This window comes from Vigna umbellata, chromosome 4 (assembly GCF_029865625.1).
Source record: "Vigna umbellata cultivar VRB3 chromosome 4, Vumbellata_1.0, whole genome shotgun sequence".
Taxonomy (NCBI): domain Eukaryota; kingdom Viridiplantae; phylum Streptophyta; class Magnoliopsida; order Fabales; family Fabaceae; genus Vigna; species Vigna umbellata.
Genome location: NC_142168.1, coordinates 65,417,108 through 65,489,196, shown reverse-complemented (window position 1 = coordinate 65,489,196; position 72,089 = coordinate 65,417,108). Strand labels below are relative to the sequence as shown.

The window sequence follows — 72,089 nt, the reverse complement described above, 5'->3', positions numbered from 1 at the left end:
GAATGTTCGGAGATTAAGACTAAAGGTCCAGAAAAACTAACATAAGTTGAAGGTCGAAACGGGTTGGCCTGAGCCAAAGGTAGGGATGGGCTGACCCAAGCCAAAGGTAGGATGGAGGACTATCTCCTGAATAATAATTAGTATAGGAAATAAAATAAATTGTGTTTTTCTTATCAAAGATTAACATCTTTGTGGCAAATATTTCTTTTAGGGTTTCTTAGGTGCCTTAAACATTTATACCTATATATAGAGACACCAAATGCATAAGTAGATATTTTGGAAGTCATAAATATGCATTTGCAATGTTGAGAGATGATTCTTTTGGTTCTTGGTTTACAACTCTGATTCTTATCACAAGTTAACATCTTTGTGACAAATATTTCTTTTAGGGTTTCTTAAGTGCGTTAAACATTTATACCTATATTGTGGTGTTTCCATCTTTGTCTTATGAACCTCCAGAAAAAATTTAAAACAGTCGAGATGGATGGGTCAGGTCATGAAAGAGATTGGTTTGTATATTTGAAACGGACCGATCACAACTACCACATAAGCGTTTATAAAAAAACTCGAATTTAAAAAGTCGACGACGATCAAAGATCAAACGAACTCTTAGAACAACTTTTATTGGCCACATTGAAATAAATGATTTTGAATAATTTAATAATTATAATTAGTTATTAGTATAAATGATTATGATATCAAAAAATACTATGATTAACATTGTTATAAAAACAAATTTGACTCCTCTCATGCATTATTTCTTCGCTTTTTAGTATTTTAACAAACGTGTGATCAATATCCAGCCACATTCTCATTACTATGACCATAAATAATCATTAAAAGCTCATTTGCATTTCTTAATTTATAAAGCTTTGAATCGATTTTTTATTACTTAGAATCGATTATATTAACTTAGCAAAATTGAGAGTGGAATTATATGAATATAGAGGGGCACATCAAACTTTTTAACTTCAAGCCCTCCAAATCTCACATTCTTCGTGGGTGATTGAAAAGTAGAAAATTTTTTGGGGACGGGACGTCAATTTGTTTTTATATGAATCAAACGAAATTTATTGTTTTTTTTTTCTGATTGATGTTTGAACGTCGAATTCGGCGGGGCTTCGACGTTCATACAAGATGGTAGAGTGTGATAGTTACTAAGCATAATTACACGATGTACATCATTGGTTCATCTATAAATATAGCTTGCATTTCACATAATCCCTTGCCCCTTGTTTTCGTATTGAACATATTAGGATTCATGTTTTTTAATTCCTTGGTGTTTTCCTTTCCTTAGATTTTGAAACATGTTTGTTCTTTAAATTGAAATTTGCTCGGTTGAATTTCAAAGTGTCGCATTCAGGTCTCAGTTCATATGAAGGTGGCCTTTGAAATTCAAGTGAACAAAATGCTTTTTTATAGTACATAAATGATGAAGTTATCTTACTAAAAGGGAAGTGCTTAGGAAAAAGAAATATGGTTCACAATATGTTTAATGCTGAAACAAATTTGAGATCTAAAATAGTTACATAAAAATGTTGTTCAACTTCATCATTTTACTATGTATGAATCCTTTAAAAAAATTGTCTTGGAGTTGTCTTCTACCATTAGATTTCAGAGCTATTTGATTTCTTATGGTGGAAACAACTACAATACAAATTAAATTTATACAGTTGACATCGAATTTTGAGTGCATTCGATGCAAAAGACTAGAGTTGTGTCAAATATTTGTGGTCAATGACATCCTATATCATAGAAATGTCTTTGTTTAGTCAGCAAGGAGTTCATATAAGAATCCAAAGAGATTTTTTACTTTTTCAGTGAATGATGTTTGAATGTCGAATTCGGCGGGGCTGTGACGTTTATACAATATGGCAATTACTAAGCATAACTACACAATGTACTGCTTTTATAATGATTTAATTTTCGTCAACGGATCATCTAATTTTTAATCTTTTTTTCTTTTTAATTTTTAATCATTCAATAGCATGTCTGACTCTATGGAGTACTTGGGACATTAATTGTGTGATGTTTCCAACGATGTTTTTCACGTCGTTTGTTGGGGGTTGGACGTCAATTAGTTCTTATCTTATTAAAAGAGATGTATTACTTTCCACTGAATGATGTTTGAATGTCCACTACGGCTGGGCTTTGACGTTCCTACAGATGATGGACTGTGGCAGTTGCTAAGCATTATTCATGATATAATGTACGTCTATTTCTTAGCCAGTATGATGTCATCATTTCATCTATAAATATAGCTTAAATTTCGGGTAATCCCTGCCTTCCTGTTTCTCTGTTGAACATATTAGGATTCATGGTTTTCATTTCCTTTATGTTTTCTTTTCCTTAGATTTTTGAAGCATTTATGTTCCTCAAATTGCAATTTGCTCACTTGAATTTCAAAGTGTCGCAATCAGGTCTCAGTTCGTATGAAGGTGGCCTTTAAAATTCAAGTCAACAAAATGCTTTTTATAGTACATAAATGATTAAGTTATCTTACTAAAAGGGAAGTGCTTAAGAAAAAGAAATATGGTTCACAACATGTTTAATGCTGAAACNACTTTCCTAGGTAATTTACTGTTCCAAACCACCAAAACCACACCATTTCTACACCTCTCCATTCGCAGTAGAACTCCCTAGTAGCACTTTAAAAAGGGGTGACACATCTGTATTTATTTAATACTAATGACTACTTCAACAGTTGAGCTTAACTTTGGTTGTAGCTGTAGAAAGGTTTATTAGGTAGGACTCATTAGGTAGATTTTCAATCTAAAGTTTTTAGTTTCATATCTATTTTAGGAAGGAATTGCTTTCCTAACCTGTATATTTCAGTTCATTGATATTTATAGGGCATACTTAGGTATGCAACGAAGATTAGAGATTTTTTTTTGAGTTGATGGTCTGCTCTTTTGGTCTATGTTCTATTTAGTTGTATTTTCCATTTCTAGTAATATTTATATACCCTATGAAATTCCTGATAAAAAATTATGAGTTTTACAGTCAGATATAATCACATAAAGACACACTAAATCAACCACTTTCAACATTATCATCAAATTTCAACAAAGGCAATGCTTCTATGAATGATACTACCATACAAGTGTTATGCATTCTGAGCACAACGCCATTGTGCAACCCCGAAATATATTCACCTTGGAACATTTTCACAGGATACTGGCATTAAAGAAAGGCCCGTTACATATTGGGTCTTACTCTCACTATAAACAAACGATAATGCTTTAAAGATCATAAATTCTTTTTAACTAACTCATAAAAAGTCAAATACATGGTTCAATGCTTGGAAGCAAAATATGTAAACTATCATAAAATCAACCTTCCCTCAAATACAACAGTATGCATACAAAATTATATAGCAAGTAATGTATTGAAACTTACAGAGCAATCAAACATTCGAATTGCCTCGTTAGCATCCTCTACACTTGCCATTGTGACCAATGTGAATCCCCTGTTTCTACCTATGACACGATCATACACAATCTATAAAATTGATCAAACGAAAATACAAACCAACATTAGGTTGCACCATAAACACCTTAAATTCATCAATCAAGCAGAAAAATAAGTACAAACGATGAAAAGGGACAATAAAAATGGAGAAAAGAAGAAACCCACAAGATTAAAATTTCATAAAACATAGGTTTAAGGAAAGTACAGGCAGCAACACAAAAGGTAGAGACAACACAGAGGGGCAGAGGCAAAGAGAGACAAGCTCGAACACAATAATAGAATCATTGCTTACCTCGACGGTCAGTACAACAGTGAACAAGATGGGCCCCTCGACAGTCAACAACAACTACGACAAGGGTCAGAGTAGGGTCACCGTTGGAACTCTCCTTTGACGACAAGGTCACGGTGGCAGCGACCATGCGTCACGGTAGGGCTAGAGCAGGGTCATCGTGGGTTTTCGTTGGAGCTCTCTTTCAACGACAACGGCGGGCATCAATTGTGTCACGACAGGATTTCATTGGAGCTCTCCTTCGACATCAGAGTTATAGTGGGCAACGTCGCGTCGAGCTAGAGCAGCTAGGGCAACATTTTAGGAATAATCGAAAATGAGAGAGGGATGTAAATACCACAATACAGTTATGAGACAGTTAACTGAACTGAAAACTTGATAAGTTCAGTTTTTTAAAACTAAACTAGAAAATAGTTTATTTCACTTTCAATAAAAATGGATTAGTTTTTTTCAGTATAATATAGTATAAGTAACTAGAATTCATTATAGATCAGTTAATTTTACCCAGCCCTACACATCATATGTTTTCCTCTTCTTGTATTTGATATAGGTAACTAGTATTTATATTAATTACTAATTATATTGATGGAAGCCTCTCCTAGCATTAACCACGCAAGAAGCAGCTCCAAATCAGATTGCAGCGAAATGGAAACTGGTGTAGTGAAATTAGCTTTAATGAAGGCGTTTGATGAAGGTTTGAATGAAGAAATGGTTGGTGTTTGAAGCATTTAAGCTCAAGAGGCCTTCCTACCAGGGAAGGAAGCTAGAAGAGAGTGAGAGAATTCGAAATTCTCAAGTAACTGAAGAGAAAAAGAAGTTGGAATAAAATTTGCAGCATTTTATTAACCTCTCAAGTGAGGAAAATACAATGAGGTGGCCTCCTATTCATAGGTGAAGAAGGGCCTTGTTTCTAAGCTAATTTCCCTCATAATTTTCAAATAATTTGCACTAGAAGATCCAACTGCTCGAAGCACATGAACCAGACCTGCTCACATGGAAAGCCACTCGTTCACAAGGAAAATGCCACTCATGCGACTGGGATTTAGAGGGTTTTAGAGTGCATCACGTACATTTTTTGAAAAAATCCCGACAACACTATCACATACATTTTTTTCAAGGTGCATCACGTATATACAATGTCGCACATCAAGTGTACATCATTAATATGGAAGATTAAAGAATATTGATCGCTTCTTCCAAATGTTTTTTTCATGTTCTTCACCTGCTTGTATACTTATTCCCCAGTACGAGGATGAGACACAACATCATCTTTTGGGCTTCCATTAAATGCTTTTTCAATCTACGGTAAGGGTGATCTCGAGGAAGGAATCTTTGGTGTCTTCTATACATAGTTTTCTGCCCATTCGTAAATTGAAGATAACTAGTATTTTCATCACAAATCAGACATGCAAAATGCCCTTAAACACTACAACCTTTCAAGTTTCCATATACTGGAAAATCATTTATTGTGAAAAACAACATTGCATGCTGATGGGTGTCGCACCCCATACAAATTTGATGTGCAATTAAAATGCAGTATAGACTAGGAATTGACTCTAGATCGTCTCTCAAGGACCAAATGTGGTTCGAGACTTAGGTCAAACACGTAGTGGTGGGGGGGGGGGTTCAAAGTGTTTTTGCAAGGAGAATTAAACTAAATTAAAACTGAAAGTTGAACACAACCAAACATAATTAAAAACGATGAAAGAGATGTGGAAAACATGAAGACCGAACGGTTCTACGACGACCGATCGGTTCTAAAGCGGAGACCAAAGAGTCTCTAAACAAAGGAAATGAAAATGCAGGAAAGTTGGAAACCGAACGGTAAAAGCAAACTAAACAAGCCGAACGGTTCTACAGTGTTCTAACAGAACAAATGGTATGAAAATCTATTTGATTGTGGTTAAATGAAAGACAAAGTTGATTCATGTGACATTGTGATAGTAGAGTTAATGAGTGAATACCTCTTATACACTTGTGTGTTTGAGTGAAACACTTTACTTAGTGAGGAAATATTCCATGAGCACATGGACATCCATGCTTAGTGATTGATCATTCATGAAAAATAGCATTTGTTGGATATTAAGTGACTTTGTGAACATCATGTGCATGTCTTAATTAAAATCTTTGTCATGAGTTTAATTGAAGTTTGTACTTATCTTGAAAAGAGAATTTTTGAATGAGTGAACCATTGCACGGATTGGTAGAAGATTGAGTTACATCTAAGTTTGGGGTTCTGATAACATTTGAAAAACAATTATTTTCATGCTTAAAATTGATACTAAAAGCAAACTTGAACACTTAGAAACTAGCTTGAAATCATGCTTTTGGTCATATTTTTAGAAATAAGAGAGCTGGACAGGTTTATGCTTGATTTCAATGTTTTATGTAGGTTTTAAGGTGAATTTGGTGAAAGAAGTGAAGGCGGATAGAGATGGAATCAGAAAAGACATAAAAAAGTGCAAAAGGAGAAGTCACAACTACCGCTTAGCGGCAGTTTACCGTTGAGCGACACTCAGGAACTCACGTTGGATCCGCTGAGGGGGAAGAATCAACTCACGCACTTACCGCTGAGCGGTAGTTTACCGTTGAGCGGCACTATTTTGGGCTTGGGCCTAATTTTCTGTATATTTTAGAATAGTATATAAGCTTTAGGACGTCCTAGGGTTTGTTTCTTTGGTTGAGACGAAGCAAACACTCTCTTTTCTACCCCTTGAAGGAAGATATTGGATGCTCAGCCTACCTCCTCATCTTTCTAGGGTTTTATCTTTCTTTCATTCATTATTGTTCATCTAGTTTCACCATGAATATGGTGAACTAAACCTTGTATTGTTGTTGGGGAATCAATGTAGTCTTGTGAAACTCTCATATATGGAATTTGTTTTAACATCTTATATTAAGATACATGCTTTCTTTCATCTTTAGTTAGGGATTTTCGTCTTTGCTTAATGCTTGCTTTGTTTAACTCATTCATTGCCATGATTATTGATTTTGTCGATATGGGAACGTACAGGGAAATCTAGATCCGCGGAATTTCTCCCAATAGCATATTGGTTGCCTTTAAGCTCCTGCACTTTAGAACTAATTACTAGGAATGCTAGAAATTGTATGAACTCGTAATTAAGGATAGGCCTTCTTGCAAGGTGATTTAGAGAGTGGCATTAGCAATTGATGAAAAGAATGATGAATTCCTAAAGTATGAGAGTGAACAAGATGAAATTGATAACCCCAACAACATACTCATCCATTTAATTCATTAAAGTGTTTGTTTTCCTCTTTTCCATTGATCAAATTCATGCATACATGTTTAATTACTGTCTTTTGCATTTAAAACCCTACAACCAATTGTTAACAAGTCTTAAATAATCAACAAATCATATAACTAACTAGGCCGTGAGTCCTTTGGGAGAACGATACTTGGTCTTACCTAGTTTTATTACTTGATACAATTTGGTCACACTTGCCGATTGTTAAACAAGTTTGTGGCGCCGCTTTTCGGTGTTCATAAATTTGTCATCAGGGGAGCAGGAAGAAGAAGCTCCGAAGAACAAAAAACATAAGTGGCGGCTGGGAGAATATTAAAAGTGAAAGTGATTTGGAGTATATAGACCCAAAAAGACCAAAATGCCCTTCTAATGGGTCTCCTACAAAATGTCCTAAAATGGGGTCCAAAGTCCTAAGGTTTGACCCAATGACCTTCAAAAACGAAATTAAACTACACTACTGACGTGGGCACACTCTTGAAGTCCAGAATATGCTTCCAACACTGTGCATCTGATCACTGCATTTGTCCGTTCGGTAATTCAGGGCTTAAACCACTCGGTCCAGACGTTCTTCCATTCGGTTCAAGGCGCTCGATCAAGACGTTCGGTTTAATCAGTGTTTAGCAGGTCCGCTCTCTATGACCGCTCAGTGCATAAATTTTCAGAGATCGTTTGGTTCAGTAGAGCTCGACTTCCACATATCGTTCGGTGAAGAACATACCGTTTGATTAAGAACAGAACATTCAATCAAGCCTAGACCGTACGATCAAGAATAGATCGTTCGGTTAAGAACAGACTGTTTGGTCAAGCCATTGTGTGCAATAAATTCTCTACCTTTCAAATAGTGATTGTCCTTCAAAAAAATAATTGAAAGAATTAAGGCCACATAATTCAAATTAATTAAAATAAGAATTAGTCTTGAAATTAAGCCCAAATAGTGAAAATGAGACAATAATTGAGAATTAAGCACAATTCATTAATACAACTGGGTGCAAAAAGGCTAAGTGAATAGTAGAAAATAATGACTCATCAAAAGATACCACATTTAGTCTTTTGCACTCTTGGGCATAATCAAGACGCATAATAAGGAACAATTCTAAATACATTAAGAGAGTGACACAATCTTTAGGAAACAAAATAAAGACACCAAAGACACAAAGCAGATTTACACAATCCTCAATGGTTCTGGAAAAGAAACGGAGTAGACAATATCCAACACACAGATAATCAGAGGAAACAGATACTCATGGTAGTCATCCAAGCAATTCCAAAACATGGCAACATAATCAATCAGTTCAAGAGGTGAATCAAAAGCAAAAGAACCTCACAAATGCACTGTCATTGTTTCTCTCAAGTGTCTAGGATAATGAATTTCAACTCAATGTACTCAAGAAAGCAAGCAACGAACAGACTTGGCAAGTCTCTAATATCTACACTCAAAACATATGCATGTTCAAATCAAAAGGTGTTTTATGGATGAAATGGGGCCAAGGACAAGGGAGGATAACATATGGATGAGAAGCTACAAACCAAAAAGAATAGAGGAGCGATGGGGAACAAGTGAATATACAATCAAATCACACCCAATACCTCTAATTCAATCCTCTTCTTGACTCCATTATTCACCCAATTTTTTATTTTTCTCATTTCTCTCTATCTTTTTTTTCTTTTCTTTCTTTTCTAATCTTGTGTCTTTTTCTTTTCTCTCTCTTTAGGACACAATTGTAAGAGACAAGATAAACATCATATTTTCAAAAACTAAACAAGAAGAGGAACCAACTAGCCAATCCATAAGAATCCCCAAGAAGACCACACCTGTTCCCAAAACACTTCCAAAGCTCCAAAATTCCCAAAGGTCAAGGTAAACATGGTTTTTCACTTAGGACTAGTGTATGAGCATCAAAACAAAGAAATGGAGAAAGTATAGGCTCAAAAGGGTTATCAAAGGATCAAAACAAGGTAGGCTTATTTGGCTAGAGAGGCTCAAGAACAACACTACCTTTATCACTTCTAAACATGCATATCAATCAAGAATCATCAACAGAGTCAAGCCAAGGCATGAGTGCCAGAAATCAAGAGACATATCACACAAGAAAGAACATAAAGTGGCTCAAATCTCACACAGGGTAATTATCACAATCGAATCTATCTCTCAAACATCATAATCATCTTCCCAAGCAAAGAAAAGCACGAATTTCAAACCCTAAGTATTAATCAAGTGGAGTGAAAGACGAGTCTACAACTTGAACAAAATCCAGAAATGAAAAGAATCATGCAAAACTGTACACAAGACACAACAAAAAAAACCTAAAACAGAAAAAATTAATAAAGAAAACAAAAACTAACAAAGAAAAATCAAAATCTCCCCCAATAAATAAACCACTCTTAAACTACACAGTGTCCTCAATGTGTCATAAGCATCAGATTAGAAATCAAAACAGTGAAAAGATCATGGACAAGTGCAATAAAAGTAGGGAAAGGGGAGAAGGGAAAAGAAAACTCCCCTAGTCATGGTGGAAGTTGCCCAATTTGGACTAGCACAGAGATGTTTTCCACCACTGGATCTAGCAAGGAAGTTTTGAGGAGGAACTGCTTCATCCTCCAAATTTGATCGAGCAGGGAAATGTCTTCCATAACTGGATCTAAGAAACAAAGATTGTTGATGAGTGGATTCAGCCGGTGCCTATTGATCTTCAAGCTTTTGTGTATGCTTGCACCTTTGTTTTCCACTGTGGGTGTTTGTTGATCAAATTCATGTGTACCTCCTGAAACATGGTTAGTGAAATGTGGCTCTAAAGAAATGACATGTAGAGGTATAATACCCAATCCCAATTTATCAGACTGAACCTCAAATATACTCTCAGAACATGAATCACTTTCAAATTTAGAAACAATATCAACAACAGGCTCAGATTCATGTTCATGCATAGAGAATAAACATTCAAATATAGCAAAAAGTGGTTCTCATCATGCAGAGAGGTAGAATTAAAAGCATAATCATCAACAACATAATCAAGTTGAGGTATGTTTACCTCCACTTCCCTAAAGATTGGTAGAGTGGTGGAAGATGAAAATGGTCTACCGGGCCCAAAGGTGTTGCTCATACCTGCTGGTCCTCAAAATCATTATCAGGATCTATCTCCTTAAGTACAAGAGTAGGGACATATAAAGGTGGGAAAGTAGGTGGCACAATGAGCACAAGACTCTGGTTCCCATCTCCTAGGTCAATGCCACTAACATCATCTAGAATCTGAACAGTCTGAAATGGTAACTCTGAATCTTGAGACTGTTCCTCAGTGATCTGAGTGGTCATCTGTTCCATTTGATTAGTCAAGCTTTGAATTGACGCTTTGGTCTCTTGCATGAACTAAATGTTCTACATGGCCATGAACCTCAATAACTCCTCCAATGTAGGCTTAGAAGGAGAAGGCTGAGGAGCTATTTAGGCAGGAGCATCATGTTGCTAACTCTAGTATTGTTGGACTGGTGTAGGAGGCATGCAAGAATTCTGGAATGGTGGTTCTTAATATTGATATTACTGTTGTGGAGTACCCTACCATCCAACGTTAGGATCATTCCATCCAAGATCGTTGCTATAACCATACTGATCAAAATAATGTTGAGCAGGGAAGAATTCATCCAAGAACAGTCGCTTAAAATCTTCCCAAAATCGATAGATCCTGGAGTAAGACCATAAAGCCAATCCCTTGCTGCTCCTTGTAATGAGTGCGGAAATGCCCTTAAGAACATGTGATCATCCAGGACATGTGAAGGTTTCATTGAAGAGAAAATGATGCGGAACTCCTCCAAATGTTTATGTGGGCATTCACTTGCAAAACCATGAAACCTAGGTAGCAAATGTATCAGTCTAGTGGTGAGAACACAATGAACTTGATCCTCATTTGATGTACCCTGCTCCCAATGAGCACTCTCACGAGTGGGAGGATGAGTCATTTGTTCTCGACATAGAAATCAACATGAGAACCATAATCAGAGTAACATGTAGAAGGAGAATCATAATTATAGGTACAAGCAGAAGAAGCACTATTCGTATAACCAAAATAGGTAGACATGGTGAAAGAAGGGGGGAAAGGAAGAATGCAATGAAAATATGCAATTAAAGCTATATAAATGCAACACTGATAACATTGAAAAATTGTTATTTTTATGCTTAAAATTAATACCAAAAGCAACCTTTAAGACTTAGAAACTAGCTTGGAATCATGCTTTTTCTTATATTTTTGGAAATAAGAGAGTTGGACAGGTTTATGCTTGATTTCCTTGTTTTATGCAGGTTTTAGGATGATTTTGATGAAAGAAGTGAAGTAGGACAGAGATGGAATCAAAAAGAACTCAAAAAGTGCAAAAGAAGAGAAGTAGCGAGTACCGCTCAGCGCAATTTACCGCTGAGCGGCACTTCTGAAGACCCGTTGGCACCACTGAGGGGTAAAAATAGCTGAGGGGAAGAATTGAGTACGCGTTGGTGCCGCTGAGTTGTATTTACCGCTAAGCGCCATTCTGATGGGCTTGGGCCTAATTTTCTGTATTTTTTAGAATAGTATATAAGCTTAGGACGTCCTAGGGTTTGTATCTTTGGCAGAGAATGAAGCAAACTCACACCTCTCCACCCCTTGGAGGAAGATTTTGGATGCTAAGGCTGCCTACTCAACTTTCTAGGGTTCTATCCTTCACTTTTCATTATTGTTCATCTAGTTTCACCATGAATATGGTGAACTAAACTTTGTATTGTTGCTGGGGAATCAATGTAATCTTTTGAAGCTCTCATATATGGAATTTGTGTTTAAACATCTTATTTGAGATACGTGCTTTCTTTCATCAATAGTTAGGGTTTTCCTCTTTGCTCAAAACATGCATTGTTTAACACATTCGATGTCATGATTATTGGTTTTGTCGATATGGACACATACGGGGAAATCTAGATCCGGGGAAACTCTCCCAACAGTAGTATAAACCTAGACATAGGAGTATGATGGTTGGTTGCCTTTAAGCTTCTGTTCGTTATAATGCATGAGTAATTGCTAGGGAGACAAGATATTGTAAACTAGTGATTATGATTAGGCTTTCTTCCCGAGACATCGGGTTTAAGGTAATTTAGAGAGTGGCACTGACATTGATGAAAAGAATGATGAATTCCTAAATATATGAGAGTGGATAAGATGAAATTGATAAACCCCAGCAACATCCTCATCCATATAATTCGTTCCAAGTGTTTTGTTCTTCTTTTCCATTGATCAAATTCATGCATACATGTTTACTTTTTGTATTTTGCATTTAAAATCTCAAGAAGTTGTTTTGTTTTTACAAGTCTTAAATAATCAAGATATCATATAACTAACTAGGCCATGAGTCCTTTGGGAGAACGACACTTGGTCTTACCAAGTTATTACTTGATACGATTCGGTCACACTTGCCGAGGTTTAACAAGTTTTTGGTGCCGTTTTCGGTGTCCAAAAATATTGTCATCAAGTTTTTGGTGCCGTTGCCGGGGACTCGTGGTTTAACTAGTTTATTTGTGTGATTATTGATTATCTTTGACTTGAATTTTAAATTTTTTAATTTTTGAATTTTGAAATTTGAATTTCTGTTTTTAATTTTTCTTCTATCTTTTTTCTCTTTATCTTTTATTTTTTATATATCTTCTCTATCCTTTTGTGCTAACAAATTTTTCTAGGAACTTGTTTTCTTGTGTATGCAAGAAGCAATTCGTACTAGAAGCAAGCAAACCTCGGAACCTCTTCTTGAAGGCTTAGACGAGAGTACACAGAGGAGAATAATCCGTACATCTAGAGAACTTTTCCCTCCTCCAGAAGATCTTGTACAACCTTCACCACAAGGTTCTTACCATAGCACTAAGGAGATGGTAGAGGATAATAATGGTAGACGGACTCTTGCAGATTATAACAATGTGGTTGACCCTCAACATTTTAACAGCATAGCAAGACCGAGGGTTAATGTAGCTAACATGGAGGTGAAATCGGAGTTGATCCAGCTGGTTAAGAGTAATCAGTTTAATGGGCTATCACATGAAAGCCCTTATGAGCATCTCACAACCTTTAATGAAATCTGCAATACAGTAAAGATAAATGGGGTGTCAGATGAAACATGAAGACCGAACGATCCTAAGACGATCGATCGGTTCTAAAGCGAAGACTGAATAGTCTCTAAAGAAAGGAAATGAAAATGCAGGAAATTTGGAAACCGCACGGTAAAAGAAAAATGAACAGGCCAAATGGTTTTACAGTGACTGAACGGTTTTACAGTGACTGAACGGTTTTACAGTGACCGAACGGTTTTATAGTGACCTGACAGAACGAACGGTATGAAAATGCAGAATTACAGAAAAGGTTGCAAAGTTAAAACAAAAGGGAAACTAAAACCGAATAGTGTTGACATCAGAAAAATGAACAAGTCATTCCGTCTAAAGACCGAACGGTGTAAAATAATAAAACCGAACAGTGTAAATGCAACAGAACCATAAGCCGAGCGGTATTAATTTAAAACCAAACGGTCCTGACAAGAAACAAGACTGGAAACTAGTAAATTCAACCGAAGGGCACAAGCAGAGACCGAATAGTCTATAGAGAATGTAACAACAGTAAACGTGCAGAATGCAGAAATGAAACTCAAACGCAAATTAGAAAATGAAATCAGATGGATTCAAAAGCTGAAAGCATAAATAAAGCTGAAAATTGGCCACCACAGCTTCCCACTCAATAAAGCTATTTTCTGGAAAAGAGTTCAACCACATCTTAACATTTTCTCTGATAACAGTTGAAAAACTGCTATTTTTATACTTAAAATTGACTTCAATTACAACCTTTATGACCTAGAAATTAGCTTGAACTCATGATTTTGTTCAATTATTAGAAATAACATGTTGGACAGGTTTTATGCTTGATTTCCTTGTTTTTACAGGTTTTTAGATGAAATTGATGAAAGAAGTGAAAAGGGATAGAGATGGAATTAGAAAAGGAGCCAAAAAGTGCAAAAGAGGAGAAAACGCAAGTACCGCTCAGCGCCAATTACCGTTGAGCGGCACTCTTAAAGGCCTGTTGGCACCGCTGAGGGGAGAAAAGCCGCTGAGGGGAAGAAGTGTCACATGCTACTACCGCTGAGCAACACTTTTCTGGGCTTGGGCTTATTTTATGTATTTTTTAGAATATTATATAAGCTTTAGGACGTTCTAGGGTTTGTATCTTTTGCTGGGACGATTTTGGAGGAGGATTTTGGATGCTAAGGCTCCTTTTCCAACTTTCTAGGGTTCTATCCTTCACTTTTCCATTGTATTTCATCTAGTTTGACCATGAATATGGTGAACTAAACTTATTTTGTTGTTGGGGAATCAATGTAAATCCTTAGAAACTCTCTTGTGTGGAACTTGTTATTCAAAATCATCTATATGATACATGCTTTCTTTCATTAATAGTTGGGGTTTTTCCTCTTTACTCAAAGCATGCATTGTTTAATTCATTTGATGTCATGATTATTGGTTTTGTCGATATGAAAATGTACGGGGAAATCTAGATCTGGGGAATCTCTCCCAACAGTATATTACAAACCTAGACTTAGGAGTATGATAGTTGGTTTCCTTTAAGCTTCTTCACTATAATGCATGATTAATTACTAGGGAGACAAGACATTGTAAACTAGTAATTATGATTAGGCTTTCTTCATTGAGGAATCGGGTTTAAAGTAATTTAGAAAGTGGCATTAACATTAATGAAAAGAATGATGAGTTCCTGAATACAATGCGAGATGGAGAAATGAGAGAGAGAATGTGGATGTGTGTGTCTGATGCGCGAGAGGTGAAATGCGAAATGAAGTGGCGTTTCTGTGCGTGAGAGGAAAAGCCAATGACGTGGAATGGAGGAGTTGACGCATGCGCTAACGAGGTGGTAGTGAAGGATGTAGCGTGGAGGAGAGAAGCACCGTGAAATTTGGAAAATGAAAGGGAGAGAGGTGCTTGGAAGGTGGCTAGAGGGAGTCTTTGGACTCTCTAGCCTATGACTTTCAAGAGAGAATAGTTTCTGATTCAGAAAACTCAATTCTCATTAATCTTAAAAGTCCCATTACAATGAAAAAGTTGGGTATTTATAGTAACCCATGCTCCTTACAAGCTAACCTATGGAAGGTAAAAATACAAAAGAAGGACTACGTCAGACAGGATTATATCATACCCTCCCTCTTAAAAAAAGATTTATCCTCAAATCTGGCATCGCCTTATGAAGAAGCTCCACACAATCTTGGGAGCAAAGCCATGAAGTGGCCTTATTCCTTTAGATATATTTTCTTCCTCCTGGATCAAACACGAATCTGCAATACACATCAAATATATCTTCGGTTAATATCAATCCAGGAAATAATTTTTCTTTAAAAACAAGAGAACAATAACTTCTAATACTTTGATTTGTAATCTTTAAAAATTTTAGAAGTCTAAATTCAATTTTGTCTAATTGTTTTCTTGAAGATAACAATAACTCAAGATTTGAATTATCATATTTTGAGAATGTTTTCATAGAATATATAATGACAATTGGTTTGAAAGAGAAGTCCATATTTGAAGAATAAACCATGATTGGAAAAGAAGTAAAGATTTGGAAACCTTCCCTTTTAGGTTCCATAGTCTTGGAAAGAATAGAATTTGTCATCAACAACAATTTCTCCTTTTCTTTCTTCTCTCTTTCTTGCCTTTCTCTCTTTTTCTTCTTTTTTCTTTTCTTTCTTCTTCTTTTCTTTTCTCTTCTTCTCTTCTTCTTCTCTCTTCTTCTCTTCTTAGTTCCTCTCTTCTTCTCTTCTCTTTTCTCGTTTTCTTTTCTCTCTCTCTCTCTTCTTTCCTTTCTTCCTCTTCTTTTCTCTCAATCTCTCTTTCTCTTTTCTCTATTTCTTCTCTCTCTCTTCTCTTCTTCTTTCCTTTCTTTCTTTTCTTTTCTCTCAATCTCTCTTTCTCTTTTCTTATCCTTGATCTCTTTAAGTCTTGCCCCAAATTCTAGTTCTCTACGAAGAAACCCATGATCATTTAAACTCTCAAGAAATAATTTTCCATAATCAATGCAATCTCTAATTAATTCTACGTTTCTTTTTAATGCTTGAAGGCACAAACTTTCTTCTATACAAGCTTTTAAATCATGCAATTACGAATGGGAGACTTTATACCTTTCCTAACATGATATTGTCTTTCATCCCACCACTCACTTGCATGCTCTTCTAACTTAGAGAGATATATGCTAAGAACATAATATTCACTCTCTTCATAAAACCAAGGATTTATTTTATCAATTTCTTTTTCCCAAGCTAGGTATGTTAATGCACCTATGTCTTTACCAAAGGATGGAAGATTCCTAGCTTGTTTAAACATTTCATCAACATTATCTAACCTATATGAACTATAAGAAGACATCTTTGTTTTTAAGAGTTTTCTTAATTTAAAGGGTTAAAAACTTTCACTTACACAAGTCCCAAGTAAGAGAGGTGAGCTAAAGAGCTGCTTAAGTACCAAGTCTTGCCTTGCCAGAAATGTCTTAGGCTACTAACTAATTACCCCTTAAACTAAAATCACCTTTAAAATCAAAGGACACGACTCAAAAAAAACAAACACATTCAAAGACTAGACTCCTTATTACGGACTCTAATGTGGTAAGGCTTAGAGTTTAATCTCTTTTAGCCTATCCATCCCTAAAACGTGAACATATCAAAAATTCAAACAATCAAAACAATTAAGAGACCAGCGACTCTAATAAACGCCTACGTAAAACACAAAGCAAATCAATATTAAAGTCTACTCCTATGGTGAGGCTTGTTGCTTTGGCTAACAAGACACACTCACCTGTCTAGCTATGCTAAAATTAAAGCAAGTAAAGTTGCCAAGAGTTTGAAAGAGCACCAAGGACTCTTGCAAAGCACTTGGACTTTATAAAAGGCCTTTTTACAAAACAAGCTAAAGCTAACAGTAGGCTAACACAAGCCTATTACAAACAAATTGAAGAAACAATTACAAAAGAAAACAACTATGCTAGGCTGCTACGGTCCTGGTCCACTTCATTCAGCCTTGTTGCTCAACTTTATTGTTGTTGGAATCAATTCTCTTGAATCTCCTTGCTAGTCTCATCCTACAATCAATTGCACAAAGTTTTGTCACTTAAAAACCCTTAGCTAAGCAGATTGCACAAAAAGATATAAGGTAGTAAGAACTTCCCTTTCTCTTGGCTGCACAAGCTTTCCAAACTTTCTAGTGAACTTCTGCTGTTGCTCAATTAAACTTGTACACAAATTGAATTCCAATGAAAGCAACTCTGCACAAATAATTCACACCAATTCAGCAGATCATGAAATCCAACAATGAATAATTTAAATCCAAAACAGTTTAAACAGTCAGAAGCAATTAAACTAGATAACTCCCTTTAGTTCAAAGCTTCAACATTAAGTGCTTAGGTTGTTGTTTTCTAAGTAAATTTCTGCTCAAACTAAACTCTCAAGTATTAGCTCTGCACACATCAAAATCAAACCAGATTCCATTAGACACATGCAAATGGTCATTATACCAGATTCCAAGGGATGTAATTCTAAGCTGAAACCAAACTGATTAAACAACCACCCAATCTAATCAAAATCAGATTAATCCAATGCAATGAAGAACAATTCCAATTCAGAATTCAGATTGGCTAATCCTAGTGTACAAAAACTGTCATACCAGATTCAACACTTGAAATTATGCTAATCAAAGACAAGCTATAACAAGAATAGTTCAACCAAAATAAAAGCAATTTAAGGTGAAAGACTCCCTTTAATTCAACACTCTCATGTGAATTGTTTCTGCTTCTGGTTGATTAAGCTAGACTCTGTTGAAATTCTACAACTGTATCAGTGAAGGTTCTGGTCTGCACTCCCAAAGCCCATTCAGTTCAAGGTTCATGAGACTCTTGTTCAACTTCTTCACTGTTGCAGCTTTTTGTAATTCACTCTTCATACAACACCACCTAAAAATGGAAATCAAAACAAAAACTGCAAAAATCTAATGGTGAGCACAATTCAGATTCAGAACTGAGGTAAGAACACGCTCTCAACAAGGATATTTGGCTTTAGATGTAGCCACACAAAGCTCACAAACTCAGGTTTCTCTCTGGAAGCTTAAAGCACTAAAATTAAAAGGTTTGGAAGGGAGATTCTCCCTTAGCAGTACAAAGTTGGAGAGTCTTTCAGACCACCACCACCTAAGATGCTACCAAGCACACAAACCTTCTTTCAAATTCAAGAAACCAAAGTGTAACAACTTCTCAAACGGGCAAAGGCTAGGCAAGGCAAAGTGATATGCAGAACAGAGCAGGACAGCCACAAAACAATGACACCATAGTAGATCTATTGCTTAAGACAACTCTAGATCAGATGAATAAAGCCAACAAAGCTCAAATTAGAACAGCTGAACAGATTTTACATGTAATGTAGACAAAACTAAGACAACCAACAATGACAATCAAGAAACAAAGCTTTTGATCAAAGTGAGCACTCAAACTAAACCTAACAATAGCTCTAGAAAAGATTTTAAAAGCAAATAAAAACCAAACAAGAAGCTGCTGAAATGTTTAAGAGAAATCCAGTTTCTAACAACAATTTCTGATTTTGGTATTTCAAAAAAATTACACACACTAGACTGCACTGACCTAATTGGTTTTTAAAACTGTTCAATGACTATTTTTATTGATTGTTCTCAATTTTTTTTTATGGCCAAACCTGTTGCTACAGTCTAGATACAAGATTCCAGAAATCAGAATTTAGCACACAAAAATTATGCAGCAACTTGTGAAGGAAAATGGTCAAAACTTGGTGGTCTCAAGAGTGTAAATATGTATGGCAGCTAGAACTCATAATACTTTTGCATCAAAATTTTAGAGCATGAATTAAAACTGGTTTAAACAATTTAAAGATGCAGAAATAAAGTCTTTCAAAAATTGCAATTGTTCAGCTACCAACTCACTCAAAATAAGCAACTCAACCAACCAAAATTTGACTCAAATGTTGAAACAACATGTGAACAAGTCACAGAACTAAAAAACAGCAAACAAAAGTTGAGCAAAACACTATGAAATGGATGGAAGATGTTCATCCATGATCTAAATGCCAAACAGATTTAAAATCAGAAAAGGACTCAAGCAAGGAATTGTGCAGATCGGTCAACTGCAGAATTGGTGCAACGAGAGTCTTCCAATGATGCTACCAAGCTTTTTGCAGAAGCATTTCATTGCTTATATGGTATGCATCAAGGACTAGCTCTTCTTAGACATTAAATCAAAGATTCAAATCACCAGTTGCTTGCAAATGAACACAACAAAATTTAAACTACTGCTCAAGAATCTGAAATTGAAATTGGTGTCACCACTCATGCACTTGAGCTCTCATTGAATTTGTCATAGCTCAATATAATGTGCAGATAGTGCTCACACATTCAGTTTACACAGATGCAGTGATAAACTAGTTTAAACCAGATTTGAAAACAGTAGAAGCAAATTCACATGACAGAACAATACAGGAAAATATGCTTAAACAAAAATGACTCAAACAAGACAATTGGATCGAATAAAATGATGAAAAATAATACTCAAAGCATAAAAAGCGCAGATCAAGAAACCTTATCAGAATTTGGAAACCTAAACACATGAAAACAAATTTCACTGAATGAAGATGCACAAACAAAAGTTAAACACAAGACAGTAAACCAGAACATGAATCAAGCAGCGGAATGGAAGAACAAACTCAGGATCAAGACAGAATCAAAACACAAAACTAGAACAAAGACAGAGACGCGAATCAAACTGAACAAGAATCGAAACAGAGATACTTACCTTTGACGCGTGAAGCGTGAACGAAACCTAAGCTCTAGTGCCAGCTGATGGACGAACGCCCGAGGTGATGACGATAGAAGCTGTGACAGCATGATTCGAACTCCTCGAGCCTTCCTCGACGAGATAAGACGCAGCGGATATGTAAACGAAGCTCTAGATTGAGAGCTGACTCGAAGGAAACTGAGAGAATCGAAATCGATTGCAGAAAACCCTAAAATCATGAACGAACCCTAGAAAAGAGGGAAAACTCAAAATGAACCGATTAATCGATTCAAACTCAAGATTGAACGGTGGAAAAGTTAGATTGCTCAGTGGAAAGTGGATTAAACGGTAGAAAAGGGAAAACAATCGGTGGAGAATGAAAACAAACGGTGAAAATGAAGGAAATGATGAGAGAAGATGGAAACCCTAGCGGATGATGTTGTTAGGGGCTGAGCAAAGCTAAAGTAGAAGGAAGAAATATGAATCTGTGAGGAGAAATATGACTTACAGTGAGGAGCTCGAGAGTGAGAATGAAAGATGTGGTTTCTGCGAGATGGAGAAACAGAGAGAGAATGTGGATGTGCGTGTCTGATGTGCGAGAAATGCGAAATGAAGTGGAATGGAGGAGCTGACGCATGCGCTAACAAGGTGGCAGTGAAGGATGTAGCGTGAAGGAGAGAAGCACTGTGAAATTTGGAAAATTAAAGGGAGAGAGGTGCTTGGAAGGTGGCTAGAGGGAGTCTTTGGACTCTCTAGCCTATGACTTTCAAGAGAGAATAGTTTCTGATTCAGAAAACTCAATTTCATTAATCTCAAAAGTCCCATTACAATGAAAAAGTTGGGTATTTATAGTAACCCATGCTCCTTACAAGATAACCTATGGAAGGTAAAAATACAAAAGAAGGACTACGTCGGACAGGATTACATCAATATCGTGGACAAAATTTGAGATACTCAGTTAAAAAAAATATTTAGACAAGTTAACAACATAGATGTATCACACCAAGTCAAAGATTGAGAAGAGACAACGTGTATGGAGAATAGTCAGACAGATATAGACAAAAAATTAAGACAGAATGGGTTGGGTCGAAGATTAAGGCAGGTTAAGTTTAATGATGGAGACTGGTTGACCCAAAAATGAATGTTCAGATATTAAGACTAAAGGTCCAGACAAACTGATATAAGTTGAAGGTCGAAACGGGTCGGCCTGAGCAAAGGTAGGGATAGGCTGACGCGAGCCAAAGATAGCATAGAGGACTATCTCCTGAACAATAATTAGTATAGGAAATAAAATAAATTGTATTTTTCTTATCAAAGATTAACAACTTTGTGGCAAATATTTCTTTTAGGGTTTCTTAGGTGCCTTAAACATTTATACCTATATATAGGGACACCAAATACATATGTAGACACTTTGGAAGTCATAAATATGCATTTGCAATGTTGAGAGAGGATTCTTTTGGCTCTTGGTTTACAACTCTGATTCTTATCAAAGATTAACATCTTTGTGGCAAATATTTCTTTCAGGGTTTCTTAGGTGCCTTAAACATTATACCTGTATTGTGGCGTTTCCATCTTTGTCTTATGAACCTCAAGAAAAAATTTAAAAAAGTCGAGACGGACGGGCCAAGTCATGAAAGAGATTAGTCTGTATATTTGAAACGGACCGATCACGACTACCACATAAGCGTTTATAAAAAACTCGAATTTAAAAAGTCGATGACGATCAAAGATCAAACCAACTCTTAGAACAACTTTTATTGGCCACATTGAAATAAATTATTTTGAATAATTTAATAATTATAATTAGTTATTAGTATAAATGATTATGATATCAATAAATACTATGATTAACATTATTAGAAAAACAAATTTGACCCCTCTCATGCATTTTTTCTTCGCTTTTTAGTATTTTAACAAATGTGTGATCAATATCCTACCACGTTGTCATTAATATGACCATAAATAATCATTAAAATCTCATTTTCATTTCTTAATTTATAACGCTTTGAATTGATTCTTTATTACTTAGAATCAATTATATTAACTTAGCAAAATTGAGAGTGGAATTATATGAATATAGAGGGGAACATCAAACTTTTTAACTTCAAGCCCTCCAAATCTCACCTTCTTTGCGGGTGATTGAAAAGTAGACATTTTTGGGTTGCGAGAAGTCAATTTGTTCTTATCTGAATAAAACGAGATTTATTACTTTGAATGATGTTTAAACGTCGAATTCGGTTGGGCTTCGACGTTCATACAAGACGGTGGAGTGTGGCAGTTACTATGCATTTCACATAATCCCTTTCCTCCTGTTTCCATTCATTTTTTTTTTCGTTTGCATTTTCTTTTCCTTAGATTTCCAAGCATTTCTTTGAAAGTGGCTCATTCATCGTCATTTCATATGAAGGTGCCCTTTGATGTTCAAGTCAAAAAAATGTTTTTTATAGTACAGAAATGGTTAAGATATCTTATTGAAAGGAAAGTGCTTAGGAAAAATAAATATGGTTCACAATATGTTTAATTAGTGTTGAAACAATTTTAAGCTCTAAAGTAATTATCAACAAAAGTTGTTCAACTTCATCATTTAACAATGTATGATTCTTTTTTAAATTTTCCTTAAGTTGAACTCCTCCTTTAGATTTTAGAGCTATCTTTTTTCTAAGGGAGGAAACAACTTAAAGACAATTTAAATTTAGAATCTATTTAGACAGTTGACGTCGAATGTTGAGTACCCTTGATGCAAAGACCTGGAGTTTATTCATTGTTCACATCGATTTTCTGTGATAACCAACGTCCTATACCCCCTTAAAACACAACATCTAAAATGAATCCCAATACATTAGAACAAACCGCGGGAAGTAACTAAAAAAAAATAAGAAAAAGTTAACATGAATTTGGTTACAGAAGTTGTTTACTATAGGTTTTCGAAGGGTACTACTTCAAATTCATAAGTGTAAACATTTTCCCCTGGTTTTCGTCATAGTTAACAAATAAATGTCTTTATTTAGTGGAGGAATAAATGGAAAACCAAAGGTAAAAGTTAACATGAATTTTGTTAAGGAAGTTATGTAAGGTAGGTTCTCATAGGATTTCAAATGGTACAACTTGAAATGAAATCCAAATCTGTTAACTTATTTCTTCAGTGACAATGCTTTAATTTACAGGATGTTTCATGATTTAATGTACGTCGAATCCCAATAAATTTTGACGTATTTTATTTCATATCAGAATCTAAATATATTTATTACTTTTTCACTGAATGATGTTTTAACGTCGAATGCGGCGGGGAATTGACGTACTGATGGAAGCTACTCCAGGATGCGCAAAAGATGCTCCACAATGCAGAGAACTGGCAGCGGATTGAATGAATAAGTGGAGTTACGGAGTGCACGTAAGGTGTTTGTGAATATGCTGGAGGTGTTGAATGGCTGTTTTTGGTAGAGTTCTAGCTTAGAAAGCTTTCCAAAGGGGAAAGAAGCTAGAGGAGGTGCAAGATAACAATGCACAAGGTTGAACTTGAGAGTAAAAGCTGAAAATTGGCAGCATTTCCTTACTTCAAATCAACTTGAGTTTACAATTGATGAGCTCTCTTTCTATAGGCAAAGATGAGCTTTGGAAGTGTGCTATGAAAGCTATATCAGCATACAAATGAAAAAACGTGCAGAATCCAAGTGCAGCAGCTGTTTCCAGTCCATGTGCTCCATATGTTCCTCATGGAACAGGTGTTGAATTAATGAACCACACGTTTGCTTGTTTCCCACGTTTTGCACATGTAAAATGTGTTTTTAACTTGGCGAAATGATGATGGCAGCAGCAGCATAGGTTTCCAAGTCTTTATTATTTTCCTACAAAACAATGTAGATGTATTTAGTAAAGTAAATATTCTAAGACTTAGAAAGAAAAGAACTTTTGTTATTCAACTTCCCTTTCTTAGTTTCAAGTTGATACTTCTTAGGATGGGAAGTCCCTAAAGGGGTTGCCATCACATACATTGGGATCAAAAAGTACATTTTGATAAAGTACATTTCACAGTACATTTGGATACATTTTGTTTTTCCGCCAATAGCAAAAGGTAGTGCTATTATGATTCTTTTTTCTTTAAAATGCAACAAAGGAGAAAGCCTCCCATACTGTAATGCCCCGGCAACTTATAGGGAATATTGACTGCCCCCACACATCAACACAAGGCTTTCCAATGTGCTTTGTCCTCACTCGCACACTTTCTAGGGAAACTTCCCAGAAGGTCACCCATCCCTAAATTACTCCAGGCTAAGCACGCTTAACCCTGGAGTTCTTATGGGTTAGGCTACCAAAAAGCAAATGCATTTTGGTTATATGAGTACCCAATTCAATTCCTTTAAGCTATCCTTCAACTGTATAGTCTCATACCTATACAGTCTCTAGATCCCTCTCATTCCGGTGTATGTTCGATTCATCCATGTGTCCCTTCCACTGGAAGCCTGCCAGGAGTCGCTCTTTGTTTGTGGCCCCTGCACTTCGTGCCTCTTGCACCAGCGATCACTCCCCACCCTCGTTAGTGCCCGAGTGTCACACATACTATAAAGAAAAGAAGAGTTTATAAGCTTCTCTACAACTACAAAATAACGAAAGAACAAAAAAAGGCAAATACAAGCCAATGAAGCCTATTCTACTCTTTTTTATGCTTGTTGTCATTTTGAAAACTCTTCATTGTTGCCCCATCTATGAATGTTTGGAGATTAAGACTAAAGGTCTAGACAAACTAACATAAGTTGAAGGTCGAAACGGGTCAGCCTGAGCCAAAGGTAGGGATGGGCTGACCCGAGCCAAAGGTAGGATAGAGGACTATCTCCTAAATAATAATTAGTATAGGAAATAAAATAAATTGTATTTTTCTTATCAAAGATTAACATCTTTGTGACAAATATTTCTTTTAGGTTTCTTAGGTGCCTTAAACATTTATACCTATATATAGGGACACCAAATACATATGTCGGAACAATTGGTACCGTTATAGAGTCGCGCAGCGGAATAATTTAGAAAGCGGAAAGTGTGTTCGGTCAAACTTGTTTTAAGATGGTCAGTTTTAGATAATCAATTTTCTTAGAGAAAATTTATCAAACAGTTGATATGCACAAAATGTAAAGAGTATAGAGAGCAAGAAAAATTCAACACAGAATTTTTATCCTGGTTCGATTCAAAAGAATCTACATCCAATTGTTAATCACTATGAAAAGTGATTTACGTTTTCACTAAAAACAGTTTCACCGATTTACAATATAGTAAATGAATAGTAAGATAAAACCTTCCTTCGACGAACGAACCCGAAGGATGCTTCCTTTGACCAACGAACCGCTAGCAATCAATCTGTACTTTCCTTCGACCAACGAACCAGAACAGTGCAAAAATAGTCTTCCTTCGACCAACGAACTAGAAGAACATCGGCTTTACCAACTCAAAGAGAACTGCTCTGACCTTTGATCCACAAAGCGCGAGCTTCTCCTATTCACGAGACCAGGCAATGCAATGAACTAGCTTTTTGGAACTTCCTCAGACAAACTGTATTCTCAAAAAACTCAGTATTTGCTTCTAAGAGTTTGGTAACATCCTTATATAGCCAACTGGTCTGAGTTCGTAGAGATACATTATCACTACCACGGATAATCGATTATTGTTAGTGATAATCGATTATTTGAGTCTTGAGGATCAATCGATTATTCTAGAGACTTTGGCCGTTCTCAAGAGGACCAGTTGATAATCGATTATTTGCAGGAATAATCGATTATTCCAGAGCGAAATGTTTTTTCAAGAGTGCTCAGGATAATCGATTATAGCTTTTCATAATCGATTAAATGCGTAACTTAACAAAAGGTACGAGATTTTCTAAGTTTTACATATTCAAAGACTTTCCTAATACATTTATATTCTACAAAGTGCTTTTACAACAATTATAACAACTTCTTCAAGTTTATCTTCTTGCAACATCATCAAAATCATTTCTTCAATTTACCAATGCTTCCTCATTGGTAACAATCTCCTCCTTTTTTATGATGATAAAAAAATACTTGTTTAAAGGCAACTTTGATTAGTCTGCAAAAAACGCAAGCTAGTAGACAACAAGAGAATTAACAGTAACTGTACTATTTCTCCCCCTTTTTTTATCACAAGCAGAAAGATCAATGAAAATTCTCCCCCTGAATATGATCTCCCCCTCAAGTAAACAATGTATGCACTAAAACAAGAGATCATTTTATTCAAGAAAACACCAAACATTACAAGTGAACATAAAGCAAGACAAGAACATGATAAAACATCCTAGGAATTCAAAAAAAACAAACATTAAAGCAAACTAACATAAAATCCTAAATCTAAAATTCAGGACTTGGTGGTCTTTCTGGAGGTTGGAGATTAAAGTGATTTTCAATGTTTCCAAGATGAGTATCAAGGTCATTGAACTGGTCGATCACAAATTCTTCATGATTTTGTTGCCACTCATATATATGCTCAAAGTGAGTCTGTTGAAAGAGACGCGTATCCTCCAGTTGTTTAGACAGGTTTGCAAAATGCTCCTCCATAGTTAGTGATGAAGAGGAACGCATTTGTGAAGGTCCAGCATGAGTAGAGGCAGCAGCTTGGATTGGATCAGCCATATGGGCGTCCATATCGTCATTGCCATCTTCGAGGTGATCATCATCCTTGTGAATGATCACGCGGCCACGAGCAACAAAACCCATTTGGCGAAATGTTGTCTCACCAATTTCAGTGCTAATTGCTTGAATGGCGTGAGTGAGTTCGCCTTCCACACTTACACCTTTGTATTCTAAAATTTGAGAGATGAGAAGTGCATATGGAAAATGATAAGAATTATATTTCTTGGCCTTTACCATGGTGTCAGAGATGAGAGCTGGCCAATCAATGTGGATGTGATTTAAAAGTCCATATAAGAGTAGAAGATCTTTCTCCGAACATTGAGCATGGTTAATGGCACGAGGACATAGAATCCACACAATTAAGTAGTAGATCATCCTTTCTTCAACCTTGAATCCACCAACAAGTAGTTGTCGACGGTTGATTTGTTGTTCAGGATGACGCAAAAAGGATTAAAATGCGAGCAGACGATTGAAGTCCGGGATGCCAAGATAGACTTTGACAGCATCATCCCATAGTGTTAGTTGTGTGACATTCGTCCATACGTCATCATCCAGAATTATGGGGACACCTTTCACTTTTGTTGTTATGATGTCGTCACGATAACACATATTGAAGTAGAAGACACGGATGAGATCAGGGTAGATGCACCCCTTTTACTCCACGAGATGAGTGATTCCTTGTGCTCGAAATAGATCTGGAAATTGAAAACAATAAAATCGATAAAAATCAAGGCATATGAACTTTACTGCCATGATTCGTCGTTCTTGCCAGAAATGAACATAATCTGCATGTTTGTCTTGATCCGAAATCCACCCATCAATGGTTGCAGGACATGGTCTGGAAGAAGAAGATGCTCTCGCGGTTCTCCTATAGTTTCGTCTGGATTCAATCATGAAAGAAGTGGACAAAGGTAAACTTGGGAGAAATGGAGAGAAAGGACGAAAGTTGGCCCAGATTAGATTTGAACAGAGTTCTGGGTGGAAAGGAGTGACCTTTAATCGATTATAGGGGACTATTTATAAGAAAAATCAAGAAACTAGCCGTTTTTATCGTTTCCAGCCATTATGATTCACTGCAACGACTATTTTCTTTTTTTGAAATTGGTCGCGTGATAATCGATTATTGTAAGTGATAATCAATTATCTGCTCAAAAGTCGCTTTCGAGAAATTTAATGATAATCGATTACTGATGAAGATAATCGATTATTGTTTCTTGAGTACCCAGTTTTGGGTTTGAGTAAGGATAATCGATTATGACATGAGATTATCGATTGTCTGCGATTAGAGACTTTCTCAAAAGCCAAGAATAATCGATTCTGAGCTTAGGATAATCGATTAAAAGCGCTAAGTTTTCGAAAAATGCTAAATTTTTAGAATTCTTAATTGTGAGACATATCTAATACTCCTAAATCTCTTCTAAGTTCGTAGAATCTATCTTTAGGCAGTGCTTTTGTAAATATATCAGCTAATTGATGTAAAGTGTCAATGTATTCAATTTGGCAATCTCCCTTTGGAACATGATCTCTCAAGAAATGATGTTTAATCTCAATATGCTTTGTTCTTGAGTGCATTATGGGGTTCTTGGTTAGGTTTATAGCACTAGTGTTATCACATTTAAGAGGAATGTGATCAAGGAAGATATCAAAGTCCTCCAATTACTGTTTCATCCATAAAATTTGGGCACAACAACTGCCAGCAGCAATGTATTCAGCTTCAGTTGTAGACAAGGCTACACAAGCTTATTTCTTTGAGTGCCAAGACACTAAAGAACAGCCTAGAAAATGACAACTTCCACTAGTACTTTTCCTATCAATTTTACAACCCCCATAATCTGTAGCAGAATAACCTATCAAACTAGGTGAAGCATCAGAGGGATTCAAAAGTCCAAAAGATGTGGTTCCTTTAAGGTATTTCAAAATCCTTTTAACACAATTAGATGAGATTCCTTAGGATTAGCTTGGTACCTAGCACATACGCATACACTTTGCATAATGTCTGGTCTACTAGCAGTTAGATACAGTAAGGATCCTCTAAACATGGTTTCATTTACTCCTTCACCAGATTCATCCTTATCTAAATAACAAGACGTTGCCATCGGTGTGTTGGCTTCTTTACAAGTATTCATTCCAAACTTCTTAAGCATTTCTCTATAATATTTAGTTTGGGAGACAAAAGTTCCCCCATCTATTTGCTTTATTTGTAGTCCTAAGAAGAAGTTAAGCTCACCCATCATAGACATCTCCAATTCACCTTGCATTATTTGTGCAAATCCCTCACACAATGAATCATTTGTAGACCCAAAAATAATATCATCTACGTATACTTGAATAATCAAGATATGTTTTCCTACTTTCTTAATAAACAAGGTTAATCAATATTGCTCCAAATTCTAGTTTAATTATATTGATAAATTTGTATTGATATAAGGTTATTACTTTCTTTATTGTAGATAACATTTGAAATCACAAATGTCGCCAACCTAAGGAGTAGGTGTTTATCTGCAATTGGAGAAAGATTTTGGGGGTTTAAGACAAAATTGATGTCTAGATATATTTGGACCAAAAAGTAATGAAACTCCATGTTCCAAATATTCTACAATTGACGAAGAAACATGGCGTCAGTTTGTACAACTTCGTTCATCCGAGACGTGGCAGGTAAGTGTAGGTAAAAATCATTCATAATTTTATATCATAACAATTTTTTCATTTTGTCACAACAAACAAGGTCAAAAGCACAGGATATAAGTGCTTAGAATAAAAATCCACACATATTGTCTCGTGGTGGATACAAGAAGCTTGAGGAAAAAATAATGAAGCAGAAGTCAGATAGTAGACTTACACTTTCTGAGGATGGTGACCCTCCTCCTCCTCCTTCACCACCATCTCGGCACGAGAAGTGAAAGTTATCCCGTATAAGATCATCGGGCTTCTACACTTCTGACACTGCTAGAGAGATACTTGAACTCTCACCTCAATTTCTTCGACCTAGGGAACGTTCTAAGTGAACTCCTACAATCTGTCGGTCGGTGAGGAACGTTCTTCGTGAACTCTCACTCGAGTCTCTTCGACTAGGGAACGTTCTAAGTGAACTCCTAGAGTCCACAACTCAATGTAGAAAGGAGCGCAACTTAAAGCGCATCAAAAATACTCAAGCTCACAATAATCCCTACGCAATTCTATACAAAGAAGTTGCTTGGGCTCGAGTGGCTTGTATTGTATGGATACCCGTCAAGCCAATGGACCGGGCGAGCAAGCAATTAACAACTCAGTAATCGATCGGTAAAGATAGTCGTTAAAGTAATTAAAGGGTAATCAATAATAATACAGTTATTGATCGACAGTTAATGGAATAATGAAAGTTGATAAGCTCATTTTAAATATATGTTTAACAAATGTTTAGGTTACTAATTTTGTGTACTCATGTTGATTAAACATTATTAAGCCAAGTCACTGACTTGAGCGTCTGAATGTCTTCTGCAGACACCCTTTCCCACGACTAGAACAAAAGAAGAGGGAGAATAGCGCAACTGAATGATAGAGCGGACAACTTTGAATGTTTTGGATTAAGGATTTCAACCCTCACATATCATAATAGGTTCACATACGCAGACAATTAATTGATAGGAAGGAAGATTCCTCAATCTAAATTTAAATTAAAAGAGGCTAAGAGCAAAACTAGAAAGTTCATAAAAGTAGTCTGCAATCTGCATCAATCGCTTCAAGAATCTTGGGTTTGGTAAAAAAATTGTCCGCCAATGTGAAATCAAAAGAATCAGTTAAATCAATTTAAAAATTGAACATCCAAATTAAAACTGAATTTAAAAATATTAATTTCTCAAAATATATAGTTTATTCTAACATTTAATAACAAATAGAGACACTCCATAGCTTTATATAAAAAGTTAAAATTTTGTCGAAATTCACCATAATTCACAAGATCATGCGAGAAGATATTTGTTTCTGAAGTTTGTACCATATATGATAGATAATATTCCATTTCATAGCAAGCAATTACACTTTCCGAAAATAAAAATAAATGTAATTCCAGTGCGTGTGTTGAAAGATAACATGGTTTCTAATTGAGACGCAAAGTTATGTTCCTCTATTGTGCTTTCTTTCATGATATGTAACTTGTCTCGAGCTAAAGCAAAAGAGAAGCATTTTCCCCAACAAAAGGACTAAAATGAGCAAAGCAAAAGAAACAAACCCGAGAACAGCACATGTAGTTTTTCCATACCCAGTTAATTGCCAACTACATATAAGATCGAGAATGAAAAGGAAGAGTATATGACAAGAGCTGAAACCTTCAACTTTTGTTTCCTTATTGATGATGACGATCTAAATCACCACCACTCCAAACCTGAACTATAACAAAAGAGAAAAGGTAAAAGAATAATCTGTCAGCAAAAGCAAATTAAAGAGAAACAAGCTCTTTTGTCTACGAATCGTTCTTTAAGAATAACAAGGGCTACAGCGTGAAGAACGTTTGCATGTAGTACTACGGTGTTAAATATGCTAATTAAATACAATATACACGCTAGATAAACTTAAATATGAGAGATTCATTGTAATCTTATTTTATTAGTTTTGGGTTTAGTAATATTAGTTTGATTTTAATAGAGATAAAATAGATATAGGTAGTTTTGATTTTCCTTTTATTTAGGAGAGTATTATTTTATTTAGGAGAGTATTATTTTATTTTATCGATATATGATAGAGATAGATTGAGTATATTTTATTTTTGAGTTAGTTGATGTTCTATTGTCAGCTTTTACTATTTGTACTTGGCTCAGGGTCCTATTTGCACCTATTTAAAGGTTGTCAAGGTTCAATGAAAGATAACCCCAATGAATTGAAGAGTCAAATTATTTGTGTGGGTCACGTTTTTTTAACAAAGTAGTATCAGATTTATGCTTGAGTATCGAGAGAGAAAAAATGGAGAAGAGAGAGTCAAACACCGTGAGGGGAAAAGTGAGTGCTTGAGTTTTTTTTGTGAGAGAGGGCAAAAATAATCAACGGAATGAGTGTGCCATAATTGTCAAAAAAGATCAATTAAGACAATTGGTCTTTGCAAAAGAAGGTTTTTCTTAGATCCCAAGATATATGGGACAAAGTGGAGGATGGGTACAATGAATCTGCGGATGATGAGCATCAGACAGTGAACCAAATTGCTGCATTGAAAAAGATACGGGTGAAAGAAAAATCGGCTTTGTACTTTCTGTAAAATGCAGTGGATGAATCGAGATTCGAGAAAATAGCTAATGCAAAGTCAGCAAAAGAAGTATGGAAAATTTTGAAGATGGCATACAAAGGAGATAGCTGCGTGAAGCAGGTGCAAGTTCAAGGCCTCATAAGAGAGTTTGAACATATGGAGATGGATGAAAAGAAGGGAGTTGCCGAGTTTATAGCTCGAGTGCCAACCAACTCAGAATGTCCAACAATCAAACACTACAAGCACAATTTGACTCGAACGGAACTCGGAATACTCAAAGCGAATGTCTTGGAGACAGAGGATGAGGAGGCCGAGGAAGAGGACAAGGTGGACGTGGTCGAGGCAATGAAGAGCATATCGGTCAGCAGAATTGGCACCAATATAGTTTCGCTTATACGTAGCGGTTCCACAACCGAGGCATATACAGGCGAGACGAAAAGGTGTGTGCTTTTGCCTCGGTTCCACAATCTTTTCTTTTTTTGTTTTCACCATTCGCCGGGTGAGTTGTTAGCCCTTGGCCACAATCCATCAACACCCACCGCTCCATCTCACACCACCATCATCAAAGGACAACGCGCTCCCACCATCACCTGCAAAGAATCAATCAAACACCACCACTCCTGCATATAATCAATCAAACATAAAACAACCCAATCGAAATCAGAAAAAGGGACGGAAGGAAGTTTCCTCCTTCGCTGCAAATCAAAATTGAGAGAAGAAGAAGAAGAACGAGAGACCACTACGCCCTTACGCCTCCGCCGCGTGTTCGTCGCGCCTCCATCGGAACAGAGAAGAGGAAGGAGGTCTCCCTCTCGCCACCGAAAGAAAATGGGAGAAAAGAGAGGAGCGGCGCAACTTCTGTCTCTGTTCGCTAAATTTAACCCTAAACACATGTTATTACCTCAGTTATTTTTTAACCGAGACAATAAGAGTCCACGACCTCGATTTTATAAGAACCGATGCCTAAACTCTCAAAAAAATAAAAAATAAAAATTTCAGCTATTTTATGCCTCAGTTCTTTAAACAACCGAGGTAATAGACTTTTGCAATAATTACAAAAATGCCACCGCGCCAGTTTTAGGCATGGTTCTTTTTGAACCGAGACATATACGTTTGCGATAATTACAAAAATGCCAGTGCGCCAGTTTTAGGCATCAGTTCTTTTTTAACCAAGGCGTATACATTTCTGATAATTTCAAAAATGTCACCGCGTCATTTTTTGCTTCGGTTATTACAGCTAAACCGATGTCAAATGCGCGAGTTAAAATCCTTTTTTTTACTAGTGTGGCATGACCGAGGACAAGGGAAAGGCTGAGGAGATCGGTCAGGAGTTGAGTGTTTTAAGTGTGACAAGCATGGCCACTGTGATGTAGATCAAAGAAGTGCTACAATTGTGGTAAGCTCGGTCGCATTGCTAAATTTTGTCGAGCCAAGAAGAAAAGTGAGAGAAACCTTCTTACAGAAGAAGAAGATGAAGAAGAGATGAGGATTTTGTTGACATCAAAGACCTCAGAGTTGAAGGTTGAGAATTCAGATGTTGAACCATGCTTGAAATCAAAGGCTGACGAGATTTATACCAACTTAGTATGGAATTTAGATACTCGAGCAACGAATCACATGTGTGGAGATGAATCTCTCTTCAATGAACTCACCAAGGTGGAGGTCGGATTTGTGTCTTTCGGAGATGACTCTAAGGTGACTGTGAAAGGTCAAGGAACAATCCAACATATGTAGAAGGATGAACGAGTTGGAGAGATTAGGGATGTTTACTATGTTCCCGAGTTAAAGAGAAATATTTTAAGCATGGGTCAGATAATTGAGAAAGGTAATTTAGTTTTTATGAAAGATCAGGTACTATATTCAAAGGATATGCATGGTCGTCTAACAGCTAAGGTAGCTGAAGATCTTGCATTAAAGGTGGTTGAAGCAAGATATGACAAACAAGAGCTCGAATAACTCCACTAATGAGGTAAATGTAGATGTTTGTTAACAGGTGCAGAAGATATAAAATTTGAAGAGTCGTGCCTGATGAAAGATGGAAGAAAGCTATGGATGAAGAAATTCAGCGGGTAGAGAGGCTTGTAGATGGAACTAATGAGATTATGAATAAACAGGGGGTTGAGCTTGAGGAGTTGAAGAAGGTGACTCTTGAAAAAGAAGAGAAAGCATCTAGTGTTCTTGAACTTGACGAAAAGGAAGATGAAGATGTTGAGAAGAACCCAATGAAGAAGTCGAGCAAGATTGTTGAGAAATCGTCTAAGGTTAGAAACAAGTTGGTTGAGGTTATTAAGAAGTCGAGCATAACAAAGTCAGTCAAAGCCTTAGAGAGATCAACCAAGGTAAACGATAAGAAGACCAGAAGGAAAAAGAAGAACTCGAATATGATTGAAATAAGCAAACTTGATGCGGCATGATGCACACACTAGTGCACTAAAGGGATATGACCTCGGTTATTTTCGGTTATAGGCACCGGTTTCGTAAACGAGGCGTATACAGACGAGGTAAAAAATCTACCTCTTTTTGCCTCGGTTGTGAACCGAGTCGAAAAATGATAGCATTTTGCCTCGGTTTCTGCTGAACCGGTTCCAGGAAGTTGCAGAAAGCACTGAAGCAGAAAGCACAGAAAATGTTCACGGTCTACTGCCATCCAAAATTGCAGACCCAACTAAGCTCAATCTGCCCCCAATCCAAGAGTCTACTGCCATCCAGTGCCCCCAATCTACCTCACGGTCAAACCCAACACAGATGCAACGAGCTTTAAGCTCTCAAAGAAACCCATACGTAGCGAACAGACCTAAAGCTCACCTTCTCAGACCGAGACATTCTCCGCCACAGAGACACCAGCGACCATCGAACAGAGCCGCTTCTCCTCCTCCGCCGCTTCTCCTCCTTCTCCGCCGTCATCAAACCCTAATTTGCACCACCACCATCAACATCAAACCCCAATTGCACTCACCTTTTTCACCAAAAAACTCCATTGACACACCAACATAGAAAACACTCCGTTCATCACCACCTAGCACCGCCGCCATCATTGACGCACCACCACCGGTTGCTCTTCCGTCCAGAGGCGACGCACTCGAAGGAGATTTTTGAGGCGAGAGCGAGGGGAGGGAGGCGAGAGCGAGAGCGAGGGAAGGGAGGCGAGAGCGAGAGCGAGGGAAGGGAGGCGAGAGCGAGAGCGAGGGGAGGGAGGCGAGAGCGAGGGGCGGGAGGCGAGAGCCAGGAGAGGTGAGAGTGAGGGGAGGGGAGGCGAGAGCCAGGGGAGGGAGGGAGAGCCAGGGGAGGGAGGGAGGGAGAGCCAGGGGAGGCGAGAGCGAGGAGGGAGCTAGGTTTTCCTTCAACTTGGGGAAAATTTTGGGGAAATAAGAGAGGCTTATATGCCTCGGGTCCTTATTGTGTCTGAGGCAGTAGAGGCTTATGCCTCAGTCCTTCCTACCAACCGATGTCGTATAACTCTTTCACCTCGGGTTTCTCTTAACCGCGTCAGAAGCTGCGTCAGACACTGATAATTAGACACTGGTTGCCTTCACAACCGAAGTGATAGCTCTTTTTGGCACCGGTCTAGTCTAAACCGAGGCCTATAAGGTCTTGTTAATTACGAAACTACCACCGTGTCTGAATAAGCAGCTGTTTGGTGTAAAGAGAGGTCTATTGTGCGAGTTTAAAAGCATATTTTGTACTAGTGACATGGAAAGCCAAAATAAAGGATGAAAAATTCAAGTTAATGGGAAAGTTTTGTTAGATAAACTTAAATATTATTTTATTTTATCGATACAAGATACAAATAGATTGAGTACATTTTGCTTTTGAATATTATATTGTCAGTTTTTATTATTTGTACTTCATCCGATGTCTATTTCATCGATGTCTATTTAATTGTCAATTCAATCAAAGTAAATCCAATGAATTTTAAATTATTTGTGTGGTCACGTTTTTCTAACATATACTATTTCGTTTTTCATTTAAATTTCTTCATTATTAAGGTGAGCATTAGTTTCAGGGAAGAAAAAATAAAAAAAAGTCATATGATCCATGCATGCAAGCTGTTCTATTTAAAACGATGAAACACGACAGGAAAAGAAAGAGATCTGGTCGGAGAGAGAAGAAGAAAGAAGGTAAGGGGAAATGGTAAACCCTATCCCAAACTTTGCCAGGAACATTTGGGGCAAATGGAACATTCAGGGTGTTGTCATCTTGAGTCTGACCATGCAAGTAGTTCTCATCTTCATAGCTCCTTTCAGAAAACGCTCGAGAAATAAATTGTTGGTTTCGTTGCTTTGGTTCACGTACCTTGTTGCAGATGCCACTGCGGACTTCTGTGTTGGCCTCATCTCCAGCAAATATGGTGATAAAGACACGGCAGTTTCCACCATCGATGACTACTTGCGAGCATTCTGGGCACCCTTTCTGCTGCTGCACTTGGGTGGCCCTGACACAATTACTGCTTTTTCTCTCGAGGACAATGAACTTTGGCTCAGGCATATGCTTGGACTCACGGTGCAGGTAAACCTAATTTATTTGTATTTCTTAAGAATATAAGTCTGAGTCAACATTGACCAAGTAAGTGAAAATATTTTGAGGAGTTGAACCCATGGTCTTTTTTATTTTTATTTTTAATTTATCAAACTAATCTCATAATTTTAAAGTGTTAGTAGAAGGAGCTGAACTCATAATTTTTTCAACCATCTCTTTTAATTTTAGCACTGAATCATTTTATAACTCTTTTTTCAAATAAACTTGTTTTGAAATAATAATAATCAATATACAAGTAAAAGTCACTATTGTTGAGATATTTCACACCTGAATGAGAAAGTTTATCTAAATTTTAACTCTGAAGATATGTGTGAAAACTGCAATTCCTACTAACCATTTGTGACATTGGTGTGTAACATTAATTCATTAATAATTAATATGTGTATTGTATCACAAATCTTTTCATATTGTTGTCCAGGTGTACTACTCAATAACATATGTGTAGTGTCAGAATAACAAATGCTTATCACTAAACTAATATATGTTGAAATATGACTTCAAGACTTATTTATTACATTTGTTAAATCTAAAATATATTGGGGTTCTATTTGAAAAGAACAAATAGTCGGGATTCTTGATGAACTAGTGTTTGGATGGATAATTGAGAGATATGGCACGATCTTTTGCTATATAGAATCAAAATGTCCGGTTTAATTGTAATACCCATGTCATCAACCGTTTATTTAAAGGAAAATATGTTTTAACCATTTTTTTTTTACTTTTTTATAACATCTATCTAGTAGCTTATGATTGGTTTAATAAATTTAAACAGAAAAACAAACTAATAAAATAATGACACGTAGTGTTATAAAAAGAAACATGTAATTTATTATAAAAAATTATTAAAAAATTTTAATCTATCGGATTGTTTTTCTAAAAAGAATTGAAACGTGTCTCTTGTATATATCTTTAATATATTATTATGCCGAAAAAAAAATTGTCGTGTTTTATCTGACAAACATATATTTTCCAATAATAATACTCAAATATAATATGCTTTAAGATATTCCAATCCAATATCACTTTGACATTGTTGGTTTAATAAAAAGGAAAACATATTCTACACCTTGTATAATTATATTTTTCTTTTACTATTCTAATGTATTTTAATGTTTCAAGGAGCCAAATTTATATATTCAATTATGTTTGACAATCCCAATTTCCTACATTGTGCAAATTTCATAATCTTATATAAATTTATTCTATAGGAGAGGACTTGAGGTACTGTAATAAGAAACTAATAAACAACTCCCAGGTACAAGGAAGGAGTGGAAATTAAGTCAATGTGAATCTATACTATTACATTTTTCTTACATATCTATTAAGTAAAAAGTATAAGTATAATTGTTCTTGCGGAGCCAGACGTTGTGAAGATGGGGTTTTCGGACTTCTTCAATGTTCTCTTATTTTCTTTTGTCTTTCCCTTCATACTCGTTTTTCATTATCTTCTGTGTCTCTCGATAAGGGTCCTTTCCTTATATGGGTCTAAATTGACCACTAGCCTATTTATCTCATAAGTCGTGGCCTGTAAATCATGTTAAGTTAAAGGCTAGCAGCTTGTGATCAAGTTAGAAGAGGTTAGTTTGTGGTCGAGCCGGTAGAGATCGACTTATGACCGAGTTAGAAGAAGCCGACTTGTGACAGGACGAGTAGAGGTCAAGGCCGAGTAGCATCAGATTGTGTAGGTAGCATCAGAAAACTCAGTGAAATAGTTATAGTTGACCGTCTACTGACTTTATGAAATATGATACCAAGAATAGTAGGTTGTACAGTATAACAAATGCAAAGAAAATTTGTATTTAATAGTAGCCTTACATGTATAGTAACCCCTAGCCTCAAGGATACAACGATGAAGAGGTTTGAATGTTGGGAGGTACCTCATCAAGATGGGCCTGGTAGGCAGCACATGGAATGTCACGAAAGGTTCAACCACATCGACAAGGTAACCCATAAGAAATTGCATGAAAGGTTCGACCTTGATTGGTAGTAGCTAACTTTGTTATCCTTGAGGCTAAAGAAGCCGAATAGTGTAGAGACCAGAGAGGCAGTGTTATACAGTGGAATCTCAGACTCTCATGATTTTAAGGCAACGGGTGTGATGCATCAGTGTTGCTATACGACATGGATACTTTTACTAGGGAGAAAGCTTCATTTCCAAATGCTAACTCTCTTAGGGGTTTGGACGTGATAGAAAACATAAACTCTGATTTGGAGAACCTGGCCTCATCAATGCTTTTGCAAGAAAAATTTGAAAGGAAATGATCGAGTATTTGGAAGGAAAGTATCACGAGTTACGACCATCTCGTCAAAATGGACTACATGATTTTATTGCTTATGCCCTGTCTGCAAATAGAAGTTATTTTGCCTGTACCGTGCCATTTAGGATCCACAACAAATGGATAAGTGTCACGCACTTTTATTAAACCTGTTGTAGAAGCATCCCTAAAAAATGGAATAAATAAATATTGCACACACAAATAATGTAACCAATTAGTATAAGAGAAAAGTAGTACTGATAACGACCCGCATGAAGAATCACGACATCCATAGGCTGATGGACCAAATAATTCAAATGTAACAGAAGAACTCATTATATATCAACCCGTTATAGATTCAAAGATTAAAAAGAGTGTCATCATCATAATAATATAGCGTCCCCCGGAAGCCATTTTCATTGTCTCCAAGTTTCTGACTTGAAATTTTTTCTCTCTGATTACGAGATACAAAGCCGCAAGTAATAGGCATATGCCATGCCCCCAGTCACCAAACATTACAGCAAAAAGGAATGGTAACGTGATAATTGTGTACACACTGGGATTTGCTTCCTGCTACTTGGAAACTCCATAGGCATCTACAATTTCTTGAAAAGCAGAAGTGAATTTGTTTGTGCAGAAGTAGGTAGGCGGTGATTCCTTTATCTCTATGACCTGAAGTATGGCCTCAACTTGAGAACTGCATTCCACAGCTGACTGCTGCAACACTTTATGAATCTTGCTTGTCGCAAAAACAGGACACCAACCTTCTGAAGGTTGTTCGAGAAACACGTTTCCCCTCGTAGCACGAAATACAATTCTTTCGAAAGGAACTGATTTTTCCCTTGAAACAAGTCCACTGATAAAGCCCAGCTTAATTTGCTTTGTTGACGTCTCCTCCTGGGCCAACCCTGGAATCAAAAGAATCAAAAATTGATAAAAAAAAATATCAGTATCGAAAGATAGAACCTGGGCCAGCCCTGGAATCCCAACCATAAAAAATCTCTGCTGTCTTCAAGCAATTTCGTTTTTGTGATCTTCTTCTCAGGTGAGGCTCGCGAATCTGTGATAAACAAGGGCCATGCGACGAAGCAGATCTCCTTGCGCCAGATCTGTTTTCTGTATATGGTGATCCTCTAGATTTGGTCTCCTTGGGCGCTGGTTCTGTTTTACTGTAGGTTGGAGGTCGCACTGCTCCTTCTATGTAAGAGGCGGTTTCGTTCACGGTGGTTTTGGCGGCGGTTTCTACCGCTAATGGTAGTTCTGATCGGTATCGAAGGGGAGGAACACGCGATTTGCTCCGCACGACGGCAGCGTTGTCACCTACGGCGTTTACTCCGAATCAAAACCTTAACGGTAGTGGCAGCGGCGTCATCAAGTAGCTTCGAGTGGGGTAACGGCGATGGGCACGCGGTAGTTTTTGTGTTGGAGAGAAAGATACCAACCCTTCTGATGACGCCGCTGAGCGCCGAGGCGGCCAGAATGGGTATTGCAGCGGCGGCAGTGGTCTGCGTTATCCTTCAATCTCCAAATTTGTGGCGAGGCACCAACATTACCCTAATTCTGGCGAACAGAAAGGCTACGGTTAAATTGTTCTTGAAGAGGATAGCTTGATCGTGCATTGAGGGTTGCAGAAGAACTCAAAGATCCATCATCATGTTAGGAGAAGAAAACCAAAACCCAAAACGGAAGAGAATAGGATACAATATAAAGAACAATATCAAGAACAGCACAAATGAAAAGAAAATAAAACATCACGCAAAACCAGAGAGAAAGAGAGAAACAGAGTGATTTGAATGATTCCAAGAAGTGGTGGCACGATTTAGGGCATCGATGGTGCGATACTGGCAACGCCGTGTTTTGCTGTAGTGGCTTTCGCCGTGGTTCTGCTGTAGTTGCTTTCGCCTGGTTTCGCGACTGATTCTTTTGGTTGTGCAATGCAGATGGTTCCCGATTTGGGGTTGGCCATTAATCTTTGGTGATAAGTGATGGAGTTTCACGATTTGGGTTTTCAGGGGAGATACGGTGGCTTTGGTTCGCCGCCAATCTTTTCTTTTTACAACTTCTTTTTCTTTTCGGCGATTCACCCGATGGTCTCTCTGTGTTTTTTTTTGTAGAGTCTAGTGGCTAGCTCACTGGCCTTCCTCACTCGCGGTGTCATCTCCTTCTTCTTTACAAAATATTTTTCAGATCCCACAATGGACGCCTTGTGGAGGCAGTATATCCGGTGAAGATGAGCTTGTCAAACTTCTTAAATTATTTTTTGTTTTTCTTCCGTCTTTTTCTCCATACTCGTTTTTTGTGGATATCTATGTGTCTTGATAAATATATCATTCATAAGATAGTTATGACTTCATGAGTTTTCACTTTAGGTAAGATTTAAGTAGGTTACTAACTCATTTATACTGGATTGATGTAAACTGTACTAAGTTAAAGAATACCTCGTAATCGAGTTAGAAGAGACCTGTTTGTGACCGGGGGGTAAGCTAGCCTCTTCTATGTGATTCATGATATAAATGGATTACTAGTCCATTTAAGTTTAGATGGAACACCCATAATTATCATGATATAACCGTCCCAATAATAAACAAATATAAAGAAAAGAAAAGAAGAAAAATAATTAAAAAAAAAGTCTGATTAACGCATGATATAACCGTCCCAATAACAATAATGCTTAAAAACGAAACAAAGGAACATCAACACTAAGTAAAACAAACAACATAATACCAGGTGCTTTCACTGTTAATTTAGAAAGATGAGTCCAAATTTGGAAGATGTGAAAATCATAGTAAAAGAAGTGTGGTCTGGCTTTCAAAGAATAAAGTGTAGCCTCTCTCCCTCTTCCTTTAATTTGTCATTAAAAGAGGGAAAATGATATTTTAAGAATATGTTTTGACAACATTTAGACACTGGACATGTATCTAACACTAGTACAAAATTTCATTTTTAACTCGTACATTATGCCTCGGTTTTTTTGGAACTGAAGCGTATCAGACGCGGTGGCAGAGTTGTAATTTTCAAATCATTATATGCTTCGGTTATTAAATAACCGGTGTCTAAAAGATATATATTGACTCGGTTGACAGAATAGACCGAGGTATATACCTCAGGTGAAAAAGTTACTGCCTCGGTTACCAAATGGACCGAGGCATATGGGCTTGGACTTGGACTGAAGCACGAGAAAACCTAGGAGCTCTCTCTTCTTCCTTTTATTTTTCTCGCTTCTCTCTCGTTCCTTAGAAGCTCTCTCACTTTCCTTTTATTTTTCTCGTTCCCTAGAAGCTTTTCTCTCGTTCCAATCTCGCTTCTCTCGTTCCAAGCTCGCTTTTCTCTCTTCCAATCTCGCTTCTGCTGTTGTAAGTGTCGCTGCCCCGCCACTGCCGGGAGCCACCACCACCTCGTCCTGGGCGACGGCTCGAGTGCAGCTTCCACCTCACCTGCCATTGCGTCTCTGGAGCGAAGAGCAAGCGGCCCCGCCGCTGCCTCGGCGCTGCCCCGCTGCTACAAGGAGCCACCACCACCTCGCCTGTGCAAGCGGCCCCATCTCTGGAGTAAAGAGCAAGCGGCCCCGTCTCTGGAGTGAAGCGGTTGCTATTGGCGGTGGCTGTTGGCGGTTGCTGTTGGCGGTGGCTGTTAGCGGTTGCTGTTGGCGGTGGCTTTTGGCGGTGAAAAATCTCAGATCTACAGATCTGAAGGCCCGGCTCACCCGCAACAGAGATCCCCAACGTCCCAATCGACTCTCGTTCCAATCTCAGATCTACAGATCTGATGCCTCTTCGCGGATTCGCGTCTGGGGAAGTGTTGTTCGCAACCTCACGTTGGAGCCGAGGCCAGTCGTCAGACCGCCGTTGCTCAACAAAGTCGCCGTTGTTGGCTCCATTTTTGTGTTTTCTTTTTTGTGTTTTTTTTTTATATTGTATGATTATGTTATATTTATGAAAGAATCTGAATATGATTTTAGCCTCTCTGGATATTTTCCTCTCTGGTTGTGAGATTTTGCTTTCTTTTTCTGGTTGTGGTTTTACAGTGTTTGAGATTGAAAGATGCAACAGAGAAAATGATAATAAGTTAATGTGATGGAAGGCCTGGAACATTGGAAAATCGAAAAACACTATACTCACTATACTACCCGGTTCAGGTCTCAAACGAGGCAGTAGAATCCAAGATATTGACTCGGTTCAGCAGAAACCGAGGCAAAATTCTATCATTTTTTGATTCGGGTCACAACCGAGGCAAAAAGAGGTAACATTTTTACCTCGTCTGGATATGCACCGGTTACCGAACCGGTGTCTATAACCCAAAATAACCGAGGCTATATCCTTTTAATGCAGTAGTGTAAATTTTATTGGTGCACGTGAAAAATGATTTTATAATAATAGAATGACGTGACAATGAGAGAATTGGGGACAGATTCAAAATTGAGGTTCATATCGAAAATTTCAAATTTACAACATTTGAGAGAGAAAGAAGGTCAAGAACATTTCAAAGAAAGTCGATCTCCTTCCAACTAGCCACAACACTCGCCGGAGTGCGGCGACACGCTGGCTGGGAGGAGAGAACACAACGACGGCACGGCGGCACTCCGACGAGTGTTGTGGCTGGTTGGAAGGAGGTCGACTTTCTCTGAAATGTTCTCGACTTTTTCTCTCTCTCAAATGTTGCAAATCTGAAATTTTCGAAATGAACCTCAATTTTGAATCAACCCCCTCATTGCCACATCATTCTATTATTATAAAATCATTTTCCACGTGCACCAATGAAATTTAGACACATGTCCCGTATCTAAATGTTGTCAAAACATATTGTTGAAATATCATTTTCCTTAAAAGAGTAGCGTGTTTGAAATATTTTATTAATATGACAAAAAATAATATTTTATTTTTATCTGTTTTTTCTTTTATGTTTAAGATTAAAGTTCATTTGTTATTGTTAAGTTTAAAATTCATCACTTAAATATTTAGTATTTATATAAACCTTTTATGTATTATCATATGACAATCCAACGCGCAAGCTAATTTTGATAGTTAGACTTTAAAAGTTTACATTTCATGTGCCTCGAACATGAATTTAAATTTCACTTTCTAAAATTTTGGTTCTAAAATTTTGGATCAATTACATGTACATGATGTTAAAATATTATAAAAAATGTTGTAAAAATATAATTATCCTTATATAATTCAAGTTGAGTTTGACATTTTACATATTCATCTAAATTTTATTTTTAACGATACTAATCGGCCTAATTATAATTTTCTCTGCAGTACATATTGTTACAAATTTTGTCTCTGATTTTCCACAGATTTTAACTAAAAAGTTATATTAATTCTGAATTCGATTTCACGATAATCACATTAATTATTATAAAATTAATAAAAATAAAAAGGTTTTGAAATCAGTCATATATATGAGATGAAAATGTGAAAAGAGACATTAATTTATTTCGAGGAGATATATATATATATATATATATATATATATATATATATATATATATATATCTGACCTTTTATATTCACAGGTATGTCTAACGGGTTACGTGTTCCTGTTGTCACTTCCTGAAAACACGTTATCGATCCCTACAGCCCTAGTTTTCATGGCAGGGGTCATCAAATATGCAGAAAAAACTCGTTCTCTTCAAGTTGCAAGTGCTGACAACTTCCGACAATCTATGACTAAGCCTGATCCAGGTCCCAATTATGCAAAGCTCGTGGGTTGGCTGAAACCAAGAGACGAAGCAGGACTTCCAGCACGTATGGTAACATTGCCAGAACAATTTTTGGAATTTGATGAGTCAGATGATCAACATTCCAAGATACCTTCTACAGAGGAAAATGATGAGCAAATTGATGGCAATAACCCTTACAAACAATCTCAAGAAAAAGAAACACCCATTAGTGCCGACTCAGACACTCCCAAGAGTAAGCCATCTAAAGCTTAAGCTCAGCAACATCAACACAATAGTATTCATTGTTATAATATTTAGATTAATTATGTTTTCACTCCACGAAATTTGGACTGAGTTGCTTTTCGTTTTTCCAAAATTTATTTTGAAAATAACCACTTTCAAACTTTGATTTAGGTCTCCCTCGTGAAGTGGGAGATTCTTCAACTCAGAGGTATGGTGACGAAAAGCTATTGGATTTGCAAGTAATGAAGGGTGCTTATGTCTACTTCAACAAATTCAAAGGGCTCGTGGTTGACAAGATCTTCAGCTTCGAGGAACGCAATGAGAGTCGCAATTATTTGCTCAAACAAACAGCAGTGGATGCTTTGAGAGTGATAGAGGTTGAACTCAACTTCTTCTACCAAGCTTTCTACACCAAGACAACCATCATAGAGAGCTGGGTAGGGCTTTCCTTTCGATTTATGTCCATTGCTTCAGTCGTAGCAGCTTTGGTTGTTTTCATTTTTGACGAAAAGAGGGGTTGCGAACCCTTTGATGTTACAGTCACCTACATATTGTTGTATGGTGCTGTATCCTTGGAAGTCGTGTCCATTTTCATGTTCATTTTCTCTGACTACTCATTGGCAATATTGTGCTATAGCGGCTCTGAGAAAATCAGTGATTCTGATAGTGGCACTAGAGTTGGCACGGTAGCAACCAAACTATCCCCCACTTTCAGTTGGGTCCTGAAGCTTAAGAAACCCAAATGGACAAAACACAAGGAATACGAAGTTTTGAAAAGATTCGTACTGTTTCGTAGATGGTCTGAAACCATATCGGCATTCAACGTGATATCACGTTGCTTAGACAAGAAGCAAAAATGGTTGGATTGGGTGATTAGAAAAATTGGAGTCGAAGAGTTTGTGCAAAAATGGATGCATGAGAGGAAGAGGCCATTGCTTAAGAAACTTTGGATTTTTATATTTAACGAGTTGAAAAGAAAATCTGGGGATGCAGATGATGTTGAAAGTATTCAAAGAATATGTTCCTCTAGAGGTGAGTGGGTTATCCAGGAAGGTGATTTATCACGAAATGATCTGAACAAGTTGATGCCTTATGTGGAACGCAAAAAAGTCACCTTTGATGAGTGCCTAATTCTGTGGCACATTGCCACTGACCTCTTGTTCTATGAACATAAGGAGGTAGAATATGATCCCGAGCAAGGAAATCATGATGATAATGAATATGGTGATATTGAACTGCGGCATTTTAGTAAGCTTTTGTCGGATTACATGTTGTACCTCTTGATCATGCAACCTACCATGATGTCTGCTGTTAGGGGAATTGGGCAGAAAAGATTCCTAGACACGTGTGAAGAGGCCACTAACTTCTTTAACGAGAGGGAAAGGGGAAAGTATTGCTGCTGAAGAAAAGAAAATGAGAGAGGGAGGAGAAGATAAAAGAAACAAGCAGAATCAAAAAAAGAACACTATGATGAACACATCGAATTGGCTTCTCTATCAGGCAAGGAACAAGCTTGAAGAATTCATTAAGTTCATCAAAAGGGTAATATATAATCCCCTCTCAAATTATACATGCATTCATACACATTAATTTAACACCACTTATAATATAAAAAAAGTCTAAGATATCACTCTTCCTAGATTTCATAATAAAGGGTTAGTATTTTGAGGTTCTGAAATGATTAATTAATTGATAGAGAAAATATGGAGATAATTGAACTGAAAGTAGTAGTTGGAAGAAATGTATTTTATGATTATCTTAGTTGTGATAAATGTTGTCTTAGATTAAATTTGCATTACATTTAATACTCCAAGTATAACACACAATAGTTCAAATCTTGGTCTTGGTAACGCCTTTGTAAGAATATATGCAATTTGGCCTACTGTTGGACAATACTTAAGTTGAATTGTTTAGTTGTCTCTTGATCTCAAATGAAGTGATATTTAATGGGTGTGTTTTGTTCTTTGATGATGGATTAGATATTTTGCTATTGCTATTGTCAATCACTAGTACAGTAGAAGGAAATGGCCTCGGTTGTTTTTGGTCATAGGCCTCGGTTGAGAAACCGAGATATATACGGACGAGGTAAAAAGTCTTCCTCTTATGCCTCGGTTGTAAACCGAGTTAGTATCTTGTCTTATATTGTCTCAGTTGAAACCTGAACCGAGGCAGTAAAGTGTTTTTTTTTTTTGCCAGACCTTGTGGAGCACGGGGAAGCAGAAGTGCGTCCAGAGAGTGGTTACACAAGCTTTGAAGACAACAAACGATTCATCTCTAGGAAACTCTTGGCTCAACTTGGCAGCAATATCTCAACCCAATTTCCTGGCAGCAATAACTTGGCAAACAATTTCCTGCAATATTTCAACCCAATATCCAATGAGATTGGCAGCAATATCAGCGAACAACCCAGATATTGTTCATCGAAAATAAAAAAAAGTGAGCTTTACCGTGTGTTCATCGAACAACCCAGATGCTGCCCCTTCAATCCCTTCAATCTCCCTTCATCACCGAAAAACACCAAAAAACAGCCCAAGCTTTACCGTGTGTTCAATCCCTTCCTCACCGAAAATCACCCAAGACCAACCAAGAGTTGCAGCAAAAAACAAAAGTTCAAGATCAAACAAAAAAACCTAACACCAAAAATACTTCCCCTCTCCAAAGCTTCAAACTTATCGATTCAGAGTCCAGCCAAACCCCACCACATGCATCAATCAGAAACAAAGGAGGGGGGCGATAGAGGAGGAGTGGAGGAGGGGTTGGCGGTGGTCGATGAGAAGAATAGGCGACGGTGGTTGATGAGAAGAACAGGCAGCAGTGGTGGACAATGAAGGTAAGGACCAATGACGACGGCGGAAGTGGTGGACTTGGTAGTAGCGACGGCGGGGAGGCAAGGACCAGTGGCGACGATGAAGAACAGGTGAAACCACGACGCCCAGAGGTTGAGCCAGCGACGGTAGTGGGGCACCTGGCAGGGGGAACTGAGACGACGGGGGCGGTGGTGCAGTGGCGTGGCGCCGAAGCAAAAAGCAGTGGTGAATGGCGAGGGGCAGAGAGGTTTTGCGGGAAGAAGAATAGTGAAAGTGAATAAAGTTTTGAACTTTAACCCTCAAACCCATCCATCGAGGCAAATATAGGCCTCGGTTACAATAAAACCGCAGCATAAATGTGTTACAACTTTGTTTAATTTCCAACCGGTGCAGTTAACTCTTTTAAAAAGCGAGTTTAAAAGGACCGAGGCATATAGTGTCTCCAAAATTACATTTCTGCCACCGCATTTTTATACGTCTCGGGTTTTCAAAAACCGAGGGATAATACGCGATTTAAAAACTCTATTTTTTACTAGTGAATTTGTTGTAGCAATAGATAATAGTTGGCCCATCTTGTGGTTCACCCATTTCTTTAGCATTCTTCATAGCCATATTGCTTGACTCGTTGTTTTAGAAACTACTACATACCTTGTTTTTGTTGTTGATTGTGGCATGATAGCTTGCTTCTTTAATGCCTAAGATAAAATACTTGATCCTAGTGAGAAAGCATATTCTGTCGTACTCTCCATGTCGTCCATTGAACATGCTCAATCACTATCTGTGTAGCCAATTATCATTGAGTTAGTAATGGTTTTATACCATATACCAAGCTCGTTTTCACCTTCTAGATGTCATAAAATTCCTTTTTTCCTAATCCATAATAAATTTGACTTAGTTTTTGCATGAATCTTGAAAGAAGAGTTGTAGCATACATAATGTTTTATCGTATGGGTGTGAGATATAGGAGACTTCCAATCAAACTCTTGTAGCGTTATGCATCTGTCTCTTGTGCTCCATCATCTTTTTGTAGCTTCTCGTTTACCACCAATGGAGTAGCGATAGGTTTACAATCATACATCTTCAACTTCTTTAATAAAACTTCAATATATTTCTGTTGATCGATAAATATACCTTCTTTTTGTTGTTTCACCTATATACTGAGGAAATAGTTCATCAAGCCAAGGTTGGTCATCTCAAATGTCTTCATCATGTCCTCTTTAAATTCTTTCATCACATCTCCATATTGTTTCCTATATAGATAAGGTCATCGATATATATAAGGAGACAATGACATGATATTGAACTTGTGCCTTAATGTATAGTGTTGACTCACTCATTGTAGTCGATTTCTGGTTTTTGTGAGTAGCTTTTAGTAACCAATCTTGCCTTGTGCTTTTGTATAGTTTCATTGGGATTGAGCTTTGTTTTATATATCCATTTCACTTTAATGATGTCTTTTCCATAAGGGCAGTGTATGAGCTCCTAGGTGTTATTCCTCTCAATCATTTTAATCCCTTCTTTGATAGATTTCTTTAGGATAGGAATCTATCTATCACGTACTCAACACTAACAGGAAAAGGCAATATGGAATAAAACTGTATATTCCTCTTATATTCAAAGAAAGTACAAGAACAACACCCAACTCTCAAGGGAGCACTCCCTCCATAGGAACAACCTCCTGTCTATACAAAGAATATCAAAAGTTAATCCTTTACAATAGCTCTCAACCTTTTTATAAGGTTCCCCCATCTTAACAAACTGTTAACTAAATTTCTAACAGTTTAAACACTCCCCCTAACCACAATTTTAATTTCTCTTCCTTCTCTCATAAACCCTTAACACTCTATCATTACCCACCGCCTTAAGATCAACTTTGTCCTCATTGTTGAAGTCCGGGAACTACTCCTTCATGGTCATCTCATCCTCCCACGTTGCTCCTTTTTTCCCCCTTCTTGCCACTCAATCAAAACTTGTTGCACTAGATCCTCCTTGTGGTAGTTCGTCCTTCTATTTAGCACCCTCAATGGAAAACATAGTGTTTGTCCTACCTGTAACTCTTCTGGAAGGTCCCTTTCTACCTGTTGTGTTCCAATTGCCGGTTTCAACTATGAGACATGAAACAGGGTTGTATTCGAGCTGTTTCAGGAAGCTGAAGTCCGAAAGCCATCGGTCCACTCTGTTTGATCACCAAAAATAGTCCAAAATATCGGGTTGAAAGCTTTGGATGTAGCCTAGTGGGCGTGAACGCTTGCTTAAGGGGTCTGATCTTTAGATAAACCCAGTCTCCCTCCTTTATAGTCGCTGACCACCTTTTTTTTGTTTGCATACTTAGCAATCTGGTTACGCGCCCTTCCCAAATTGTACCTAAATTGTTTCAATGCCTCATCTCTAGTTTGTAACTCTTATGTCACTTCCTGCACCGTTTTTTCCCCTAGCACAAACCTTGTTAGAGTGGGTGGAGGTCTCCCATAAATTGTCTCAAAGGAAGTACACTTGGCTGCCCCTTAATAACTGGAATTGTACCAATATTCTGCCTAAGGTAAAATCAAGCTCCAAGTCTTGGTATGTTCACAGCTAAAATAGCATAGATAGGCCTCTAGTATCTGGTTGACCACTTCAGTCTACTCATACGTCTCAGGAGGATAGGTTGTGCTCATGAGTAGTTGGGTACCCTGTAGCCTAAGTAGTTCCTTCCAAAAAAGACTTAAGAAGGTAGGATTCCAGTCACTCACAATCAACATTGGTACCCCATGAAGCCTAATGATTTCCTTTATAAAGACCTCTGCTATGGACTTGGCTGTGTAACGATGCTTGATGGGTATGAAATGCCCATATTTGCTCAATTGGTCCACCACAACTAACATTGTATCATACCCCTTAGATTTTGGAGCCGTTGCCGGGGATGGCCGTGATGGCACTGTCATTATCAAGCATCTAAACAATCTTAAACGGTGATTCCTCTGAAATTTGAGATTGTTCCTTAGTAAATTGAGTGGACATTTGCCCTATCTGATCAGTCAAACTCTGAACAGATGCTCTGGTCTCTTGCATGAACTGCATGTTCTGCACGGTCATCTACCTCAGTAACTCCTCCAATGTAGGCTCAGAAGTAGAAGATTGAGGAGCTATTTGGGCAGGAGCATCATACTGCTGACTCTCGTATTGTTGGATTGGTGGAGACATAAAAGCATTCTGAGATGGTGCTTCCTGATATTGATATTGTTGTGAAGTACCATACCATCCCATGTTAAAATCATTACACCCAGGATCGTTGATGTATCCATGTTGCTCAGGGGAGAATTTTCTCAGAAAGTGATGCTCAAGATATCCCCAATTGGTAACGGATCCTGGAGGAAGAGAGTCTTTCCAATCCTTTGCTGCTCCTTCTAAAGAGTGTGGGAATGCCTTTAAGAAAACCTGATCATCCTGGACATTTGGAGGTTTCATAAAAGAGCAAATTCGATAAGACCTCTCCAAATGTTCATGTGGGCATTCATCTGCAAAACCATGAAACTGAGGCAGCAAATTTATCAGTCCAGTGGTGAGAAATAAATGATCACCATGCTCAGTAGGTGGAATCGGCTCCCAAAGAGAGCTCTCAGAAGTTGGAGGATGAGCCATATTATTGTCAGCATAAAAATCAGCAGAATTATAATCAGAGTACCATGCAGAAGGAGAATCATAATTAGAGGCACTCGTAGAATAAGCACTATTCACAAAATTAAAATAGGTAGACATGGAAAAAGAAAAATACTAAAAATTACGAAACAAATAAAACACAACACATTTATACATGTAACACGCACATGCAAAACAGAACATCACATCACAACACAAGACAACACACAACAAAACACATATACTCAAAAATAGAATGCAAAACATATATTTACAAAAACATAAAAGATAATACATAACAAAAATACAATGCAAAACATATGTATTGTCTTTTATGTTTTTGTAAATATATGTTTTGCATTCTAATTTTGAGTATATGTGTTTTGTTGTGTGTTGTCTTGTGTTGTGATGTGATGTTCTGTTTTGCATGTGCGTGTTGCATGTATAAATGTGTTGTGTTTTATTTGTTTCGTAATGTTTAGTATTTTTCTTTTTCCATGTCTACCTATTTTAATTTTGTGAATAGTGCTTATTCTACGAGTGCCTCTAATTATGATTCTCCTTTTGCATGGTACTCTGATTATAATTCTGCTGATTTTTATGTTGAGAACAATATGGCTCATCCTCCAACTTCTGAGAGCTCTCTTTGGGAGCCGGTTCCACCTACTGAGGATGGTGATCATTTATTTCTCACCACTGGATTGATAAATTTGCTACCTCAGTTTCATGGTTTTGTAGGTAAATGCCCACATGAACATTTGGAGAGGTTTTATCGAATTTGCTCTTTTATGAAACCTCCAAATGTTCAGGATGATCAGGTTTTCTTAAAGGCATTCCCGCACTCTTTAGAAGTGAAGAAAATATTAACTCATCAACTGGGCTACCTTTCTGTAGGTCTAGTACACCCCTGAATGTCCTCTAGTTGGGGTGGCGTCAAACGCGGCCAACAAATGTGGAATCTAGGGCGATTGGGCAAAGAACACTAAGCAACCCTTGTAATGGAGATAGTTGTGCTCTAATGTATAAGCTGGGTAAGAATTGGGGTCTGTCCTTACTTCTTCTATGATTTTTTTTTGGACCGATCTTCCTCTACTTCCTTCAACAGTTCCCTAAATTCTTGTCAGTAGGGTCTGATAACCACTCTAAACTCCTTATCTACTTCCTCCATCTTCTTCCCCTTCTTGGACAGTCCATCAACCACTTTATTGAAGCTCCTATTCTATAGACTACATCAAACTCATATCCCAACAGCTTGGCCAATGAATTTTGTTGGTTTTGATTTATAATTCTTTGTTCCAACTAGTACTTGAGGCTCTGTTGATCTGTATAAACCATAAATTTTTGGCTCAATAGATAAGGTTGCCAATGTTGGATGGTAAGGACTAAGGTCATTAATTCTTTTTTCATAGATTTACATAGAGAGTGAGGTTTTAGATAAAGCTTTGCTAAAATAAGAAATTGGCTTTTTATTTTGTCACAAGAATGCTCCCACCCCTCTACCGAATGCGTCACACTCCACATGAAACGGTTGTGTGAAATCTGGTAAGGCCAACATAGGAGTTGTGGTATCCAGCTCGTAGTAACCCTGGTGAGTCCTGAAGGTCGTTTTTTGGATGTCTACCGAATGCGTCACACTCCCTCATACGAATTTGATGGTATCCAGCTCTCAAATCTACCTTCGAAAAGTAAGCAAAACCCTATAACTCATCGAGTAAGTCTTTAATCGCAAGTATTGGAAACTTGTCGGGGTATGATGGCCCTGTTGAGAGCTTTGTAATCAATACAAAATCTTCATCTTACATCCCTTTTCTTCACAAAAATGACAAGGCTCGAGTAAGGGTTGTTGTTGGGCCTGATGATGCCCATTTCTAACATACCTGCCACCTGTTTTTCTATCTCCGTCTTCATCAAATGTGGATATCTATAAGGTCTCACATTAACCGGATTTATCCCCTCTTTTATGGGGATTTTGTGGTCTAAGAGTCTGACAAGAGGGAGTCCCTGGGGTTCCCTGAAAATCCCCTCAAACTCGCCCTGGATCTGCTCTAATTCTTCAATCTGGTCGTGAGTTAGTTGCTTCATTCCCTCACCTCCACCTTCTAATTTAGTTTGACCCAAACCCCATACCAAGGTCATTGTTTCTATCTTTGTTTCCTTTAAGAGAACCTCTACGGATACCACCTTTCGGGTTAAGGTAGGGTCCCTCCGATCAAAACCTCTTCCTTCTTTTGGCCAAATCTCATTGTCAGATTTCCCTACTTTATTTTCACTTCTCCTAACGATTTTAGCCAAGCCACCCCTAATATGGTATCTACCCCTCCTAGTTAGAATAGGTATAATTTCTCCCTGACCTCTACTGCTTCTAAGTTCAACAAAATGTCATCACAACACCCCTGGGTGGTCTTCTTCTACCTATCACTTAGACACACCTTATAGGGAGGTGTTTCTTCCACCTTCAACCCCAAATTCCTCCATCAGCCTTGTCAAAAAGAAATTGTGGCTTGCCCCACTATCTATCAAGACTAAAATCTACTTCCCTTGCACCCAGCCCTACAACTTCATTGTGTTGTTTATGGGTCAGGCCCCTTGTTGAGAAAATAGACAACTCCATACGTTTCTACTCCATCTCTTCTTCTTCCTTGTTGTCCCCTCCTTCATCATCTTTCGCCATTATCATAACCTGCATGCTTCTCTTTAGACACCTATACCATGGGCTATATGCCCCCCACAATGGAAGCACCTTCCTTCCTCCTGCCTATTTACATATTCTGGGTAGGGTAGATTTCTCACCCCTCTGTTTTTCATTTCCCTAATTGTATTACTCCTCGACTTGGAATTATAGTGTTTATCGTTCCTTGAAGTCTTTACTAGTAGTCTCCTGCCCATTCTGGAACCCCCTAATACCTTCCCCATGGCTGATTGTTCTTGTTAGTCATTCCTTCACTTGTTCTTGGGTTATTCCCCGCCTCAGATTGTGGGGTCGAATTTGGTTCTTGATGTCTCTCATTATAGGACTGCAAAAAAATAACCCAACAGTTACTTTAGTAGCTTGAGCCACAAGCATCTCATACTCTTGAACATACTCCTCCACGGTTCCCCTCTATCTCAAGGCTGCCAATTTCTCAAAGATCGATCCTTTATTCCTTCCTCGAAACCTCCTCATCAATGCCTCCATTAGAGCTTCCTAAGAAGGGTTCGGGGTTTTCTTTTTCTAGAACCTAAACAAGTAACTCGTGCCCTCTTCCATGCAGACGTACGCAAGCTTAATCCTCTCCTTCTCTATGAATGTAAGTGATCAATCTATGCCTTCATCTTCGTAGAATTTGACAAACTCGCAAGATGTGTACTCATTGCCACGATCACTTTTAAGTACATTGTTTTCCACTTTTCTTCTTGATAAGGGCCTTGAATTTCTTGAATATTCCAAAGACTTATGACTTTGTCTTTAAGATGTAAGCCACTCCCAGCTAGAATCATGCAAGCAATAGCTTCAAACTAGAGTAGCACAATAATGGACATGGCTGCATGGGAATAATGAAGTTAATTGATGTGTTTGATGAATTTAAGGTGAAGAGAGGTATGTGGATGAAGTGTCACAGCTCACAAGGCCTTCCTACTAAGGAAGGAAGCTAAATGAAAGGTAGGGAAGTTGAAATAAAAGGTTGAATCAAGAGCAATATGGCTGGAAAATGAATTCAACAGCATTTTACTAAGCTCAAAAGTGAAGAATTACATAGGCACGACTTTTTTCTTTATAAGTAAAGATGAGCCATGTTTCTAACCCAAATTCCCTCCCAAATTCAAATTATTTTGTGTAGGAAGCGCCCTCTCTTCAAACAAGCATGATCCACGCTTTATTCGAAGTCAGCCAAGTCACATGGAAAATCTTATCTCGCAAGCGTTGGGCTACGCAGGGTTTGGGCTAGGCGTGGCTCACAATCCGAAAGCCAACCTTCACAAGTCCAATCCGGAAGCAATGCTTCCAAATCCAGAATTCACTCCATTTTCTTCCTAGCTTAGCTCCTTTATTTTCATCAAGTCATCAGTGAAGAGGATGAACTACCTATTGTTGTTATGTGAAGGCATCCTCATTGATCCACAAACTTCAGTATGGATTAACTCTAGTAAGTCTTTTGCTCTCCTTGCTTAGTCCGTCAAGAATGATAATCGATGTTGTTTGTCGAGGAGACATCCTTTGCATGATTCATTATTTTCCTTCAAGCATGGAACATCTCTTGTCATGTTTTTGTGATATAGAAGCATTAAGGCATGTGTGTTGAAGTGGCCAAATCTCGTATGCCAAAGTTATGAGTCATTAACTCCTGCCTTTATGACAATATTAGTTCCAAGTTTGAAACTTATAGGAAAGTATCTATTTGTCTTCTCCATTTTTACTTGGCCAATTTTTATCCTTCTACTATCATAAATTTTGTATGTATCTTTCTCAAAGTGGAGAGCATATTCATTCTCCATCATTTGGCCAACACTTAAAAGAATTTCTTTAAGATTTGGAACTAGTAAAACATCCTTGATGAGTTTTGTACCTTTCTTTGTCTCCACCATGAAAATTCCTTTACCTCTGGACTCCACTATAGTGTCATTTCCCAGCCGAACTTTGACATTGATAGATTTATCAATGTCTTTGAAGATGCTTTGATCTTTCACCATGTGATTGCTCATGATTATGTTCTTCTGCAAAGTTTGCTTGATCCTTATTTTTAGTACGCAACACTTCTCTACCTGACTAAATTTATTACAGTACTGACATTGAGGTTTTCCATTGTTGAAACAATATTTTTTCAAATGACTTGTCTTTTTACAGATAACACATGAAAGATATTTCTTGACAAGGTATAGAGAAACTTCTAGAATTTTTTTTATTTCTAGAAATTTCTCATCTACTTTTATTTCCTTTATATTCTTTATTCTAAGACCTTAATTTTAGTTTTGATTGAAAGGCATTTTCAACTTAGTATTCTTCAAGACTTTTTCAATCTTTGTTCATAAGCTTTATGAAAGGCCATTAATTGTGTTATTGACAATGTAACCAAATATTTTGTTTGTTTAATCATGGTTGTGATTGCGTCATATTTTTTAAAATAGAAATTAAATTTTTTTTCATGATTTTCTTTTCAAGAATATAGATTGGGTCTCATTTGACTAACTATTTCTGTTATTCTAGAATAGTAGTCTATAATGGTCTCAGATTCTTTCATTCTTATTATATCATATTAGAAAATGAAGTTTAACATTGTGTATCTCATCACTTCCTTGAAACTCCTTTTGTATTGTGTTTCAAGCTTGCTTTGCACTTGTAACACCTATTATTTTTGGAAAAATTGTGTCATCAACTTCTTGTTGAAGGGAAAATAAAGTCATGGAATCTTTCTATTCGTAGTAAGAATGGAGGTGTCTTTTGGAATAGTAAATCCCTCTTCTATAAATTTTCAGAGCGAAAGAATGTTGTCATTTTGACACTCTAAAAATCATAATTTTCTCATGTGAAAATAGGTATTGGAATTGATAATGTTTGATTGGTAGTAGCCATGGGTTGAAAAAATATTTTTGAAGTAGTATGGAATCGAGTTATAATATATTTTTAAAGTAGTTGAAAAAATTTATCTACACCCAGTAGATGACCAAACGAAGTTCTGGTAATACTGTTAGTATTTTGAGGTTGTGAAAGAAATAGTTTTTGGGTAGAGAAAATGTGCAGATAGTAGAATGTAAAAGTAGTAGTTGGAAAACATTTATTTTGTAATTGTTTTAGTTGTCATAGATGTTGTCTTATATCAAATGGTGGAGTACATGAGTATTTATAGACCCAAAGATTATTCTACCAAATTCTAGACACAACTTATCTAGAATGTTATATGTTTTTACCTATGTAGAATGTTCTTGGTTTTTTACTTTGTATATTAGGCTTTTCTACAATATTCTAAAATTTGTATTGCATTAATTCCAATAATTTTGTCTTAGGATTTTCTATATTCTTCTAGAATTTGGATTACACTTTAATATAAACACAAACATATATAGTTCAAAAAACTTTTAGCACTATTTATGTTTTAATATTTTCAGTCATGTTAAATCATTCATTATATTTATACTTTTTTCTGACTAGGGGTTAAGTGACACTTGTTGTGGTCGAATTCTTTGCCAAGAAGATGAACATGTTAAAATGGAGGACGCATGCAATGAACTATGTACTGTGCCTGTTGAGTATGAACCCTCTGATGTGAGGGGAGATTGGAGCAAATCTTTGTTATTCCAAGCGTGTAGATTAAAGGCTATTATAAATGGTTTAGAAGAGAGGAAGAAATGGAAACTAATAGCACAAGTATGGGTGGAATTATTATCATATGCAGCAGCAAATTGCATACCAATCACTCATGTCCAACAACTTAGTAATGGTGGAGAATTCCTTTCCATTGTTTGGCTATTGATGACTCATTTAGGCCTAGCCAAGCAGTTTCAAATCAAACCGTGGAAGGACATAATTGGTCATATGTGAGGAAGAGGAGAAAAAAAAATGAGGCCAAAAGTAGCTAAATGAATAACTTCAGTATAACTTGTTTCTTTTTTCTTGCTCAAGACTAGAAGATGTAGAGCCTATGTTTATTTTCTGTTTGTGGTATCAAATGGTTATTTTTTTTTCTTTTAATTATTTTTACTAAATAAATAATACAAGGGATGATATTATAGAACTAGAAGTTCTAAAGTGAAATTTGTAATATAAATGTGTTCCAGTTTCATAATATAAAGAGATTATTTTGTTGTACATATTTTTTTGTCATTAAATATTCATTTAACAACCTGAGTAAATTCTTTTGTTAGAGGCAATTATCGCTAATGCAAAAGAGGTATAGTAAATTGGTTATGGAGTGCATATTAAATCGATTCAAGAATTGAACTAATATATTTCGAAGTAATGTCTTAGACATACTAAATTGGTTATAAAATCAATCTAACATATCTAACTATTAGATCGATTGTAAAGAAATTATGGCGGAAGCAGCTCCAAGCTCCATGCTAAAGCAACCACACGAACAAGAATGACGTAACGGATTGATTGGATGAGTGAAAGCGGAGGTTCACACTAGGTGTTTGTGAAATGGTTCAATGAGTGTTTGGTGTATGTTGAAGCCTCGCAAGCTCAAAAAGCCTTACAAGAGGGAAGGAAACTGAAGGAGAAGGTGTTGAATTAAGCACAATAGGGTGTAATCGAAGTGTAGAGGTCTAGGGTAATCTCAACACACTTCAATATATCTTTCAAGTTGGAAATTACAAAGGGGAAAGCCTTTCTTTTATAGGTGAAGAGAGGACTCCATTTCAATAATACGACGTTGTACTCTTCACTAATACGACACTGATGAATCCAGCTTTGATCCATACTACTACACTAAAAGCAAAGAATCCACGAAAAAAAAAACTAACTTATGTAGAGAACCAAAAATAAATACCTATCATACATTGAAGGAAAAAAATAAACTATCATAGTATACGTACACGAACACAAATATCTATCGTTATACATATATCATACTTCCAAAATCGACAAACACAACACAAACACGAACACATATATCATACCTAAGAGATATTGAAGGAAAAAAAAAACCAAACTTGAAATGATGTCACTGGAGAAGATGACGAAGTTCACTGACCACGAACGAACAAAAATATCATATGTTGAAGGAAAACAAAACTATCATAGTATCGTTATACATATAGAAATCATACGTCCAAAATCGACAAACACAACACAAACACGAGCACATACATCATACGTAAGAGTATTTTAAGAAAAAAAAACATACTTCAAATGGTGTCACTAGAGAAGATGATGAAGTTCGCTGACCACGTACGAAAAACAGCCTAAAGATAAACAAAAAACAATCGGTCAACCTTAGAAATGAGAACCAAATGACATTACAAAGACAAAAACGACTTAAAAATAAACTTATTTCTTTATCGTAGTCGTCCACCAAGAAGAAAGTTCAAGCAGAAATGGAACCGCGAACAAACATTGAGACTGTGTTATGTTTTTACATTCAATAAATAAATTTCACGTCGAATACAATCAAAATTTGACGTTATGTTTAAAAACAACGTCGAAGTCCCAAACCATTCGAACTTTTAAACCATTCGAAGTTTTCTCTTAAAACAATGATAACAGTTGAAAATACTATTATTTGGGATGTGATTTTGATACTAAATGCACCCTTTTCTTGCTTAGAAACTTGCTTGGAATCATGCTTTTCTCTTAAGTTGTGTGAATAAGAGAGTTGAGGTTGAATTTGATGGTTTTATTAATAATTCTCCTTGTTTTGATGGAAAATGAGATAATATGGAAAGCAAGGATGAAGTGCTAAGGAGATGGAACTCAGAAAGGCCTGGAAAAGCACCAGAAGGGAGGAATGCTCGAAGCTTGGGCGCCCTTTTCAGAGGCTTGAGCGTAGAAGAGTGTCGCACACCGCACGGGCGCTCTAAGTGAGGCGCTTGAATGCCAGTGACACGGGTTTGGGCTTTGTTTCTGTCTTGTCTTCGCTCTATTTAAAGGACCCAGGCGTCCTAGGTTTGGTATCACTGGCTAGAGCAGCGCAACAACACACTCTTCCACTCTATGAAGGTGGATTTAGATGCGGAAGCTTCCATCCTCTACTTTTAGGGTTTTGCTATCTCATGGTTTTCCATTATTCATCTAGTTTCACCATGTCTATGATGAACTAAACTCTATTTGTTATTAGGGGATGATGTAACCTTGTGAACTCTCATGTATTTGAATTGATTCTCAATAACATATGCTTTTTAATTAATTATTAGAATAATTCATCTGTGCATGCTTTGTTTAACTCATTCATAGTGTGATGTATGAATTGCATTAGTGCTGGGAGGTTCCTTACAATTCAGGTTCTTGTTGAATTACTCCCAAGAGTAATATTTCTCAGGGATGAGGGTATGAGTCTTGGTCGTCTTAAAGCTCTTGATCTTCACATTTAATTACTAGGAATGTTAGGAATTGCATGAACTGGTGATTAAGGACAGACTTATTTCGCCGAGGGACCGGGTTTAAGTGATTTAGTGAGTGATGTTAACATTAATGCATAAAGAAGAATTCTTACATACATGAGAGAGAACTTGGTTAAATCTAACCCCAACAACATATTCATCTCATTTTAAACAACATCCATTCATCATTGTGCTCTTCTGCTATTAATCAATCTACATTCATATTTAATTTTCTATTTTTGTATTTGAAACCAATGATCTCGTTTTCTTTAAATCTTAATTAATCGAGTTATCACACAATTGTCTAGTGCCGAGAGTCTTGTGGGATACGATACTTGGTCTTACCATTTTATATTACTTTTACGATTTGGTACACTTGCCAATCCATCAACAAATAGCGCACCTTTTTTTATTAATTTTTTCTTGTAAATTGCAAAGGTTACGTCAAATTTGAAGGGATTTGGACATAGCATTGGAAGCCAAAAGTTTCTACATTTTTAATTCTTTTTAGTTTTTTCTTTAAAACACGAGAGCATTAATAGAACGTCAAATTCTGTTGGAATTCGACGTTTTCTTCTTCCGTCAAAACGTATCGTACTTTCAGATCCTTTTTCTTTTCTCCCCTCCCATAGAACTTCGAAGGCTGTCGGGCTGGGACGTGAAGGGAATTGAAGTACTTGGGAGCCTTAATTTTGTGCTTAATAGAACATCGTATTCGATGGAGCTTCAACGTTTTTTTCTTCCGCCAATAGCAAAATGTGGCGCTCTTATGATTCTTTTTTCTTTAAAATCAGACATGAAATTTTTTATTTTTACTTCGTCCTTAATCAATTCAAGTTAGCCATGATTACAAAATATAAAAAAAATCCACATAGAAATGTAGTCCCTATTCTTATGAAGAAGATTCAATTCAATCTTCATCAGTTGACCCATCATCAGAATCTTCAGTTTCAAAGCCAATGCCATTCTTGTTTCCCTTCTTCTCCCATCTAACAAGAGTATCTTCAACTCTCTCATCCCTTTCAGACTTCTTCCTAAGTTGATCAACAACATATTTCTCAAAATCAGTTTATGGAATGAAGGCAGTATGATCTGCAGCAGGAGTAGGTGGAATTCCAACAGTTTTCTCATCTGTGAAGAACCATCCATTCATAGTCCTTTTCATCTCAATAGATGTTAGACTTGGTATACCAATTTCTTGTGACCTTTCGCACACAATTCTTTCTTCTTCAGATACATCTACTCCTTGGAGTTCTAGCACCTTGTTGATAAATAATCCATATGACAATTTGTGTGCATAATTATCTCCTGCAGTGATCATGTGGTCTTTTAGTATCGCAACCCAGTTGGTTGTGATTCTAGTCTTGATAACATTCAACAGAAATACATCTTCTGTTGACATTTTGTCCTCGTTCAATCTTCCAGGCAACAGTAGCCAAGTCAGGACATAAGCAATAATTTTCTCCTCCTTGTTTAAGCCATCATGTAGGTATTGCTTATCCACCCTGTACCTTCGTGGATATCTTAAGCAATTTATATATATAGCTATCTTTGTTAGCCATCTGTTTGACTCAGAATCACGGATATGAGAATCCAAACCTTCAGCTTTCAGTCTAGCAATATCTGACCAAACATTATCGTCAATAGTAATGTTAACACCTTTTACCCTTGAGTGAATGACCCCATTTACAACCCTCAAGTTTGTGTAGAAAACCTCAACCAAATGTGGATAGCAATCTCCTTTCATCTACCCAAAATCAGTAAGCCCTTGATATGCAATCCATTCTTGAAAAATGAACTCTTCTCTCTTGAACAATTGCAGGTCCAGATACTTGTGAGGAACTACATTTTTTAAATGTGTCCAGTATAAAAACTTTTCTCGAATCTCTAGATCACTTATCCATCCAGATGGGTTTGCGTTTCTTGTAACCCGAGCAACCTTCTCTTTTCTTCTTGATGATGACAATGGAGAAGCAATTTTTGAATAGAAATCTAGGAACGTCTTTCAAAATCTAGACTTCTTAATAACTTCTCAACTTCTCAACATAAAAAATACAAAGGAGACGTCGAATTATAGTGGGCATCGACGTACTAATTGTCCCCAGAAGACAAAGAGTTTGAAAAAAGATAAAGGATACGTCGAATTCCACGGATATTCGATGTTTTATTCTTCATCCTTGCGCCCTTCTATTTTTCTTTTTTCCATTATAAAACCTCTCATAACCTCCCGTTACCATTATATTTTAATATAAGATTTACATTTTAAGATAACCTCCCATTAGAAATGCAAGCCTCCCGCCGTTTTCTGTGCTTTTTTCCTTTATAAACCTCCCAAAACCAACCATTACCTTTATATTTTAAGATAAGATTTACAATATTTTTGGTATTTTTATATTATAAATTTGTGTAAATTTATCTTGTAATATTTACATATTATAAAATATGAGAACGATTTGTCGGTGAAATTTAAAGAGAATAAATTTTTTTTCTTTAAAGTATTAATTTAATTTCATATGGAAAATAATAATAATAATATTTTATGAGAATTGAGTTTTAGTTATAGATCACAATAATTAAAATCATAATAAATATTATTATATTATTAAAAGAAATTTGAAATGAATGTTTTAGGCTAAAGATAGGTATGATTATACTAAAAGACTTTGATTGATTTTTAAATTATAATACTTTAAGTTTGAGAAAAAATTAAGTTGATTGATAAACTAAAGGTTAAGATAGAATATCGTGGACAAAAATTGAGATAGCTCAGTTAGAAAAAAATATATTTAGACAAGTTAACAACAAAGATGCATCACACCAAGTCAAAGATCGAGAAGAGATAGCGTGTATGGAGAATAATAGTCAGACAGATTAAGGCAGGTTAAGTTTGACAGTGGAGACTGGTTGGCCCAAAATGAATGTCCGGAGATTAAGAGTAAAGGTCTAGACAAACTAACATAAGTCGAAGGTTGAAACAAGTCGGCCTGAGCCAAAGGTAGGGATGGGCTAACGCGAGCCAAAGGTAGGATAAAGAACTATCTCCTGAATAATAATTAGTATAGGAAATAAAATAAATTGTATTTTTCTTGTCAAAGATTTACATCTTTGTGGCAAATATTTCTTTTAGGGTTTCTTAGGTGCCTTAAACATTTATACCTATATATAGTGATATGATCATAAATGGGGCAACAATGAAGAGTTTCAAAGTGACAAAAGCACAAAAAGAGTAGAATAGGTGTCATAGGCTTGTATTTGCCTCTTTGTTTTCTTTTCGTTAGTTCTAGTTGAATAAACACTTATAAACCCTTCTTTTCCTTTTAGCACAAACAATGTGGGACTTCCCATTGCTTAGTCTTAAATGAAAAGAATAGTAAGTAGGCATCTTAGCTTGTAGCGCAAGGAACCATAGCTAGCTTTCATTTTTTGAACTTTAGGAGAGCTAGGTGGCTTATAAACCCTTTTCGAACGAGAGAATTAGGCAATGTGGGACTCCAAGCACCTAGGGGCGTTGCTCCACCTACTGGCTAGCTCTTGGAGCCTTCCAAGTCCCACATTGCTTGAAACTCTTCACCAAACTTCTTCCAAAAGCTATATAAGTAAACCTAGGGGTTCTCCTTGTAGACACCTTTGAAATCAATGAAATTGTGAGTTGAATTGCAATCTTGCATTCCTCTTAGAGATAGTTTTCTGTCTCTTAGTCCATTTTGGCAGACCTTATCTTGAGTAAATCAAGTGGTGGTCCTTCCTCCACACTTATCTTGGAGTCCTCTCTCAAGTGGCGTGTCTATGAGTCATAAGCTTCCTCCTCCTTTCTTTTTTCCGCTTTTATTTTCCGTTCATTCTTTTAAATGTCATTAGTATACTTCTCTCTAGGCATGCACTTTCCCATCATGTGGTATCTAGAGCCATGAGCTTGATCCTTATTAGGAATTGCATGTTAGAGTAGAGTAGAAAAGCATTTTTGAATTCTGGCTCGCGTCCAACGCACGTTGCATGGTTGTCTAACTTGTTTGTTTTCAATTCTTATCCGTTTGGCATGCAATTTTTTTTAGAAGTTTCGTTTCATGTCTACTTCAATGTATAGCTTTTACTTTGTTTCAATTCACTCTGTACTATTCGCAATAAATTTGTTTCTCCACTGTGTTCATCCAGTATTCTACTGTTGATAGATTTCTAAAATTGTTTGCATTGTTGCTAGTTGTTTGATGTATTTGGCTGGCTGGAATTCATTCCTAGACCCTGAGATAACATCCATACACTCTTAAGAAGGGAATCAAAGCTTCATATCAATGCTTGGAGGTGATAAACCGTGGCTGTCTAGAGGCTTGTGCAAGCACTTTTCTTCAAACAGCAACAATGCTATTGGAGGTCTTCAACAAGTAGGTGTCCTTATTCCCTTTTGTGTGCTTGTTCCAGATTTTATTCTTGTCTTGGTTGGATTGTATATGTCTTTTATTTCTTGTTATCTTTGCTTTGAGTCATATGTTTCTTCCTCTTTAGGAGTTTTCTAGCATAACATTTCTGAAATTGCATAGCTAAGAGTAAATTTTTGCATCTCCATGCTTGTGTGTTGAATTGAGTTTGATCACCATAGGATTTAGGTTTGTGGACTTTGCTTATATGTTCTGTATCAATAGAGGCATTCAACAATTCCAAATTTCATTTTAATCAAACACACTTTCCATTTTGAATGTGCTTGGCCGAGATACAATTTCCACTGTTGCTTGCTGTAAAAAAAATTTTCAAGCAATTTCAATACTGTTTGCAATTGCATGAGTCTGGCCGAGCTTTGCTGGATGTTTCCAGTGTGTTGATCATTCATTTCAAGCCTCTTTTATCATTAAAACATACAGAATATATAGGCTTGAAATTTGCCAAAATTATCTCCATCATTACTAGATCTTACTCTTCAATATGCATAGTATGTTCATGTGCTTTGCCTCTTAGTTGTGTCAATTTGTTTGCTGCAGTCTTGCTTAATTTGTGCCACTGCTTTGACTCCAATTTCTTGTTTTGTCTCTTCTAAATCTTTAGATTACTGCCACCTTGTTTTGTGCTAAGTTTCTTGTTTTCTAGGTTCTATTTTCACCAATTGTCTTGCTGTATTCATCCATTTTTTTGGCTTCTAAAGTGTATGTTGTCTTGGTTTGGTCTCCTTTTTGGTGCTGAGGATTGGATTGTTCATTTTTCCACTTGCTTTAGCCTTGAATTGGTACTCTAAAATTGTGACTTGAGAGATATATTACTATTTTGAAAGAAGAGTGCATGTGAGTGGAGTGATCTTGTTTTTTCTTTCACCATAAAACCGTGAGTATTGAGCCTAACTTTTTGGTGCTGTCATGAGTGAACCTTATTGTTGTTTTCCTTTATTTTTTGCTGCTGTTTGGTGTGTGTAGCTGTTGTTCTAACGTGTTTTCTTTGTTAGTGTGTTGTTGCTTGTTTCTCAAAATGTTTGCAGGGTCAAGACAATCTTCATCTAATGGGAGTAGTCATCATGGAAGTACCTCTAGCAAATTTGATTTGATGAAGGCCTTTCAACAAATGCAACAACAACTTGACTCCATTAGTAAACGGCTGGACACGGAGGCAAAAGCAAAAGGAAAGCAAACTCATGGTCGTGATAATGGTTCTCACAAGAAGAAGCAAGAAGATAATGCTATGGACCAAAGCCTTGCACTACCAAAGATGAATTTGCCTACCTTCAAAGGAGAAGTCGCGCCTACTGTATTTTATATTGGATAGCTAAAGTAGATAAGATTTTTAGTTTGTATAGTGTAGATGGACATTTGCATGTAAAGTTAGCTACATTAGCTTTAGAGGGATATGCCATGCAATGGCTAATTAGGATCACTAGGGGCTCACATGCGAGCTCATGGAAACATTTCAAGGACTTGTTGTTCCAGCGATTCGTACCTCCACACTACATTAGGGACTTCTTGAATAAGCTCCAACGGCTTACCCAAGTAGAGGAAGTATGGAGGAGTATGCTCGCAAGCTTGAAGTGCTCCTACATCGTACTAACCTTAAAGAAAATGATCATGCAAAAATAGTTAGATTTATTAGTGGACTTAATAGTAACATCCAAGATATAATTGAATTCCATGATGATGAGACTTTAGATGTAGTGGTTCATAGAGCCATGAAAGTAGAGAAGAAACTCTTGAAAAAAGAAGCTTGTCACAACAAATTTTCCAAATCTTCAAGAGATGTTTTCTACAAATCCTCATCATCAAAGGATAAAACCAAGGATGTTTCTATAAATCTTGCATTCCTCTTAGAGATAGTTTTCTGTCTCCTAGTCCATTTTGGTAGACCTTATCTTGAGCAAATCAAGTGGCGGTCCTTCCGCGACACTTATCTTGGAGTTCTTTCTCAAGTGGCGTGTCTACGAGTCATAAGTTTCCTCCTCCTTTCTCTTTTCCGCTTTTATTTTCCATTCTTTCTTTTAAATGTCATTAGTATACTTCTCTCTAGGCATGCACTTCCCCATCATATAGGGACACCAAATACATATGTAGACATTTTGGAAGTCATAAATATGCATTTGCAATGTTGAGAGAAGATTCTTTTGGTTCTTGGTTTATAACTCTGATTCTTATCACAATTTTAGAGAACCAATTCAAGGCTAAAGCAAGTGGAAAAATGTACAATCCAACCTCAACACAATAAAGGAACCAAACCAAGACAGCATACACTTTAGAAGCAAAAAATGGAAGAAAACCGCAAGACAAATGTTGAAAAATAGAACCTAGAAAGCAATAAACTTGGCACAGAAAAAATTGGCAACAATCTAGAGATGAAGAGAAGACAAAACAACAAAGAATTAGGAGACAAAAACAGTGGCACGTTAAGAAGACAGCAGCAAACAAAATTAACACAACTAAGATGCAAATCACACCAACCTGCTAGGCATACATGAAGAGTAATTAATTAATGCTTGAAATAATTTGGAAAACCTCAAACCTATATATTCTGTATTTTTAATGAGAAAAGAGGCTTCAAATGAATTATCAAACACACTAGAGACAGTAATTGATTCTCGGCCTGACCTCATACAATTGCAAACAGCATTGAAGTTGATTTGAATTTTTTTTTACAGTATGCAAAGGTGAAATTTAAGTCTCGGCCAAGTAGTATTGAAAGAGGAAAGTGTATTTGATTAAAAGGACAATTGAAATTCGGTAATGCCTCTATGGATACGGAACATATAAGCAAAGTTCACACACTTAAATCCTATGGTGATCAAACTCAATTCAGCACACAAACATGGAGATGTAAAAGACTCTTAGCTATGTAATTTCAGAAATGTTTTCTAGAAAACTCCTAAAGACGAACAAACATATGACTCAAAGCAAAGATAACAAGCCAAAAAGACATATACAATCCAGCCAAGACAAAGAATAAAGCTGGAACAAGCACACAAAATGAAATAGGACACCTACTTGTTGAAGACTTCCAATAGCATTGGGTTGTTTGTGAAGAAAGTTGTTTGCGCAAGCCTCTGGACAGCCACGGTTTATCACCTCCAAGCACTGACTTGAAGCTTCTGGACCATCCTTAAGAATGTGGATGTTGTATCACGTTCCAGAAACGAATTCCAGCCACTAAAATACATAAAACAGCAAGCAACAATGCAAAACAGTTTAGAAGTACAACAACAGCAGATACTGGATGAACACAGGTTGAAACACAATTAATTGCGTATAAGAAATGAACGAATTGAAACAAAGTAAAAGCTAGAAATTCAAGTAGATATGCAAACGAAACTTTCAAAAAAAATTGCATGCAAAACGGATAAGAAATGAAACGAAACTTGATCAAACAAAATGGAAGTAGAAACAGCATTTTACTGGACGCGAAAAATGAGCACTGAACGAAAAAAGTTAAATGTGCATAGTAAATGATGGAATTAGCTCAAATGAATGATTGGAAAGTATTTCTAACATGTAGACGAAACTAGGAAAAAAAATTTCACACCAAACAGATAAGAAATGAACTCAAACGAAAGCAAACAAGTTGGACAAGCATGTAACATGCGCTGGACGCGAGCCAGAATTGAAAAATGTTTTTCTACTCTACTCTAACATGCAATTCCTAATAAGGATCAAACTCATGGATCCAGATACCACATGATATGGAAGTTCATGCCTAGAGAGAAGTATACTAATGACAATTGAAAAAAATGAATAGAAAATACAAGCGGATAAGAGAAAGAGAAACTTATGACTCGAAAACACGCTACTTGAAAGAGGACTGCAAGATAAGTGTCGAGGTAAGACCGTCACTTGATTTGCTAAAGATAAGGTCCGCTAAAATGGACTAAAAGACATAAGACTATCTCTAAGAAGAATGCAAGATTGCAATTCAACTCAAAATTTCATTGATTTCAAAGGTGTCTACAAAAGGAGACCCCTAGGCTTCTTATATACCATCTAGGATGGATTAAGTGGCAAGTTTTAAGGGATGTGGGACTTGGAGTGCTTCCCAAGCTTACCAGCAGCGTCTCCAAGGAATCTTAGTCTCACATCTCTTAAATCATCCATTCCTAAAGGGTTTATAAGCTTCCTAGCAAGTCTAGAATTCAAAGCTACAAACTATGCATGTTTACTTGCACTACAAGCAACAAAAGGAGAAAGTCTATTTCTTCTTCTTTTCTTTTAAGTCCAAGCTATGTGAAGTCCCACATTGCTTGTACTATAAAGAAAAGAAGAGTTTATAAGCTTCTCTACAACTACAAAATAACGAAAGAACAAAAGAGGCAAATACAAGCCAATGAAACCTATTCTACTCTTTTTTATGCTTGTTGTCACTTTGAAAACTCTTCATTGTTGCCCCATCTATGGTCATATCACTGGTTGACCCAAAATGAATGTTCGGAGATTAATACTAAAGGTCCAGAAAAACTAACATAAGTTGAAGGTCGAAACGGGTCGGCCTGAGCCAAAGGTAGGGATGGGCTGACCCAAGCCAAAGGTAGGATAGAGGACTATCTCCTGAATAATAATTAGTATAGGAAATAAAATAAATTGTGTTTTTCTTATCAAAGATTAACATCTTTGTGGCAAATATTTCTTTTAGGGTTTCTTAGGTGCCTTAAACATTTATACCTATATATAGAGACACCAAATACATAAGTAGATATTTTGGAAGTCATAAATATGCATTTGCAATGTTGAGAGATGATTCTTTTGGTTCTTGGTTTACAACTGTGATTCTTATCACAGGTTAACATCTTTGTGACAAATATTTCTTTTAGGGTTTCTTAAGTGCCTTAAACATTTATACCTATATTGTGGTGTTTCCATCTTTGTCTTATGAACCTCCAGAAAAAATTTAAAACAGTCGAGATGGATGGGTCAGGTCATGAAAGAGATTGGTTTGTATATTTGGAACGGACCGATCACAACTACCACATAAGCGTTTATAAAAAAACTCGAATTTAAAAAGTCGACGACAATCAAAGATCAAACGAACTCTTAGAACAACTTTTATTGGCCACATTGAAATAAATGATTTTGAATAATTCAATAATTATAATTAGTTATTAGTATAAATGATTATGATATCAAAAAATATTATGATTAACATTGTTATAAAAACAAATTTGACTCCTCTCATGCATTATTTCTTCGCTTTTTAGTATTTTAACAAACGTGTGATCAATATCCAGCCACATTCTCATTACTATGACCATAAATAATCATTAAAAGCTCATTTGCATTTCTTAATTTATAAAGCTTTGAATCGATTTTTTATTACTTAGAATCGATTATATTAACTTAGCAAAATTGAGAGTGGAATTATATGAATATAGAGGGGCACATCAAACTTTTTAACTTCAAGCCCTCCAAATCTCACATTCTTCGTGGGTGATTGAAAAGTAGAAAATTTTTTGGGGACGGGACGCCAATTTGTTTTTATATGAATCAAACGAAATTTATTGTTTTTTTTTCTGATTGATGTTTGAACGTCGAATTCGGCGGGGCTTCGACGTTCATACAAGATGGTAGAGTGTGATAGTTACTAAGCATAATTACACGATGTACATCATTGGTTCATCTATAAATATAGCTTGCATTTCACATAATCCCTTGCCCCTTGTTTTCGTATTGAACATATTAGGATTCATGTTTTTTATTTCCTTGGTGTTTTCCTTTCCTTAGATTTTGAAACATGTTTGTTCTTTAAATTGAAATTTGCTCGGTTGAATTTCAAAGTGTCGCATTCAGGTCTCAGTTCATATGAAGGTGGCCTTTGAAATTCAAGTGAACAAAATGCTTTTTTATAGTACAGAAATGATGAAGTTATCTTACTAAAAGGGAAGTGCTTAGGAAAAAGAAATATGGTTCACAATATGTTTAATGCTGAAACAAATTTGAGATCTAAAATAGTTACATAAAAATGTTGTTCAACTTCATCATTTTACTATGTATGAATCCTTTAAAAAAATTGTCTTGGAGTTGTCTTCTACCATTAGATTTCAGAGCTATTTGATTTCTTATGGTGGAAACAACTACAATACAAATTAAATTTATACAGTTGACGTCGAATTTTGAGTGCATTCGATGCAAAAGACTAGAGTTGTGTCAAATATTTGTGGTCAATGACATCCTATATCATAGAAATGTCTTTGTTTAGTCAGCAAGGAGTTCATATAAGAATCCAAAGAGATTTTTTACTTTTTCAGTGAATGATGTTTGAATGTCGAATTCGGCGGGGCTGTGACGTTTATACAATATGGCAATTACTAAGCATAACTACACAATGTACTGCTTTTATAATGATTTAATTTTCGTCAACGGATCATCTAATTTTTAATCTTTTTTTCTTTTTAATTTTTAATCATTCAATAGCATGTCTGACTCTATGGAGTACTTGGGACATTAATTGTGTGATGTTTCCAATGATGTTTTTCACGTCGTTTGTTGGGGGTTGGACGTCAATTAGTTCTTATCTTATTAAAAGAGATGTATTACTTTCCACTGAATGATGTTTGAATGTCCACTACGGCTGGGCTTTGACGTTCCTACAGATGATGGATTGTGGCAGTTGCTAAGCATTATTCATGATATAATGTACGTCTATTTCTTAGCCAGTATGATGTCATCATTTCATCTATAAATATAGCTTAAATTTCGGGTAATCCCTGCCTTCTTGTTTCTCTGTTGAACATATTAGGATTCATGGTTTTCATTTCCTTTATGTTTTCTTTTCCTTAGATTTTTGAAGCATTTATGTTCCTCAAATTGCAATTTGCTCACTTGAATTTCAAAGTGTCGCATTCAGGTCTCAGTTCGTATGAAGGTGGCCTTTAAAATTCAAGTCAACAAAATGCTTTTTATAGTACATAAATGATTAAGTTATCTTACTAAAAGGGAAGTGCTTAAGAAAAAGAAATATGGTTCACAATATGTTTAATGCTGAAACAATTTTATATCTAAAGTAATTATATAAAGAAGATGTTCAACTTCATCATTCAACTTCACATCCTGTGTTTTTCCCCCTTGCATTCATGGTTAACAAAGAAATGTATTCGTTTAGTGAAGGAAAAGAAAAAAACACAAGAAAAAAATTAACAATAATTTGATTACCGAAGTTATGTTGGATAGGTTTTCAAAGGGTCTACTTGAAATTCATAAGTGTTAACTTTTTTCTCTGTTTTCCCCCCTTGCCTTCATGGTTAATAAAGAAATGTCTTCATTTAGCGAAGGAAAAGAAGGAAAACACAAGAAAAAAGTTAACATGAATTTGATTACCGAAGTTATGTAGGATAGGTTTTCAAAGGGTCTACTTGAAATTCATCAGTGTTAACATTTTCCTCTGTTTTTCCCCCATTCCCTCATGGTTAACAAAGAAATGTCTTCGTTTAGTGAAGGAAAAAAAGAAAAACAAAAGAAAAAAGTTAACGTGAATTTGATTACCGAAGTTATGTAGGATAGGTTTTCAATGGGTATACTTGATTATCAACGTGAAGGGCATTGGAGTGGTTGGAACCATTAATTATGTGCCCAGAATGTTACATCAAATTCGGCTGGTATTCGACTTTTTAATCTTCATCCAAAAGCCAAAGTTCGCTCCATTTTTTATTATTTTTTCTTTTTTCTTTTAAACTCTCACTTTAAAATCCAAGCCTAATAGATCTTCGATGTATTTTCGTCAGAAGCATATGCTTGAACGTCGAATTCGGCTGGGATTCGACGTTCATATTGTGTCAAGCAGAGAATCTCGCCAGCTACTTACAGTGCAATGGGTT

General features: G+C 36.7%; 1 protein-coding gene and 1 pseudogene across 1 annotated transcript; one reads left to right on the top strand and one right to left on the bottom strand.

Moving 5' to 3' along the window:
- The first annotated feature begins 35,747 nt into the window (after positions 1 to 35,747).
- On the top strand, positions 35,748 to 57,537 carry LOC148200959 (uncharacterized; annotated as a pseudogene).
- LOC148200960 (uncharacterized) lies at positions 38,718 to 39,833 on the bottom strand (the record flags this gene model as incomplete). Its single annotated transcript, XM_088111653.1, has 2 exons — positions 38,718 to 39,402; positions 39,485 to 39,833. Coding segments are annotated over 2 exons (684 nt in total), but the record flags the coding sequence as incomplete, so codon positions are not given.
- Positions 57,538 to 72,089: the final 14,552 nt, after the last annotated feature.